The 72,089-nt window shown below is 33.3% G+C and overlaps 1 long non-coding RNA gene across 1 annotated transcript; it reads right to left on the reverse strand.

Annotated features, from left to right (window-relative positions):
• Positions 1-18,574: 18,574 nt before the first annotated feature.
• On the reverse strand, positions 18,575-27,607 carry LOC128211095 (uncharacterized). Its single transcript, XR_008257206.1, has 5 exons — positions 27,512-27,607; positions 22,013-22,123; positions 20,916-20,992; positions 19,812-19,914; positions 18,575-18,919 (listed from the first exon to the last, which is right to left on the reverse strand). It is a non-coding gene; the product is annotated as an uncharacterized LOC128211095 (long non-coding RNA).
• Between the last annotated feature and the right edge of the window lie 44,482 nt (positions 27,608-72,089).

Raw genomic sequence — 72,089 nt, forward strand, 5'->3', positions numbered from 1 at the left:
TTGTGGGTTCACAGGTTTTAAGTCTGACCAGTACTTATTTATCATCATGCAATAGCTAATACAAGGGCCATCACATGACACAAAGGCAAATGTCACAGAAATCGCGAAGGTATCATATAAAGTTCTGACTACCATCTCTATTTGGTTTGTAAGTGTGTACATGTAATTCATGTTTAAGCAGTATGTGACACTGTATTGTTCAGATCAAATTAAAGGCGATAAACATTAAGACAAATTGAAATGTTTCACAAATTGCTGATGCACATTTATTATACTGAAAAGCATTTCCTATGAAGTTTCATAAATGTAGGAAAAATTTCATTTGGATCTTCTTTCGTTACAGTATTATTCAGTTCTGACTATTTTTCTAACTTTAACAACTATTTCAAGGGCCATGAATATAAGAATGGATATGACAGATTCGTTTCCTGTCGTGCCTATAGCGTCTGCTTGTCTACCGTTTTTGAGCACCGTGTTGGATTTCCATTAATAAATTACAGTTAAAATTACGAATAATCGTTGCTTTCATTTTCATATATGCCAGCCACATAACAACACAATCAGACGTCGGTAAAATCACAAAGGACGTTCCAGCTTCTCCATAAAATATTTGCGAATTAATCGATAAAGACACTTATATAGTTTTTGATAATGACGTATTACCTAATACTGTTATTTATCGTTATGAATGTGACCACAGTTAACGGTCAAAACATTTTGTAAGGATCTATCGATTAGTTATATGACTGAGAAATACTGCATTAATACCTCTTTTCTACTAGAAAATCCCTCCCGTAACTTAAATCTCTTTTTATTGCCGCATAGCAGCATACGATTAACATATTTTGGTCGTAAATAAAACTGTTTAACCATCATAGCGACAAAATCATATAAATGGGAACACCGTCTAAGCCTTTCTAAATTAGTTTCTTCTTTTCTAATATATGCAATTGGAATCGAGTTTGATTGTTTATCACCGCTTAAACATCACACTTGTATTGTCAGATTTATAACTCCGAGGTACCTCCACATGACAACTTCTTGAGCTATCGGCAAACAAATGTTCTACCGATTTATATATTGTGTTATTAAATGTATGTTCAATGATAATAAGGTATCCCGTGTTTTTCTTTATTTCAGAAATTCCAATCCCAGCTTGTTTTTCTTTTTAAATTAGTGTTTCAATTCAATTAAATAAAGACATCACGTGTTTTTTTATGTGAAGAAGAAGCCATATTTTGATAAATATATTAAGAAAGTAATGGAAGTATTGAAAGGATAGGGCATGAGGAAGTGTAAAAACAAAGTGGTATTATAGTTTTTTGAAATATTTAGTCATTGATAAGTTAAGATACGTACTGTTACTTTGTTTTCCGATAGTGTCTTTAAACAAAAATCGATTCTTTCGAGTCTATACTTAGATGTTCTTTGTAGAATTCATTTTAAGTCGTACACAATAGAATCCGTAGAAAAAAAAACTTTTACAGAATTACAGAAAAGTGTCGACTAGAGAACGTTCGACACTAGTCTGCAAGTCACTAGTGTACGCGACTAAAATATAGCAGGGTAAAGCTGTAGCGTCCAGTCTAGTTCGGTTTTGTCACTGTTGGTTTACTTTATAAAATATTATCAAAACAATTATCGAAAGAAGGCACTGCACATATAAACGCAGGGGAAATCAATGGGTGATCGATGGCAGTTATTTTTTTTCATATAAATCCAGCTGAGATGCGCATGAACCTTTTTAAATTAGAAGCGATATGCAAATTGATCACCGGGAACAAACACATTTAAAGATTAGTAAATGAATCGTATCTGTCTACCAGGTTTTTCTTCTGCGTTTTGTTGAATCCTTTCAGAGGAATCCTACTTGGAAATTCAGGGCAATCTCGTTTCTAAGTAAAACCTAATTGCAGATCATAAAAATGGCAGGCCCTATCAAATTATTCATCTTAAAACAGCATCCGGATTAAGTTTGCAAATCCGGAATTTTTGCAAACTTATTTTTTTTATTTTTCACCCAATGTTTTTTATTTTTGTATTTTTAAAATGTGTTAGGTAATACTAATAAGAGATATTTTTTGTTTCCTGAAATTTAATTTAGAAATATGTTTTTTTTTGCATTTAAAGTCAACTTTTCCAATGGGAGTCCCATTGGAAAATGGCCTTCCCATTGGAAAAATGGTTTTTCCAATTGGAAAATCAGCCCAACATTTTTTGTTGGAAAATTCTCCCACATTTTCAAAAAAGGAATTAGTGATTAATAACAATCATTATCATTAATGGTTATAATGTTATCTAGAAAAAGTGCGTTTATAGTACTTTTTATCATTTTTTGTAAAAAAAAATCCCGTCGACCATTTTTTCCAATTGGATATTTCCCACAATTCAATATGGGAAAAGTCAGGAAATTGGAAAACTCCAATTGGAACATTGTCCCATTGGAATCTTCCAATTGGTAACATTGGCAATGGGCTTAATCCAATTGGAGGTTCTGGCAATAAATTTTAATGGGAAAATATTTCAACTTTCCTAAATCTCTTAAAAGAACACCTATTTATTTATTTAGGAATATATTTGAAGTTTTGTTTTATTGTTTACCTGTGTCCTGACATTGTATCCATCCAATTCCAAGCTAATACTTCTGTGCTGATATCTTAGCGATAAGATTTAAGCATCTTTTAATGAATTTGAATGCAATAAATCATATCAAAAATTACCTGAAGTATTCTTACTCAACCAGTGACACAAATTCCATTTTTTAAATATCTTTACACTAGTTTCATCTCCTCAGACGCCATTTTTAATCGATTAAGTTGTGGTTACAAACGACTAAGAACTTATTCATTTTTTCAAAGCTATACTCACTTTTACGCTTGAAAATGTTATTTCGGTTGTCAGTACCTTTACACAGAAAATGTACCATTTTCTTGATTTTTAATGAAGATGTAATTAATTGATGGAAATCCATATGAAATGTTTTACCTAAGATAATAGTTTATTTCATACACACTGTTCTGCAGGGGAGCAGGACCTTTCAACCCCAAGAGGCTTTTTAACCCTTCTAAAAAAGAACACTTTTCAGTTTTCAACCCTTAGACTTTTAAACCCCTATTTCAAAGACTTTTCAACCCCTACCTGTTTGGACTTTTTAACTCCTATAACAAAGACTTTTCAACCCCTAGTTGAATTATTTTAATAACCATATTAAAGACTTTTTAACTCCTAAACCAAAGACTTTCCAACCCCTATTATTTGGTTTTGAGCTGGTCCAAGCTAAACACCATTAAAAATGCTGCAAGGCATTTTAGAATGTTAACATGCATCATGTGCCAATGCCTTCCTCAAACAGTAATACTAGTATATGTTTTAGAAAAAATATCGAACTGTACAAACATGTAAGGCTGGTGAATTTTGCATTACAAAATAAATGCTATTGGTAATTAATGCCATGTTGTCACTTTACTACATACCCGGTAGTAGTATATAAGCCAGTCATCCTACAAGATAGCAGTGAAGCAAAAATACACCTATGATGATTACTTGTAAATCATCTTGTATATGTGGAAAAAATGAACTTGTTATCTAGCTGATTGTAAAAACACTTTGTCATTCTTAAAGGGACTCGTACCTCATTGGCACCAAATAATCATTTTCCAGGTAATGTGTCTGAAATAATTAGTTAACTCTTTGATACTGAAATTGCAGAACAAAATACAATGAAAGTATGAAAATAAAGTCTTGTTTTAATCAGGGGTGAACCTACGCTTTTTACGTCATGGACAAATAAATAGCATAACCACTCAGCAAAAGGGACTCATACATAATTTATGGATATTTTGATCATGCATACCTTGGAAGCAACACCTTTTATTTCGTATTTAAAACAAATTTGCTAAAGAACCACATTTTACAAACTACGAGCTATAACTTTTACAATAAACTCATACCTGGTTGAGCATTTTTGATATAGAAATGAGGCACCCAAAATGCCAACAAGTACATATGCATGCATAAATATTGAAGCAATGGTTAACATCGTCGCTTAAGTATATCCCTCACGCATCAAAATTAATTTTGCAATTGCACTAGTGGCCAGAAGAAGGGGGGGGGGGGGTGACCACCCCCCCCAACCACAACGTACCGATGTCGTCCAAGTTAACTTTTCGTTTCGAGGCAGGAGATACAGGGTAATCCAGAAGAAAAAAGGTTGTGAAATTGCGTAAATTTGTTTATTTTTTGTATAGTGACACTGTTATTCAAAATCAATACATACACATATATAACAAACATCAATTGTGACTGATAAACCTTTAACTACATACTAAATAATGCATTTATTGAAAATATTTATTACTGATAACAAGATTGTAACCGTGTTTTTAATAGCAGAAAGCGCAAAAAATATTAAATGATTGGTAAATGCTAAAAGATTTATTGTGGTCTACTATAGTCTCATAAGGTAGAAATACCGTGTGTAATGCTCATTTCTTTCAAATTTAACTCGATATCCTTCATAAGAACCATTGTTTTTGACATTTATTCATTCTTTTAGGAATATTGAAACAACATTATTAATTGTGGTAAACCTTATCTGGCAGTACTTAAGAGTGCATCTTTGACTTTATTACTCGAGTGAATGCACCTTCAAACCGGTTTAACACCAACATGTCACAGTAATCAATAACATCTGTGTTAAGATGTCGGGAATGTGTTAGACGAATGATTTTGTTTTATGGAGCTTTGAAGAGCGATGAATGGCACTAAAGTGGTGCCAAATGGATATCTCAAACACCCATTGGTAAGTCATTTATTTTTTCCATTTAATTTTTTGTCTTGATTTTTGAATATATAAACAGTCAATAAGTAGGACATCTCGTAAAGAACGTTCACTTGAAACAGTCCTCTTCTTATCCACACTTCGACAGGGAGTGGGGCTACTCTGCCTAAATAGCCGTCAACGAGTATTAAGAAATATCAAAATAATAAAAAATGGTGTCCCAATGGTTGCACCAGTCAATTGTAACCATGCCCCCCCCCCATAGTCCACCTAAATGACCATCAATGGGTCTTTTGACGATTTTAAGACTATGGCAGTTACAGGGATACACATGAAATGTCAAAATAATAAAAAAAAGTATCCCTAATCGCTCATTATTGTAGCTACCCCCCCCCCCGCCCCCCAGTCTAAAATTATAGACGTGTAATACATTCTTCCAATCCTTACTGGTTGACGGTACATTGCCTAACAGGGCACAAATCCTGAACACCGGCTAAAACACGCGTTTGATTACCGTGATCGATTATTCGATGATCTAGATCAATACAGAGGCTTGCCTTGGTCACACTTGCGAAGTTTCATCTTGTTTTGTTAAGCATTTTTCTAAAAAATGCCATTTATTTAATATAGCATACTTTTTAATTATAATTGTAAATATAAGATGTATTTTCGCTTTTCAAGTGTTCGGTATTTGTGCCCTCCATAGCGTATTTTGAAGGGTGATTTACTATCCATAAAATTGAACGATTTTCAACATAATATTGATGAGATCGTGAATCTGTACTTTGACAGCTGTTTTCACATGAACCAAAGATGTTTCATACGAAAGTTTAACTTACTACAACATAAACTCTCAAAGATAATTGTAAAAAACATCAGAAAGTGTTCGGATTTGTGACCTTAGCCAGTAACGTCTAAACGGGTTTGTGCAAAAACCGGGGGTGTTTTGAAAAATATTGAAATTGTATTAAGTGAAGTATTTTATGGTTTAAATTGATCATAAAGGTTTATATTCATACTTTACCATGTAAGTGAAAAGTTATTTTGCATTAAAACACATTATTTACCTTTCCAATAAAACAAAAGTTGACTGACACAGACAACAATTATGCCAAGCGGAACAACTCGACCCAATCGTAATAACTCGGCCACCACTGACAAGCTTCTAGATAGACCTCGTAAATACAATCGTAACAACTCAGCCATGGCCGAAATGTTCCAATTGTTTGAAAATTGTGCCCTGAAGCCTTGCAGGTGCCCTTCATGTATATATCGCTATGTTTTGACAGCAAGAAATGAAAAATAAACGTCAAACTCATAATTATTCATAGGATATGACATTTTTATGTATGGAACTGATATAAAATTACATAATCTGGTAATATTTCTTGTTTTATAATATTTTTGAGATGTTAAATGCTTTAACCCAGAATCCCAATCGGAATAACTACCCACTTTTGATACTAAACAATTTGTATGTGAAGGATTTGCCATATCAAAAAAGATACAAAAATCTGTAAACGTACAATTCTTTGGTCTACTAAGATTTAGCTTGTGGATGTCATTTTACAGCGAAATCAACAAGTTAAAAAAATACTCATGACCTGTTCCTTATCAATATGAAATATCTTTAAACTTTTAGGAACATTATGCAAAAAAAAAAACAGTATGTTTACCTTCGGTATAAGAAAATATTAACTATTTTCTAATAAAACTACTGTTGAAAAATGTAAGCTAATGAAATGGAAAATAAAAAGATGCTTCCAAACATGCCATATTTTCTTGAGACCATTCAGGGGGATTTATGTTCAAAAGTCTGAAAATTCAGGGGGATTTTGGTAGTATTAAGGGTTTTTTTTAGCAGGTCTAATTCAACAAAATTTCAAAGTATTTTAAGACGCAAGTACAAAAAAAACAAATTGCCATAATTTTGAAAGACTCCCGAGGGGATTATTTCCAGAATATAAGGGGATTTGGGTCACATACCAGAGAATTTTCATCATCGCCATGTAGCATTACGGGCATGACACAATTTACCTTGTCTACCCCTTTTTTCAGCACTTCATCTATATTTTAATGAGACACAGCCATATTGCATAATAAAAGCACTCACTTGCAAAATAGAATACTTCACAGAAAAATATGTTTCAGAGACAATTTAATGGGCTTACCTTCCTCTAAAATTGGATACAAAATCTGCTCATTATGATCATAAATGATGACTTTCAGACTAATAGAGAGAATGGAATGATTTATCAATATTTTTCATTTCAATTCCCAAATAGTCAGATTTGTTTGCTTCTGATAAAAAGCAAATGCATAATTTATTGTTTAAGTTCATAAACATATCATCTTTTGGCATTCATCAAAAAATAAAAAACATCACCACCATAATATTAAAATAAATAAAAGTCATTTCATCCGAATTGTCTACTTTCAGTTTCTCTTCTGGAAGTTCTGTTATTTTCCGATATTTGAGATGAAGGTCATGTCATGTATGTAAACATATTAGTGGGTCATAACAAAGAACAGCATTGTCTATTAGTTATTTTAATCCTTTTCTTTACCAAATAATGTACTGTCACCTTTAAATCATAAATCATTTTGATGACAATGACACATGTTTAAACACTTTAATTTGTTACATCATCTCTGATTGGATAAAACCTATAGTTTTAACCAATGAAAATCGTCCTTATATCTGACCAGTCTAATTGACATTTCTTATGCAAATTCTGACAGTTTCAATCAAAACAATGCATGAAATGTGCCCTGCTGACTTATTAAGTGTCACCCAATTGGTGTTGTTAAAACACACCATCAGTTGATAATCCAATTAAGACAAGAAGGGCATTATAACTGTAAACAGGCATATATAATTAAACCCTGTGATAATTTTGCGTAATTTTAAACACACTTTTTTTAATTCCGGGGGATTTTCATCCCCCTCCGGGAGACCGGGGGATGGGTCGAAATTCCGGGGGATTTTTCCCCCTCCGGGGTGTATGTCAGTATTATGAAGCAATTTTGTGTCAAATTGTCTTCCTAATATTTGATATCTTTTATTTAATAGTTCTTAATGTTTTTGTCCCGTAAGTCTGATGTACATATTGTCTCTTTTGCTGTTCAGATGTAAATCTTTTATTCATATGAAATATATGATATTTGGTATGAAAATTAATGTTATCTTATGAGGAATTCATTTATATTCTTTATAACATAGAACCTTTAAATTATATGCAATATTTCATACATTTTCTTTATTTCCTTTTACATCTGAAGGGTTTCATAATGGTTTTTAATTCTTCAACAAACTGTTATTTCTTGTGTCTACATGTTTCCTTTAATTTTAGCACCTTCATTATTTTATGTTCTAACTAATCTTTATGCAACAGGCTTAGCTAGACAAGTTTTGATAGCTAAGCCTGAGTGAGACATTTCAGACATTCTTGTTACTTCTTAACCTTTTAAAACAACAATATTTTTCATATAAAAGCCTAAGGATCACTTTTATTAAGGACTTCGAATTGTATGGTGTTCCATTACATTATTTTATACTTTGTGTGTTACCAAAGTCAGGACATTGTGTTACAAATATTATTTTCTACTTTGTGTGTGTTACCAAAGTTATAATAAAGGACATTGTGTTACAAAAATACATTTCTAGGTACAGTTTAATAAGTGTGTTTAATAATTTGTGTTACAAATTTAAAATACTTAAACACTTGTGCTACCAGAATTATTGATGACACTGTATAAATTTCTTCTACTGGTATTCCATAGAACTGTATGCATGTGATTATATTCTGGACGTTATTAAAACTTTAAAACATTCATTGTGAGTTGCGTCAGGATTTGAACCCACACATTCACGTCATTATAGTTTGGTGGATGAATCTGGGGTACAGCACTGTTTAGCTGCTGTGACTTTCCTGGTACCTCTGAGTGTGCGGACCAATCAACAGCCAAGCGAGAAATTTCCATTATAAAAGAAACTGACGGACTCCACAATGAATTTCAGCCATTTCCAAAAGGGTAACCATCATCTTTTTTACCCTGTTATCATGATGTGCCAGCCATGCCGCAGTCATTCTTACCACCACTGCAATCGGACCAATTCCCCTGGTACTCCACACCAAGCCAGGTCAACATCTTTTCGCAAAAGTCAGATGCAGCTGCGGGACCGTATAAGAATGACTGCCTTCATGAACAGAAAAGACTCCCAAAACATGCCATTTCACCACCTGGACGATGCTGACCTGCAGAAGTTGCGCTTCAACTCTTTGACTAGAATAACATCAAACTGTAAGGCAAATTCTAAAAACCCTCAAGAAAAATTTCAGGCAACTATTGAAGGTCATTGTGCAGCAATTTCCTTCCTCAAACTCCAAAACAATGACCTCAAAGTTAGTGACCAAGTGCATTTCAACAAAAACATGGAATTATCAAAGCAGCTGGACCGTCAATCTGAAATACACGCAAAGGCTATGTCAAAACAAATAAAGATAAATCAGGACCTCACGAAGAAACTTGACCACATGGTATCAGAATCAAAAAAGGCTACAAATACAGAAGAGATTGCTCCACTAAAACTGCTCAACTCAAAGCTTGTTGAGAGACTCAACAAGGCACAAAAACAACTACAAGATCTAAATCTATGTTACAACCAGACCTCACAGACACGACAAAAAATAATTGAAAAGGCCAGACAGGAACTGAAAGATATGGCAAGCGAAATCGTTGTGCACCGTTATGATGACTACTGGGACCATGAGGAAGGAAAACACAATTGCCGGCAATGTGGCAGTCAGGAATACCATTCAAAAGATGAGTGTCTTGCTGTGGATGAGAAGTGTGGGTGCTGTAACAGAGTCGGACATTTCACTCTTTTGTGTAAACATCTATATAAACAACTGTAACAGGCAAAAATTTGAATTATTCAATCTCTAAATAATGTTTTAACGTTTGGAGTCCAAACTTAAATGTATTTGGGGGGAACTATTATGAAGCAATTTTGTGTCAAATTGTCTTCCTAATATTTGATATCTTTTATTTAATAGTTCTTAATGTTTTTGTCCCGTAAGTCTGATGTACATATTGTCTCTTTTGCTGTTCAGATGTAAATCTTTTATTCATATGAAATATATGATATTTGGTATGAAAATTAATGTTATCTTATGAGGAATTCATTTATATTCTTTATAACATAGAACCTTTAAATTATATGCAATATTTCATACATTTTCTTTATTTCCTTTTACATCTGAAGGGTTTCATAATGGTTTTTAATTCTTCAACAAACTGTTATTTCTTGTGTCTACATGTTTCCTTTAATTTTAGCACCTTCATTATTTTATGTTCTAACTAATCTTTATGCAACAGGCTTAGCTAGACAAGTTTTGATAGCTAAGCCTGAGTGAGACATTTCAGACATTCTTGTTACTTCTTAACCTTTTAAAACAACAATATTTTTCATATAAAAGCCTAAGGATCACTTTTATTAAGGACTTCGAATTGTATGGTGTTCCATTACATTATTTTATACTTTGTGTGTTACCAAAGTCAGGACATTGTGTTACAAATATTATTTTCTACTTTGTGTGTGTTACCAAAGTTATAATAAAGGACATTGTGTTACAAAAATACATTTCTAGGTACAGTTTAATAAGTGTGTTTAATAATTTGTGTTACAAATTTAAAATACTTAAACACTTGTGCTACCAGAATTATTGATGACACTGTATAAATTTCTTCTACTGGTGTTCCATAGAACTGTATGCATGTGATTATATTCTGGACGTTATTAAAACTTTAAAACATTCATTGTGAGTTGCGTCAGGATTTGAACCCACACATTCACGTCATTATATCAGCTTCTGGGTTGCTTTGAAGTTGAACTGCTCACATGAACCCACAAAAGATGTGTAGGTATGTGCTTAACAATAAAGGATAAAACATTAAAATGAAGCATTTCAAGTGGAGGTTTTCATTAGGGTAGTGCTACCTTAAACACACACTTTACAATTATTTTTTTCTCTTTTTTAATCTATTTTCTTTAACCAATGGACTTTACAAACAGTGTGGTCAGTCCCAGTATACAGGACAATTATTCAATAAAATGTTAATATCCTTTTGATATCATAATTGGTAAAAAAATATCAAAATGTAAAGAAAAAATAACAGAGACCGGGTTCAAACTGTGGTCGCCAAAATTGCAGTCCAGTGTTGTATCCACTGCTATGAAAGTTTACATTTGTTTATTTGATTTGATATATACCTAGCTTGGTAACATTAAGTGATAACATCGACTAGCCAATCACACATAAAAATTAATTATACTAGGTATACCCACCTAGTAATCTTTTTTAATGGAAAAAAAATGTGAAAAATCAATTAATTGTAAACTATGTGGTACTTCAGTTAGTTAGTTTCCAAGCATTGTACACATTGATACCAAATTCATGTCAGTTTTCGACAATTTTCTCTTCTTTCGCTATTTCATCAAACGGTGTATAGCCCCTGAATAAAGTTTCACTCTGTTTCATTGAGTATATTTCTTAAAAATCCTTTCTTTGTTCTATAATCTGCTAAATGGTCAAAATGTCACAGTCATGTGAGCATCTTTGAGGCCTCTCAGTTATTATAACCAATGCACCAGTCAATTGTAACGGTTACTAACCACGCTCCCCCCCCCCCCGGTCCGGGGCTATACTGGAAATAGTCGGGAAATGGGCCGTGTTTTTACTTTCTATGTGGCCACGCAGGGCCGGGTGACCGCAGTGGTTTTGTCTTTGAGCCAAATTTAGCCGAGATTGGGCCTTATATAGAGTCTCTGGTGTGCAGGGGCATTTGGCCGGGGTTTTACCATCAGTTCGTTCCCGCAGGGGAGGGGATTAGACCCAGGGTTGGCTGGACCGAAAGTCAAAGTCCCCGCTATTCCCTGGACCTGGGGGCGCCAGGGTTACAATTGACTGGTGCACAACATATAAGATATTTATAAAATAAATAAAAGTACAGTTAATCAATATATTTTAATTTTAATGTGGTAAATTAACAAAGAATTAGATAGATGCTTTATGCAAAATCTCACAAAGATGTAAAAAAATACTAAAGAGTTCAGGTTTGCTAGTTTGTAAAAATATTTCATGGAATCATGGTAAATTGTTATATTATATGTCCAATGACAGCCCATATATTTTTTAACTACTTGAACCTTTCTTGTTATAATTCTTATTATTATTTTTTTTTAGTTGATGTGTGATGCTGATAATACAGAGACAGCTAGAGTGACAGAGTTTGATGAATAAACTTAAATTAAAAAACAGTGAGTACAATAATCTATTTTAACATGTCTTGTGTGTAAAGTGTGATTCCGAAGCAGTAAATATATATATATATGTATCTTTAAGTTTTGAATCACAAATTTAGATCAAAGATCTATTATCACGCAAAACTTAAAGGATATATATGAAAAGTCATGTGAATTGTGCAAGTCATATAATATAAAATTTATATTGATCAAGTCAAGCCATGCCTTGTAAAAAAAACTATCAAAGATTGTATGAATCATTCTCAGAGCTATTGAAAATATTTAATTGGTTGTAAGCGGACCATGCACGGTAATTTTGAGTAACCCCACCAGCCAATACAATATGGCTAAAAAGGCTTTGATAATATTTTTTATCTATAAATGTTTATCTTTCCTAAAATATTTATATTTATAAATCTATTTACCAGTATAAATCTGTATTTATTTATTTATTAATGCATTTATTTGCTCACTAATATATACAATACACTTATCGTTGTATATTGTCTAGCTAATACATGTATACAAATATGCATAATATGCATAATTATGGGGGGGGGGTCATAATTACCTATGGTGTACTGTCTTGTTCTTACGAAGATATGATTTTGACTAAAATCCTTACTGAAAAGGCAGTGCAGACTGGCCTGTTTAAATAATTAATTAAATCTTAATGGGTTTAAATGTATTTTATTTTATTTTTAAAGATATTTTAGAGTTTAAAAGGAAGAAAGTCTGTTTTAAAGACTAAATAATTATATAGTCAGGATAAAAAATAATTATTTTTCAAAATCAAGTTCAAATAATTTTCCATTATTTGGCAAATGGAAAAAAGCTTTATATATTAAGAATGTTTTACTCGATAGAAAGTAGGCCCAGTATCTTTTGCATTGCAACACTAAGAAAGTAAATATTTATTTTTTGTCTTTTACCAATTCCATCAAAGTCTGTGAGTGGCTCATGATGCTTAGGCCTGCCAATTTAATGGTTTTCGAAATCATAAATTGAGACAACTTATAACTTTTGTATAAAATCTTCAAAGCTTTCAATAACTTAACATGTCATCCACCTTATTGTCTCAATTTAAAAATAGTTTTCACTCAACAACTTACTTATTAATCAGGATAATAATTTGATAATGACTATCACTATCATTCTGTAAGATAATGTACTGGTACATAAATTTAATCCCCAATATATCAGATGAGTGTGATAGTATATGCTCTTAATAGTTGTAGCCCGGAATTATACGTAGGAAACAATAGAGTCATTGGACTGTTACACGAATTTCAATAGCTCGAAATTCGCCTTTTATTTGTACCAGCATGGGAAAACCCTGTTATGTTAATACATATAGCCCGGAAGTAACAAATAAAAGGTGAATTTCGAGCTATTGAAATTCATGTAACCGTCCAATGACTCTATTGTTTCCGAAGTAATGTGTGTATATTACAACGGTTTAATTTTGTTTGTACCGGAGGATTAGGTCGGAAAAACCAGAATAGCTATAATTCCGGGCTACAACTATTCCGGGCTATATGTATTAATATATATTTATATATATATATATATATATATATATATATATATATATATATCTACTTAGGGCATTAAGGAGACCGTATGTATTTTACGGCATTAAGGAGACAATTTGTATATTTTTTGTTTTATACTTTATTTTGCTTTTTTGTTGATAATTTAGTATTGAAATGATCATTTATTATGTGTACAAGATTTAGGCTTCTTAAATTAATTAACAAAAAATATACGTAATTTGCGGTCTCCTTAATAATTTGTAAGTATGTTGCAGGTTTTAAGGGGACCGGTATATATGTCGAAGGGTTTATGGAGACCAGTGTATATATAATATTATTTTTGAGGCATTAAGGGGACCATCCATATTTTATGGCATTAGGGGGACAAATTATATATATCTTACTTTTGACAGTGAAGGCTCCCGTAACCTTAAGAGACAACTTTGTAATAGTATTTTTTATATAATTGTGTGTAATAAATCCACAAACATTGACCGGTCGAAACGGGAGGACTGCAAATTTCATAGGATATTCATCAGAAATCTTTTACAGACCATCTCATTCATTAAATGAAATTCAGCTTCAGTCACTTGGTATGTGTACCGTTTGATCAACAAAAAATATAATGGCCAGGGGCGGATCCAGGAATTGTCGTTAGAAGGGGGCGTTACTAAGGGGCGTTTGCAGGAGGATTGAGGGTTACTCAATCAAGAAATTTTTAACAATTTGTAGTCGGAAATGATGCATTATGTGCGTATTTATTTTCTTCTCATATATTGACACAAAAAGTAAACTTGGACGATTTTAAAGGCAGCGCACGCCGATTGCGCCCCATTCTCAATCCGCTAGTGAATGGTGACTTAATATTTGATATATTATGGTTAAATAGAACTTTCAGTTGAATTATATAGAAACTGTAAATTCTAAATACAAGTTCTGTGCTTGTAAAAACAATAAAAGTTTTGTCTGCACAGGAATGTGTCTGTTAACGCTTGAACAGTTAGCTCATGATCAAAGAACATTGTTCATTGGGTTCATTGTGACCCATGGAAGTTTTTTTTATTAAATTCCAACTTCCCCTTAAATTTTACTTGCCTAAAACTTTAACCTAAGTCAATCAGGGGCCATAACTTGTATTATGGAGTTATGTAACCTCATTGGCTGATGGTCCTGAACAATTGTGTGAAGTATTAAGTCAATTGAATGAAGGGTATAGAACGCCTTAACCAATAGGCTACGGAGACGGTTTTAATGCATGTACTCAATTGCAGATTCAGGGGGGGGGGGGGTCGGTCCCAGCGCGCGCGCCGTCCCCCACCCCTTTGAATCGTCCGTTTATAATACGTTCTATTCCTCGTATAGTCAATATCGGGAAAAAATACAATATTAAGATAAAAATGCACTATTTCGGACTATAAATTAGGGGAGTCTAACCCCCACCCCGGTCCAACATTTTAAGCCATTCAATTTCTGTTCTGAGGGAGGGGAGGATGTGGAAAGATTAAGCCCATGAGTTTCACGTACCCCTTCTTAAGTCAATTCCTGGATCTGCCACTGATATCTGTAATCAGATTTGTTGTTTCATAATGTTATAGTTCCTTTAAACAGTTTAAACCTTTTATGGCATCAAAATAAACAGACGCATGTTCAGTAAAAACATACTCTGTATACAACGTTCTCGTACTCCAGAGCGATGATGCTATGCATTATATTTATCATCATCTGACTGACTGAGTAACTGCCAAAACTTTTCCGTTTAAAGAGACTCTCTCATGTTTTGGCACCAAACATATTTTTCCTCGTAATGCATCTAAAAACACTTACATGTATATTTATTTTACTCCTTGGTACTGAAATTGCAGAAATAATAGTAACCAGGTTGATTTTCTTTTATACTTCAATTGCATTTTTAAAAAACAGATTAAAGTATTAAAAATTAATCTTGTTCAAGTTGGGAGCAAGCACATGGGGGTGCAGATAACACATAGAATAAAAAACGGATCGCTTATCCACTCGCCCACAGGGACTCATACTAAGGTGTTGAATATTTTAACCTTAATGGAAGTTATTGGTTTATCACGTGATTATGTCAATCAACTGATTGTGCAACAGCCTTTTGTTGAATCGGGTTAGTAACGCATGTCAAAATTTTGGACTTCAAAGACTATATTTTAGCACATATCAACATTTATTGAAGGGTTTCAGCCATCAATAGCTTGGCTTTAACACTTCGTTTGATTCGCCATACTTTATTTCGTAATAACAATCTATAAAATCCAAGTAAAAGATGCATTTTCAAAACACTTAACGCTTCGCTTATATTCACTCAAAAACTCATGTTCGAAAGATTTAAAAAAAGTATGTCATAATCATATGCTCTTTAGCGGCTGAGTTTCTTAATATTTAAATCTCTTATAAATTTGCCAAATAAAATTCAACATGGGTAAACAATTATAACAAATAACGTATTTTATGTATTGCAACATATTTATAAAAAGATAAAGTCAATTGAATCAAATGACCATTTTCAATGTACTTTCTTTCTCGTGGAAAGTGGACATTTCATCTTACTCCAACAAGTGTGGGGTATGGTTGATTCTCTTCGTGACTGAAATCAACTTTTTTAAACACTTGGTGCATTTCAAATCTAGTCCATATAAACAGCCCCTTCAGATTCTTTGACGATTGCATTTCCATGGGAGATCACTGCGTATGATAAACATACAAGTGTTGTTTAGCCACACTGTGGTTTCAATTATGTCAGGGGCGTAGCTACCCCTCTATTCATGTGAATTCATGTGCTGGGGGGTTCAGGGGCGTGCCCCCTCAGAAAATTTTGAAAACCATGGTGCAATCTAGTGCATTATTTAGTACTGGAAAATAACCAGTTTTAGATTCATGTAGTCAAGTTCGCATACTGCAACTTTGGTTGATTTTTTTTGTCAGAATCATGTGGATTCAGCCGCGTATTCACGTATAGGCGGCTACACGCCTGTATGATGTGCATATGAATGTATAATTTGGTTTAAATGATGCATCCTTAATATAACACCTCCTTGCTGCTACACCAATAGAAACTTCATGGGATGTTATTAGTAAAAGAACTAGCACTGACGTTCCCATTTTTGTCTGAGTCATTTAAATAACAGATAATAAATTACAAGGTAAACAAATTTGTTTTGACTTCTTTAATGAATTATATAAACACATTGTACAAAGATATCATGACATATTTTAAACAATAAGTATGGTTGTCAATTAAACAGTATGCTAGCTTTAAAGATTTAGGCAAACCATTGGAATTTTACGGCGTTCTTAAAAGGTGTATTTAAAGCTGCAATCTCACCGATTGATCGTTTTGACTACCGGTACTCTTTTATTGTTTGTCAATAAATGGAGTATTTTTTGCAGAAATGTCTAGACCCAATTTTAAGTGATATAAGACTGCTGAAAAAAGATCAGATTGCAGTTCATCATATTTATGTTAAAAAATGATGTTTTATGACTAAAAGTATTACGAACAATGACTAAAAGCATTACAAACAATTTAATGTAAATTAATTTTTCGGCAGTTTTACCAAACATTTTTGATTGGTTCTATTGTGAATTATCTAATATGACTGAATTAAAGGAATGATAACTAAATCAGCCGATTTTGAGACAATTTTGTGTCTAAACTGACAATCTGTAAGAGTGCAGCTTTAAGTTTTGATCTAAAGCTTCATATACACATTGTTATATTGTCAATAACTGTTTAAAAGGTCTCATGTACTAAATAAGATAATAATTTTCATAATATCTAAAATTGATTAAAATAAATAAAGTACCATTATACCTATTTCTTAATAGTGCCGTTTCTCATCTGACAATATCATTCAAAGCCATCATTTCAACTATGAATTTATTTTTAACTTTCAACTTTTCTATAGCATATGCAACAAAATATACCAAAAATACAAGCCATGAACAATATGATTGTTCAACTTGCATTATCTTTGACCTTTTGATATGACCATTTTCCAGTTTTGTTTATTTGTAAGTTGTGCCCTGAAGAATAAAGTATGACTGTATGAATCAAAAACAAGCAATAAAAACACTAAAAATATACCCCAATCCCTGTAATTTCTAATACAGTAGTAAAATCAAGAAATTAAACATTTAGAGCTGCACTCTCACAGATATACCGTTTCCACAACTTTTTTTGTCTTCGAATGAGCAAGTTTTTGCGTAATTATCTGCAAACCAATGATAAAAGATTGCTGACAAAAGATCAGATCGCAGATTTCATATTTCCGTTCGAAAATTAATGTTACGGTTTAAGAAAAGTGCATAAAAAATATCAATGTTTTAACTTAAATAGAAAAATCTGGGATTTAATTTTTCGCAAAAATTGGATGGTTCCAATCCAAGACATAAAATGAAAAAAGTTGTCAAAACATCCAAAGTGTGAGAAAGCAGCTTTAACGTTTGAAAGTAACTCTGTTTGCCTCGTGCCCCTAAACAGGGTTTAATTATATTATATGCCCAGTGGGCTTGTCCCTGTATATTTGATTGTATGATTGCAGTAATGGATACTGGTCTAATTATCTTCTGACAATTTTTCACCAATTTTAAAGAATGAGAAAACATATTAAGCTCATATAACGCTGTACAATTTAATCTCATTCATAAGGTTGAGAAAAATTCCCTAAAAATATTAATTGTGGAGACATATCTTATTTAAATACATACAGGAAATGGCGACATCATTTACCCTTTAGTATGAAAAAGGCAGTTTCCTGATATTTGAATAGCAGTTTTTTATTTAAGCATCTCAATTCATAGTATGTATGAAGTTTCAAAGGAAACCAAATCATTGTAACGATTGTTTTCAAAATAGATTCACACTCTTGATAAACTTCTTTTCCTAGTTTCAACTTTTGAGACTTTTTGATGAGCCTGCACCTTTCCCCCTCTTATGCAGTGGCTTCAAGCAATAAAGCTACCAGCTCAAGTTGCACAGCTGGTGAACAAGACTGCTGATAGTCGGCAAACTGCACACTTGATGCCATAATAAATCATGTCCATCGACTTCCAGAATGAAGAAATGACAGCAGCACAGAATTGATTTCAATTGGACCTCTGTACTTTCATCACCTTGTTGTAGTCAAAGACTATGTCTTAGTGTGCAGTGCGGGATCTTGAGAAGCTTTCTGCTCGTCTGATGAAGTAAGTTTGGCAGAGTGTGACACTCCTATCTACTCATATGGCTAGACACCTGTGATCTATGTCTTCTTGTGTGTGCCCAACCATCACCTGAAGAGAATTTAGAGGAAGTTAGTGCTTGATAACAAGTCAATGTGACAAAACAAGGTCTTTCATTTATGCCACCAAGAACTAGTATTCCAAGTTTCATAACTCGTATGTTAACTCAAAGCAATTGAGCAGAAACTGTTTGGTAATTAATTTTAAGTCACTGCTTCCACTTATACTGCAAGTAATATTGAACGTGAACCGACTGACCCAAATGCAATTCTAAATAATTTTTATGTGCAGAAACCTTAATCCTATTGACACAAAAGTAATCCAATTGTATGTCTTCACAAAACATTCTACAACAATATTTGTCAATTTAACTCAAAGATTGATTATTGTTTTTTAGTCAGACAAACACAGAGATGGCCCTATATCGCTCACTTGATTTGAGAAAGGATTCTAACTTAGTTATTGTTTGGACACTTACTGAACACTTTTGGTCTGACTTTATAATGCAGCTGGTGAAAATATTAAAAGTCCCTTAATAATGGGCTTACAAAAACATAAAAAAATGTATTTGTTTAAAAAATTACAAAGGGCCATAACTCTTACAATATTTAAGTTTGTATTGAGCAGAATAAAAGGCTTTGCCTAAAATACAACCTTAAAACTATATTTACAAGTAAAACAAAAAAATCTACAAATATGTTTTTAGTATCTGGTTTTTGAGAGTGAATGATCAGAAGAAAACATCACACATTCACAATCATATTAAATAATAATTTAGTTTTTTTTAAAATTATATTATATTTCAAAAACACTGCAAAAGACAAGACACTTACGTTTCAATTTCTTGATTTAATACAGTGATGATTATCATTACTTATGAAGGGAGATGGGTCTTACACTCTAACCAGTGCAACTTGCATGTTCTTAGTCGCTCAGTTATTACCTTTCTTAAAATTCTCCTCTTGATCTGAGCCACGCCAAAATGATGGGAGATGCTTTTGTTTTTCCATCAGAATGTATAGCACCTCTGTGTTTCTGTTTGTCTCCTGAAATAGTAAAAGTTTATTAATAATAATAACAATAATAATAATCAGTGACTTTTATTGAAATTATTTTCACCGATTGTGCCTTGCACATTGGGGAACAAAGTTGACTTCTGAGGAGAAGATTTTTCCATATAGACATATAGCAAAAAATAGCTCCGCACCCTGGAGCAATGTTTTTTATAAATCAATATCCAGTGAAGAAAATTCATACAGGGTATTGAAACATATTTTGCTTCAAATGAAGACTTTTAACAAAGATAACTTAACTAGCTCTTCATCATATTAAATAAAAATTAACACAGTCTATGCCGCACACGGAGCCCCGCATTTGATCTTTTACCAAAGTTTGATTGAGAGTTTAGTTTCACATCGACAAGTCTTTACAGGTCTATTAAAGCTGCACTCTCACAGATTAAACATTTTGAAAAAGGTTATATTTTTTATCTTAGAATGAACCAATGTATGCGAAAATGATGACAAAAAAATGTCTTTGAATTCCCGTCAAACATGTCCGAACCAAATTCAAACTATGGATAATCACTGTCATTCACGATGAAATTCAGCACTTCTTGCCCAGTATATATACCCTTACTTTAAGCAGAAGGCAAATTAAAACAAACACATTTGTACGAAATTTAATCAAACTTTAAATGGTAGTAGGATTGTCATTTGTTCACGTAATTTTCAAGAATCAGGAAGTGGGGAACATTATAAAGCCATTTAACAATACAAACAAGACGATTTTCTATTGAATGTACAATAGTAGTACCGGGGTATTATGCAAATAGTAATTATCTCAAGAAAAGGACATCAAGACCAGTTCATTTACCAGTAGCATCTGACAGTCAATAATGGTTCTGAGTTTAAAGAGCATAATTTTCATTTTATTGTTTGTTTAATCATTAGTATATTTAACACCAGTTGTGAAGAAGGAGTTATCATTATATAAGATTATATTATCTGGCAGTGGTTGAAAATGTAAAGTGAGACCAGTTTTTTACCTGTTATTGAACAAACTGTTATGTTGGCAGGACTGTCCTCCTCAGCAATGCAAGAACAGCAATGACTGGCTGGCACTCTGTAAAATGGCGATTAAAACATTTTGTCCAATTAAAACTGTCCCTTTCTAAACAATCCATCAGCAATATATATAAATGAGCTGCGCCATGTGGAAATGTATCTTGGGAAGTTTCCATTCCATGTAATGATGTCATAAAGATGAGCAGAAGACATTACTTACTATGCAGTAAAAGTTCTTACTTTAACAGTAAAGATATCTTTTTTTGAGAAAATTTATCAAAGTGAGCTCTTTTATGTCATGTTTCTAAGTCTTGTACACATCTATGTTACATATATAAATAATAAACAGGAATAAAATGAGGAGTTGTGTACACACTTATTCCTCCTTATGTACTGTGTAACTCATGAAAAACAATCCATAATTCTAGTAAATCTCTAGAATTCCCTTACTTTTCTCGCTGTACAAAAATGAATGAGGAGTTGCAAACAAGCAGGGCCATAAAACTTTTGCTATTTAAACTGTACTGCAACAGCAATTTAAAGACAGTGATACTCATTGATGGAAAAGGCACTTAGACAGCTACATTTTCTGAGAAATGGAGATCAGACTAAATTCTCCAGAGATAATTTATAGATTTATTTGAATATAAAGAACATGTTACAGTGTTTGTGTTAAACTTGTTACTTATCCCTGATTTAACACAATCATTACCTTCAAAATGGTGATAAAATAAAAACAAATATACCTTATTAAACACTGTTTACTGTTTCACATCTGTACCCCCTCCCCTTCTTACATACTTAAGCGGCTGTTACCAAAGTAAAGAATGAAAGGTCCACAAGGCCAATTATAAACCATGAACCATGAGAATCCTGTTTACTAATTTGATTTTAAATCACCCAAAAGGCTTTCTACACATAATGGTTCCTTAATTTAAATCTAGTCTCCAAAGGTGTCACAGTTGTGATTTCATTGAAAAACTTGAGATACGTTATTCAAAAAAATGACGAAAGGAAAGCTTAAACGCAGAAGTCTGGCTGGGTATAAGAGCCTGGAAATAAATACGCAAAAGCTCACCATGCTGCTAAGGAGTCTTATATAATTCCCGGCCCCAGTTCAGCTGGAGATGTTGATTCCACACGGCTGGAAAACCGGCCCGGTGCACCCAAGCTTCACCATCGGCAGTATCTGCAAGAGGAGGGTGTAAATCTGGGAAAACGCATTTATAATCAATTTGCGAAAGTTCTTATCCGTCATAAGTAGTGAACATGTATGTGGCTTATAGAAAATCTGAAATTAAGTTTAATGAAGGAGACAAAGTTCGGTCTGGGATCTAAACCTGGATTTTGATGCTGAAATTGTAAGGGCCGAATTCAGAACATCCACTCTCACTCACACTCCAACCACATTCCCGTAAGGGACACTCAAATGATCACTTGAGTGGAATATGGGGAGTGACACTCAAGTGATCTGTTCGTATTCACACGCCTCGCTAACACTCCACTTCATCAAGTGAGCAATACAGTATATAATTATACACGTATGTTTACATGATCATATCGGATTATCTGTTTGACTATGGTGATGTTTACATTATACATTGTAAACATATGTTTATTTGAGATTCGAGTACCTTATTGTTAGTTATGGCAACAAACAAATGATAAAAAGTGTTATTCTGAAACTGAAATTTACATATTAAAACAATTGGTTAATAAAAATAAACGTTCTGGGTTGTAAATAACTGTTGCAAAATACGTTTAAATGCATGTTTTCTGTTGTCGTTGTTGTTGCTGTTTTAAATAAGTAGCCGTTTTCCATTGTATCACATAATTTAAATATGTATTCATATATAATCTTGCTTTTGTATTCTACATAAAGCGGTCTTGGGCGTTTGAAAATAATATATGGAAGTTGAAAAAATGGAAGTTGAAAAAATAGCAGATGGATAGAATTAGCGAATGAATCTACTTCTTATGGGGAAATAACACCTCGGAGTGAAAAACAACTCAAGAAATGTAGGGGAAAATGGATGAAGATGACGATAATAATAATAATAATAATAATAATAATAATGATGATGTTGATGATGATATGGTGGTGTTGGTGGTGCTGCTGGTGGTGGTGGTGCTGCTGCTGCTGCTGCTGATGATGATGATGAAAATAATAATTATAATAATAATAATATTAATAATAATAGTAATAATAATCAAGCTGAATGTAGGCTGGAAAATACATATCAATTCCCTTACCACGCTATGAAATGGTCTAGCGGCGTCAAGTTAGCGGCCTGGCGGCCTAGCCGCCTCATGTGACTAGCGGCCTAAAATTGTTTCCTATTCCAAAGCATTTTATATGAGTTCTTTTCTAAAACAATGATAAATTAAATGTCCTTTTCATAAATCAACATCCTTTAGCGAATATCAGCATTTTCCCCTGGGCTGCTGGATTGAGTTTTGGGGATTTTTAGGCCGCTAGGCCACCAGGCCCCCAAGTTCACGCCGCAAGACCGCTCAAGCGTGATGTATTTTGCATAGGAATACAATTATTTTAGCATTGTTTTAGAAGAAAACTCATATAAAAATGCTCTGAAGTAGAAAACAATTTAAGGCCGCTAATGTACGACTAAAAACATTGATTTATCATATTTCCCATTTAAACCATTGAACCTTGAAATAGATAACAAATTTAGGCCGCTAGTCCGCCAACCTCACGCTGCTAGGCCGCTAACTTCATGCCGCTAGGATGCTAACTTCACGTACCTTTAGCTGCCTGTCTTTGCAGCCATTGATGAATTGCAAACATCAACATTGCTGGGGGTTCAAGATCATTGCGAAACAAAACAAATATATAATTTCAAGCAAAAATGAGCAAGAAAATAGAAACCAACTGAATTGTATTTTCAAATGTTCCATCCGTGTTTGTTTGTTATCTTTTTATGATTCAAATGGTAAAAAATGGTGCAAATGTGAGAAGTTCTGAAGAAGAAAACTGATATTTTAATAGAAATAGTGATGAAATCACTGACATTATGTTTACTTAGCATCTAAAGCAACAGACCAACCAGACCTACCAGTATGCTAATCTATATTTAACTGCTAAATTTTAAAAACCCTAAACATACAGATAAGATCTGTGGCGCAGTTGTTTACGTTGTGTGATTAAAATGCATATATTTTTGTTGGTGATTAGTTTAAATCCAAGATTTGTTTTCAGAAGATCAGCAATAATGTTTTTTCTTTGTCTCAATGAAAAATGTAATGTTCAAGTTCATAAGCGCTGTTTTATCTGAGAATTTCCCTTGGTGTGAACTGCTTACTGTGTCCAAGTTATCCAAGCTGGATCTAAGACATTACTACAACTGTTGTGAGTTCAATTTACCAAAAGAATACCTTTGGAATACACAATTATCTATAAAAATGGCAGAGCAAATTGCCCATGTTCAACACACAACAATATTTGAACTCCTGACGTCCAGCACCGCTGTCAGATTATCTAATCCAACCACTATGCCATTGCATGCTCTTTACTGAACGAAAGATAAATGAATACTCACAATTTTGAACAGTATTTTTTTGGTCACAGATAGCAACCTTTTAACCCCACTTAAACCTGTCTTCCCTATTTGGCAAACAGAGAATTTTTAGAAAATTTGTTATCTGATGATCCTGTAAATTTTGTGTGGATAGACTAAATACTGTTCGAATTTAGCAAATCAAAACTAACATTTTGGGTTTATTCAGTGTAGACCCTAAAATATCAATTTTGATTTATAAGTATGTAGGTTTGTTCAAAAGCTCAGTACAGTTTACTTTACATGTTAAGTTATCCAATTTCTGTAAATAAATGTTACTAAACTTGACTTTAAAATACTGTAGGGGGGCGTGTCGTAAAGTTAAGAAAAAATCCAAATAATGCAACAGTCAATTGCAGCATGGGCCCCCAAGGTCCTGCTAATAGCAGGGACTTTGACTTTCGGTCCAGCCAATCCCAGGTAAAATTCCCGCTCTGCACAGACAAACAGCTGGTAAAAGCCTTGTCAAATGAATTATGGTCATTTCGTAACCGCTCATTGTTGGTCATTTCGTAACCATTGTGTTAGTCAATTCGTAACCGTTAAGAAATCGAATGGTCATATCTTAACCGTTGACTCCTATAATTATGAGGAAATAATTTAATACCATTTGAATTAACAAAATTAAAGTTTACTGTAAGTATAAAACATAAAAATAACAACATAAACAAAGTTAAATCTAGTAGTTGTATTCCTTCTTTATTCCTAATAGTGTAGTGCGATTTGCCAATAAACTCTGAAACTATGACAAATAGAAACATTCACACTAGCTATTTTTTTATGTTGCGAAGGAAATATTATAAGTAGGCTGAATATTAAATGTAATAATTTTTTAATTCATAGATGTTCTACCATTGAGAGGAATTGTGACCTTAAGCCAATATTTTTTAAATATAAAGACCATATAACTTTAGAATTTCATTTTTTTTAAATTGCATAGAAGTATTGTAAAATGTAGTGAGTTTGCTGAATGAGAGTATGCGCTTTTTATATGCTTATTGTATTAAAAATGTGCCGATATGTTTAATTTTGTATCTTGTTATTGGAAATTAATACATTGGAAACTCACTAAACCGGACAAGGTCCGGACTGGGCAAAATTTTTGGTTTAGTGAGGATTCCGGTTTAGTGGGGATTCGATGTACGGAGTAAGTTTACTCAATATATTAACTGAGTTAACCTTTAAAGGCTTTTGTCCTCTAGGGACAGTTCAATTCTCCGACGTTTAGACGGAGGTTGAGACATAATTAAAGCACTTGCAAAAGTGATAAGCATAATTAAACATTTCTGCATTTTTATAACCATCTTTTTTCCAAGTCTTGAAATAAAACAACTCTCGTAATTTAATGCTTGTTTAGTATGTTTGATAGTTTAATTAAAGCACCGCTCTAATTTGATTCAATCATAGAAGTCTTTAGATAAAACAACCATTCAAAATGATCACTAAAAAACCGTTTCTAGATCTTTATTTTCTGCAACAAACATATAAATGTTTTAATCAATTTTCTTTTCACAAATTTGATTATCGTTTGATTATCGCGCGACAGTCAATCCACAGCGCAATCATCATTATCGATTATCGTGTTAACACAACATCACAGGTGTAATATTTAACGACGTACCGGCTGTCAAAACAAAGTGACACGTGATTCGCGAATTCCTAATACACAGAATTATTTTGACATGTTTGAACAAAACGTCCGGTTTTGTGAGGTAAAATTACGTTGACAACTAACAAATTCTCTCGATTTTCTCGGAATTCCGGGGTTCCAGTTTTGTAGGGATTTTTTTACATTGAAAATAGAAGGGGAAAACCGGGACTCTGATAAAATTCCAGTATCCCGAGGATTCCGGTTTTGTGGAGATCCGGTTTAGTGAGTTTCCACTGTACCATAACTAATAATTTTAGGCTGTTTTTTGTCGGTTTCGGATATAAAGTATGCAGAATATGGATTAATTGAGAAAAGAACAGAACAAAATTTTGTTCGTTTTAAACAAATATAGTCAATGAAATAGGTCAAGAATGATCATTTATGTAAACGTCATTTTACTCAAAAATACATCGCGATCAGTCTTAAATTATTGTTTATAAGTACGGTAAGCAAAATGTAAGAAAATAATTAACATATTTTGGTAGTATAACAAATCATTTCTAATTAAGCATGATATATATATCTAATAACTATTGAGTAACATAAATTATTGGCTTGTTACTAGTGAGAATTTGAGTAATGTCTCCCAATTGGTGTCTTGGTTGCTGTGCCATATACATCCAGGTTCGAACAATGCACTTAACGAGGTGCTAAGAGTACTATTTATCAATTTGTTAAATGGTGGTTACCATATGAGCAATTGATTTCTTGACGGTTACGAATTGACTAACAAAATGGTTACGAAATAACCAAGATTCAGCAGTTACGAAATGGTAAGGTTACGAAATGACCAGATCCCCGTCAAATGCCCCTGGGGACATCCTAGGTTAGGCCCATTCCCTGTTTTCAGCGCAAAAACAATAACACCGCATTCACTCAGCACTGCCGGTCCACCTGGAACGTAAAAACATGGCCCATTTCCCCTGCTATCCCTGGTATAAACAAGACCTGCCTGGGGGTCATGGTTACAATTGACTGGTGCATAATTGTGGCAGAATAAGGGAAATATTGTATTGTTGCATTTATTATCAAATATGAGAACTTAAGACACATGCAAAAAGCCACAATACGAATTGGTGATAGTGTTCGTTCTGTTCTGCTATTCAAAGTAGTCATTCTAAAATGCCGTCCAGGCTTTTTTTTTAAATGATGGTTAGCCTGGAGTCCAGGCTAACCATCATTAAAAAAAAGCCTGGACGGCATTTTAGAATGACTACTATTCAAAGGTGATGAGAATGACTAATGACATGACATTGACAAACAAAATGTAAGGCATTTGTATCATTTCGTCTTTTATTTATTAAAATCTGAGATGTTAAGGGAACAAATCCCTTTTTAGATTGGAACATACCAAATAATAATAAGCGACGATGTAGTGGTAAACCAAGTTTGCTAGAAATCAATCGAGTTTCTCCGAAATACAAGCAAAAATTACACCGGATGTTGATACTAGTGATTTCGTTTCGGATGAACAAAATCCGGATAAATCATTTGCTTTTCATCCAAAGGGTGGACGATTTATACTACTGTACAAAAGTCATAAAAATAAACGAAAAAAAAACGTTGAATATGTATTTTAAACACTTACCAAGTTACCATTCTCTTTCCGTAAGAGATGAACGCCATACTGCATAATTGCACGGAGATGGTACCACGGAGATACCCGAAAATTTCCGTTATATTCCGGAAAGTTAAATTTCTGTATACTTGAAAATTTGGATGCTGATGGTACACGAAATATCGAATTTCCTTATTTCTGTTTTTTATGGAATGAAACTTCGGGATAATATACAATAGGCTTTAAATAAAGTAAAACAAATAAAAAATGCTTAGTATATAGCTATTTTTCACCAAAATTATGATTTTTTCCCTGGTCGCCTTAATAGCTATTTTTATGGATACACAAATATACACACACAAAAGTTTAAGAATATTTTTTTTAATATTAAAAGATAATAGGATTTAAAACAATGAAATTATCTCGTAAATAAACATTCAAGCTTATCAACTTACTGTCAATGGACATTTTTATTGACATTTGATACATCAAATCTGGACTGAAAATATTAAGGAGACCAATTTTTGTCGCCTTAATCCAGCGGTCCCCATAATGCCTAGATTAATATATATATGGTCACCTTAATATCTGTAGTAGATATATATATATATATATATATATATATATATATATATATATATATATATATAAATGCACGAAATCAATGTGGGATTTTCATTAAGTTTTGGTTAAACCATCTTTGTAACAAATTACAGTTACTTCCAAATTACATCTTATTCTACATAATACAAACTGGAGGACAGTTCTTTTTATTTGGTAATGTTAAGAGACTTGAAGACAAAAAAAAATGTTTAAATTCAGAAAACCTTACACAAAGTAGAAACCTTCTATTAATGTCATTATCTTGAAAAAATGATCATGCCTTTTAGCAATTGTATCAATCTGTGAAAATCTACATTTTGCCTTCGACATGTTATACAATTTAAGGATATTTACATGGAAATTAAGTTCAATTCTAAATTGACAGTCATGTATTTCTTCCAAAATTTTTATAGTATAAGGAACATGAATTTTTTATGAATTTAAGTGCATAACTGCAGATAATGATCATTATCTTAAATCAATTACAAGCCAATTCATAGTCATGCATATAGCCCCCTTTTCAAAATATGATAGTGATTGTCTCAAATGACCAGTCTTTCTCTGTGGGGGTGGGGGCTGTCAGTCATAAGGAAACCTTTAAAAGGCATATTCATTCAGCCAATCAGATGTCAGGTTCAGTGAAAGGGGCGATGCCAGGTCAAGTAAAAGGGGTGGAGCTAAAATAAATACTGACATTCAATGAAGATAGATCCCCCTTTGGCCTCACAAATATGTTTCAGTCACACTAGGGTGTGTGACAGGGTCAAGCCATAATGGAGCCATAGGCAAGCAGACTTTTATTAACCCAACAACAACAACAGGTGTAATTCTTACCAACTGAGGAAAAAACTTTAGAGGTTTTATTATTGCTCATTTTTTATACAAATTAAATATCTAACAATGACAAATATAAAATATGATAATTCAAGCATAATATTGACACCAAACATGACACATCTTGCAAATGGTCTTGAATAAAATTCCTACACTTTTTATAATGATAATACATGGGACCAATATCAAAACCATTATCCTGTTAAATAGGACAATGGATTTGATATTGGTAATTCGCAGACAATACAATGTAATTAAGTAAAAAAATACACAGTATGCACATCTGGCTTCAAACAAAAATTGTTGCTTAGGCCAAAAAAAAGTATTCATAGTTTCCATTTAAATATCAAAAAAGGTAGGCATACGGTAATTGTTGTTTTTTTTAGGACCATGTTTCTTTGGCAAACTGACCTATATCAGGGAATTATTAAGGTCTTTACTAAAAAAGCACATATTGATCAAAACACCAAAAACAAAAAAGGATCAGAAGGATAAAAATAGGGTCAGTTGGGCGGAAACAAAGATTTTTGAATCCTTATTTTGTCAATGATGTCATTTCAGTGATCAAAATGATAACACAATTTAAGCCCTGCATTCTGGAATGTGGGGCTAAATTCTTGATTGTGTTATAGTAGGGCCAAAAATAAAATGATTTGGTTAGGGTTACATACTTTTTAAAAACAGAAAGAGTAAAAAGTATAAAGGATTACATTTTTAAAATACATAATATATATGCGTTTTCACTTTAAAATACATGCATTGTTACAGTCTTGTTTTCAGTAAGTAACTTTTCCTTAAATGCATTCTTTGGAAAGTAATTTAAGGTTTATTATTCAAAATATATGTTAGTCAACTTGTGTATGTATTGATTTCCAACTTTTTTTATTTTTTGTTTAAACTTTATGTATTAGAATTTCTTTGCGTAAATACCTGCTTATGTGATATTGAAAGACTGCTGACTAAAGATGAGATTTCAGATTTTGATATTTCCATTCCAAATTTAATGTTTTACAGCTTAAACTGCTACTAACAGTTTAAGAAAAATGCATAAAACATCAATTTTGGATGGAAGTATGAAAAGCTGCAATCTGATATTTTGTCAGCAGTCTTTTATCGCTGGTTTGCAGATATTTACGCAAAAATTCGCTTGTTCGAAGACAAAATTTTTAAAAAAAGTTGTCAAAACGTTCAATCTGTGAGGTTGCAGCTTTAATATAAGACTAACGTAAATATTAAAAACACATGAGGCCCCTTTAATATTAACATGTCAATATCAAAAAGAAGATGAAAACTGAAAACTATGAGAAAGTGTTTTTATAATTAAAAATTAATTGCTTAAAGCAAATATCTGAAATTAATAATTGCCATGCAAAGCAGCCTGTAATGAATATGAATATTAGATTTTGGCCTTGAACACCTTTTTAAGAAGAGTGTTTTGAAGTAAGGATTATCATAATGCTGAACTTAATATTGTACTGCAGCTTTGTAGCAAATCCTTATGATTAAAGTCACTGTGTCTTCCTTATGCTGTGATAAAGATCTCCTTAGTAACATTTCTAAACCTAATAAATTAAGTGAAAAAGGGTGTTTATTGGGGGTAATAAAACACATCTTGATAATGGCCAATTAGTTTTAATCTTTCAAGTGTTGGTAGGATGGGAGGGGGGTCTTAACTATTTGAACTGCTAATATTTTCCTGGTTATTTTGTCCACCATGTCAAAATGATCTGGGTTGTTTTGTCAACCCTGTCTAAATGGGTTGGACGTGTTTTGTCCCCTTAGTCAAAAATGACATGGGATGTTTTGTCCTACATTTTTATAAAGGAGTTCAGAATAAATAACACATTAGTTTTCGTGCTTATATAAAATAAATGCAAATGACTTTCATTATAAGTTTAAAAAATACTCTTAACCCTGCATTCTCACAGATTTACCATTTTTACAACTTTTTTATTTTTGTCTTGGAAAGAGCAAATTTTTGCGTAAATATCTGCAACCCATTGATGTAAGATTGTTGATAAAAAAACAGATCTTAGATTTTCATATTTTCGAAAATGTTTTAGAGCTTAAACCCTTACTAACGGTTTAAGAAAAATGCATAAAACATCAATTTATGAACTTAAATATAAAAATTATCCGCGATCTAATTTTTTGTCAGCAGTCTTATTAACTGGTTTCCATGGATTCTAGCAAAAATTGGCTTGTTCCAAGACAAAAATTAAAAAGTTGTCGAAATGTTTAATCTGTGATAGTGCAGCTTTAATTATGGTAGCTTTTCAGTCATTTGCCTATATATGTCTATTTGATTCAGTAAATACTTCATATAAAGCTAGGCTTATTAGGATATGCTTATTTTTCATTGGGTTCTATTTTTAGCACATAACAGCTTCATTACAAGAATATATTAATTATTATTAAAGCTGCATGCACTCTCACAAATTTACCGTTTTTACAACTTTTTTTTATTTTTTTTGTCTTGGAAAGAGCAAATTTTTGGGTTTAATAGTATCTGCAAACCAATGATAAAAGACTGCTGACATAGATCATATCGCAGATTTGCATATTTTCGTTTGAAAGCCAATGTTTTGTGGGTTAAACTATTACTAACAGTTAAAGAAAAATGCATGATCTAATTTTTTGTCAGCAGTTTTATATCACTGGTTTTCATGGATTCTTGAAAAATAAAATACTTCCTCTGTTGGCCAATTGAGAACAAAATCAAGAGGTTTTGGGTTTTGCTGTTTATACGTTCTGGAATTTTTCAAAAGCATTTATTTATAGGACTTATGAATTTTATGTACAGCATTCTGTATATTGTCAAGTGTCCTTTTTATGCCCCCTTTTGAAAAAAGTGGGGTATATTGTTTTGCACATGTCGGTCGGTCGGTCGGTCTGTCTGTCGGTCGGTCGGAATACCAAATGGTTTCCGATCAATAACTTGAGAACGCTTTGACCGAGGGACCTCATACTTGGTAGGTGTATTGGTCATCACCAGCAGATGAACCCTATTGATTTTGAGGTCAGTGGGTCAAAGGTCAAGGTCAGTGTGACCTTTACATGAAAAACGGTTTCCGATCAATAACTTGAGAACGCTTTGACCCAGGAACCTCATACTTGGTAGGTGTATTGGTCATGACCAGCAGATGAACCCTATTGATTTTGAGGTCAGTGGGTCAAAGGTCAAGGTCAGTGTGACCTTAACATGAAAAACGGTTTCCGATCAATAACTTGAGAACGCTTTGACCCAGGGACCTCATACTAGGTAGGCTTATTGGTCATGACCAGCAGATGAACCCTATTGATTTTGCCCTTTGTGAACCAATATATTTTATTATGCCCCCTTTTTATTATGCCCCCTTTTGAAAAAAGTGGGGTATATTGTTTTGCACATGTCGGTCGGTCGGTCGGTCTGTCTGTCGGTCGGTCGGAATACCAAATGGTTTCCGATCAATAACTTGAGAACGCTTTGACCGAGGGACCTCATACTTGGTAGGTGTATTGGTCATCACCAGCAGATGAACCCTATTGATTTTGAGGTCAGTGGGTCAAAGGTCAAGGTCAGTGTGACCTTTACATGAAAAACGGTTTCCGATCAATAACTTGAGAACGCTTTGACCCAGGAACCTCATACTTGGTAGGTGTATTGGTCATGACCAGCAGATGAACCCTATTGATTTTGAGGTCAGTGGGTCAAAGGTCAAGGTCAGTGTGACCTTAACATGAAAAACGGTTTCCGATCAATAACTTGAGAACGCTTTGACCCAGGGACCTCATACTAGGTAGGCTTATTGGTCATGACCAGCAGATGAACCCTATTGATTTTGAGGTCAGTGGGTCAAAGGTCAAGGTCAGTGTGACTGTAAGCTGAAAAAAGGTTTTCTGATTGTCCATATTTTATTTAAGTGTCCAAATCCTACTAACAATTTGGCTCCCAAGGGGGCATAAATGTTTCACTAACATCTCTTGTTTTAAATTATATACAACATGTATAAATTTAATGTTTCAGGAAATAACCTCCATCTCTCTCAGAGGTCATCTTTCTCATTATTGTGGGGAAACCTCAAAGGGCATCAGGAAAACCTTCATCAACCTCTTTGTGCCCAGTGGCTTGTGCAACAGTGTTTCAGAAGTATAAATACCTTTTTAATTTGTGTATATCAATTGTATAATGACTTGTTTTTATATATTAAATATATATATATGATTTATTATATATATATAGATGGTTAATCTTATGACTTCCTGATAGTATTTAAGTTGTGAAATATTAAATAATCTAATCATAAAAAATGCTTGGAAATGACAATAAAAAAAAGATATTTGTCGAATAGGAAGTTTCACCTGTCCTGTTTATATTACAAATCATTTTAAATCAGACAGAAAATTCAATATACTTGTTGTATCTCACTGTTTATTTGTCTTCACATTTTGTATTGTCACATCAAGCCTGTTTGAACATCCTAGAGAAGATAAGTGTATAGAAGCAGATATGATATAATAAATATGCATATAAATGTGCTTGGGATTATTTTCAGATTATCATTAAAATGGGGATAATGGATGACTGGCCACACATATGGGGCTGTGGACAAGCTTCAGAGCAGGCTGCCAGGTGGTGGTGTTAGTAGTTTATACTCCGGGTCCCGGCGTGAGCACATTGAAGGGTCCCAGAGTGACAGTTCAACCACCGCACACCTATCCTGGGCAGAACCAGTACTAGGTGCCTTCACCTCTGCAAGGAACTGACAGCTTCTGTACATGCCAGGTGCAGTGGTACAGTGCGAATGGTCGTAGAAAGGATTTCATAACCAATCACAACAGAGGTGACCTGGTCCGCCTGGGAATCAAACCCGGGTTGTCCAATTCAGAGTCCAACGCTCTACCGATTGAGCTGACCGGGCGGACATATTAGCTACATTAGATGACAAGCCATCTATGCTGGACATTCTTCACAATAAAATGTGATGTCACAGGAGCTGTCTATCTCAACAGCTCACACTGTCCGTATTTGACTAAAGGAATGAATGAAGTCACTGCAGAAGTTAGATTGAGGAATGTCCATGTCACTACCCATCATTTGGAAGGAGTTGGATAAAAAAAGTGTGGCCTATGTATTGAAACAGGTCCGATTTCCAGTTACGGACAGTCTTGATTTGTCTGATTACATTTTTGACCAACATGATGGTCTAAAAGAACACTTACTGGTAACTGGTAAAATCATGGCCCAGTTGTTCCAAGAGGCAGGCGAGTGGGAAGTTACTAGACTCCATTTCTTTATGGGTTGATCTGAGGTTCCGGTTCAGTTAAAGTACTGATGGAACACCAAGTGTTTGCCATAATACAGCAACATTTGATTTGTAACTATGTATTTGTTTGAATTGTTGAAACAGTACTAAATAATGTGTATGTATATGAAGAATAATATTATAAATAATTTGTAAGAACCTTTTGATATTAAGTAAAATGTCGATAAGTCTAAATATGTATCTGCGAATCATTTTTGTATATCTGTAAAGATTACATTGCCTATATTCCTCAATATATATTTTTCTTTTAGCCAGTCAATAACTTTTCTTAAGTTCTATCTTCAAAATTGTCGGGACAGGGATTATAGCCCTTAATTAACCCAAATATGTAACATTCAATGCAAAATTTCTAATTGGCTGCATTTAGGCAGTTCAGATGCAGGAGGGGAGGGGGGGGGGGGGGAGGGGGAGGGAATGAAAAAATGAAAAGTATATTACTATGCGCAGTGCTATAATAATTAATAAGTAAATGTTTTAAGCTCACCTGTCACATAGTGACAAGGTGAGCTTTTGTGATCACAATTTGATGGCGTCCGTCCGTCCGTAAACTTTTACTTTAAACGACATCTCCTCATAAACCGCTTAGCCAATTTCTTCCAAACTTTACAGGAATGTTCCTTGGGTGGTCCCCTTTGAAAATTGTTCAAAGAATTGAATTCCATGCAGAACTCTGGTTGCCATGGCAACGAAAAGGAAAAACTTTAAAAATCTTATTTTTCAAAACCACAAGGCCTAGAGCCTTAATATTTGGTATATAGCATCATCTAGTGGTCCTCTACCAAAATTGTTAAAACTATCTCCCTGGGGTCAAAAATGGCCCTGCCCCGGGGGTCACTTGTTTTACATAGACTTATATAGGGAAAACTTTAAAAATCTTCTTCTCAAAAACCACAAGGCCTAGAACCTTGAAAATTGGTATGTGTCATCATGTAGTGGTCTTCTACAAAATTTGTTCAAATTATTCTCCTGGGGTCAAAAATGGGCCCGCCCCAGGGGTCACTAGTTTCATTACATAGTGTTATATAGTAAATCTTTAAAAATCTTCTCCGAAACTGTAAGGCCCAGGGCTTAGATATTTGGTATACAGCATCATCTAGCGGACCTCTACCAGATTTGTTCAAATTATTGCCACAGGGTCAAAATTGACCCCGCCTAGGGGGTCCTTGTTTTTACGTAAACTTGTTATATAGTAAATCTTTAAAAATATTCTTCTCTAGAACCGTAAGGCCAGGAGATTAGATATTTGGTATACAACATCATCTTGTGGACCTCTATCAAAGTTGTTCAAATTATTGCCACAGGGTCAAAATTGGCCCCGCCCTGAAAGTTATTTGTTTTTATATAGTCTTATATAATAAAACTTGAAAAATCCTCTTCTCCAAAATATAAGACCTAGAGCTTTCATATTTGGTATATAGTGTTACCTAGTGGACCTACACCAAAGGTATTCAAATTATTGTCCCGGGGTCAAATTGGCCTTGCTCAGGGGTCATTTGTTTTTACAGTGTCTTGTCACTGAACATCTTTTCCTCTGAAAGTAAAGGTCAGAATGACTCCATACTTGATATGTAGTATCCTTATATGGTCCTTTCTCAACTTTGTTCAAATGGATTTGTTTGGCCCCTTTTAGGGGTCACCAGAGCAAAAAATAGAAAAACCTGATCTTATTAACTGCTTGATGGATCTTCAAGTCTGAAGCATCCTAGCATGGGCCTCTGTCAGGTCTTTTCAAATATTTTGTTTGGCCCCTTTTAAGGGCCACCAGAGCTAAAATTAGTAAAAAAACTTAACATTTTCTTCGCATGAACCCCTTGATAGATCTTCAGCAAATTTGGTTTGAAGTGTCCTTGCATGGACCTCTCTTAAATTTGTTCACATAATTTTGTTTGGCCCGGTTGCCATGGCAACCTAAAGGAAAATGTCAACAATTGGTTATAATCATCTTCTTCTCCTAAACCGCTTTGACAATTTTGATGAAACTTCATAGGAATGATCCTTGGTTGGTGCTTTTTCAAAATTGTTCAAAGAAATTAATTCCATTTAGAACTCTGGTTGACATGGCAACCTAAAGGAAAAGTGTCAACAATTGGTTACAATCATCTTCTCCTAAACCGCTTGGACAATTTTGATGAAACTTCATAGGAATGATCCTTGGTTGGTGCTTCTTCAAAATTGTTAAAAAAAATTAATTCCTTGCAGAACTCTGGTTGCCATGGCAACCTGAAGGAAATTATAGGCTGTCGTGTCCGCGCTATGACTTTCTCTTATATGGACAGATTTTAAAATGAAAATGCCATATGTTTTCAACAGACCAAGACAATGTGTCGTGTGCAAGACCCATGTCCCTACCTCTAAGGTGAAAGATACACTAAGTGTTTATTCACAATGGAATGCTGAATATGAGGACATAAAGAGTGTTGGCTGTCATTTAGTATGATTGTGTTTTTTTTGCTCAGAGGCAATTTAATATAACTTGCAATATGTATTTGACACATAAAGGCAAGATAAACTTTTTATACGCCCGAAGGGTCGTATTATATTATGGCCTCCATCGTCTGTCCGTCTGTCTGTCCGTCTGTCCGTCCGTTAGCAATTCCGTGTCCGGGCCATAACTTGGTAACTAATAAAGCGATTTTCAAATAACTATACAAATCATCACTACATTAAAAGAATGTGTCGCGCGCAATTTCCAGGTCCATACCTTAAAGACTAGAATCACCATGGGGGTGCGTTAGCAATTCCGTGTCCGGGCCACAACTTTGTCACTAATAAAGTCATTTTCAAATAACTTTATACAAAGCATCATTACATTAAAAGGATGTGTCGCGCGCAATTTCCAGGTCCATACCTCAAAGACTAGAATCACCATGGGGGGGGGGGCGTTACAACTTTGTCACTAATAAAGTCATTTTCAAATAACTTTATACAAAGCATCATTACATTAAAAGGATGTGTCGCGCGCAATTTCCAGGTCCATACCTCAAAGACTAGAATCACCATGGGGGGGGGGGGCGTTACAACTTTGTCACTAATAAAGTCATTTTCAAATAACTTTATACAAAGCATCATTACATTAAAATGATGTGTCGCGCGCAATTTCCAGGTCCATACCTCAAAGACTAGAATCACCATGGGGGGCATTAGCAATACTGTTTCCGGGCCATAACTTGGTAACTAATAAAGCGATTTTCAAATAACTTTATACAAATCATCACTACATTAAAAGGATGTGTTGCGCGCAATTTCCAGGTCCATACCTCAAAGACTAGAATCACCATGGGGGGCATTAGCAATTCTGTGTCCGGGCCACATCTTTGTTACTCGTCCGTTAGCAATTCCGTGTCCGGGCCATAACTTGGTAACTAATAAAGCGATTTTCAAATAACTTTATACAAATCATCACTACATTAAAAGGACCTCAAGCCGAATCTTCTTCGGGCGTATAATGCCCCGTTTCGCGGTGCTCTTGTTATGTTCTTGTTCATAGATCAATGTCACATTGGGGGGGCATTTGTCACATACTTTGACAGCTCTTGTTCAATATTCTTTGAGAAACAAGCTATATTAATAACAAAGGTTAAACTCTTTTACTCAGGTGAGCGATTTAGGGCCATCATGGCCCTCTTGTTTTATGTATTATTTATTTATCATATGCATTGACAATTGATTATAATTTCATAATATATTATTTACCGTAATTCACCTAAGAGTTCGGACACCTTAAATTAATTATTTTTTTCTCTGTCCGAATACATAGAAAATTAGCATTTTTACATTTTATTCACATGTTTGTTTAACCTGCCTTTTTTCTTCATGTTTGCATTTTACCACTTATTAATTTATCCGTAGTAATCAATGGTCATAAACTTATTTATTACGCCTATAAGTGTAAATCCTTCATCAAGTTAATTAAAACACCATTTTATACATGAACTGAATAAACACATTCTATCGGCTTCAGATCAAAGAGTCACACTGTGTGACGTCACACAACTTACAGTTATACCCACGAGGATCTCGTGGAGAGCATGGACATTGCTATGCAGGATTAATGTATAACTGTACAATTATTGCTTCATACAGTCTTTAAGTGTGGTACTAGTTTGAAAGTTTATTGGCAGATCGTTTTACAAACATGTCTTGTCTATGTTTTCTTAATCCCTTGATTGCCCTTGTTGTTTCTTTAATCCTCCAATACATATATCACACTTCCTTAACTTGTCACAGTGGTATATACGGTTAGGTAATCTAGCCAGGCATTGTAAAGATAAAAATCAATAATCTTCGTCTGTGAAACTTGGTAACTGTAAAAGTTATGATTGATGTCCTTTGGGTGTCCGAAAATTAGGTACGCAAAATAAATTATTTTGGAAAATAATTATGGGTGTCCGAATATTTAGAGTGTCCGAACTCTTAGGTGAATTACGGTATTCTTTTATTGTATGTATTCTAGATCATTAAATAAATATAAGTAAATATGCATTCAAATTTCTGTATTTAGTCTTAAATAATAAATGTTGATATTGTTAAGACCAAAATCCGCTGGACTTTAGACCAATATTCCCTGGAATTCAGACTAAAATCCACTGCAAAGCCTCTCAAAAGTATGGCATGCATGTATTTGTGTCTGTCTTTTACCTTAAAGGTTGTACCCACCAGGAATACTTTTTGTATCCTCTCAAAATTCAGACTAGGAAACTGACTTGAGGTTGAATATATAAGATTATGTTTTTCATCATCTTCAGACAAATAGAAAATAGCTATCAGCTAAAATCTTATTCAACAATAAATGTTTGAGAATGCTAAATATTAGCAGTACACAGGGTATAAATCTTGTGAAACACAGCAATAACGTGCTAAATAATGCACGTGAATCTAGGTAACTTGTAGTAGTAGAAGTCAAGTTTCATCTTGGTTTATTACAGCAGAAGCAGTGATTACGAACTTCGTAATCACAGCCCCAGAAACAGAAGCGTTTTTATTAAATCTCCCAGGTTGCGGAAACATGGCACATCGCAGGTGCGGATCCAGGAATTGATGTTAGAGGGGTAGTAACTTAGGGGCGCAACTTTTGACATGTGCTCCTCCCTCAGAACCGAAAGTATAATACATAAACTGTTTTACGGGAATTTGGGGTTACTCCCTCATGTATGTAGTCGGAAATTGTGCATTATGAGCTTATTTTATTACCTTTGTTTCTCCGATATTGATGAAAACAGTAAACTTCGATTATTTTAGAGGTGGCGCACGCCGGGCGCTTAAACCGCTAGCGCTTCGACCAAATTCCTTGAGCTACACAGTCGGTCCAAGGCCAATTCCCCGCTATTTTGGCGCGAACACAAAACCACCGACTGTCCCCCCGGACCTGGGGTGGGGGGATGCTTACCATTGACTGGTGCATTACTTTAGCGACAGCGATAGGTTTTCATATTACTTTTTCCCTGTTTGAATGAAATATCTTAATTGTCTGTTAATATGTTCACTGATAAAACTTTTGCGGCCTGGCACATTGCATCTCATTAGTCATGGCAGTATTCTTCAAGTTCAGGCTTCTTTTTTCAAAATTCAAAATGTTTATTTTCTAAACCATTCATTGATTTATCAACACCATATTCACACATTCTCATTTACAAGAGGTTTGATAGTGATAAATCAAATGTGTAACGCATGGCACCATCACTCTGGTGAACGAGAATAATTTCATATAGCACAATGTACATGAAATAATGACAGTATGGCGAGTCGTTCCTTCACTATTTTTACCCATAAATACCATAAATTAAGCCTTTTCATACAATAGATCTCCATCACCTCTCCGACTCCTTTATAATTTGTGTAAATATATGAACATAATCATGTGGTCTTTAACAAAGATAGAAGTGTAAAAAAGTTTATATCTTCGACTTCAAAGAACTTCATTAATGCTAATTCTTGACCAAATTTTAGTTGCCTTTAACCTTAAAAATAATCGGTTAAATGGCAAGATGTTTGTAATCAAGCTTAACGACAGCGTTTTTGTGACATTGATGAAAGATGGATTTTTTTTGTTTGTCTTTATTTTCAATCGGATAAAAAATTGTACTAGTATCTGATACAGGGTTAATGAAGCAATACGATGGTTAGACGTCATGCTAACCATTGTATAGTATAACAGCGATGAGGAATATGGATAAGTCGACAGTTGACAGGTAAGGACATTGTAAGAATTGTCATTTTGCTAATTTTTGCTTTAAATATGGCAATATTTTTCTTTATTCCCATTTCCTACATGTTCCCATTACAAAATCTTACCTGTCCTTCCAATTGGAAATTGCCCATTTTAAAACTGAACTTTATTCTCCAATTGGAATTTTCCCATTAACCAAATATTCCAATTGGAATTTTCCAATGTTCATACTTTCCCACTTTGAATGTGGGAATCCTCCAATTGGAAAGATTCACTCATGGGAAGGATTCGCAAACAAATGCCTTAAATGAATCTATCGGTTCTTCATTTTTAATGAATATATTATTTTTCATGTAGTGAGTGTAAAATATTCTTAATTAAACAGTCAATTTCAATTTTAAAAATTATGTTCCAAATTCCCCCACAATTTTAATAGAGCCAGTTTTCCAATTGGAAAAGCTTGAAAAAGCCATTTTCCAATGGGAAGGCCATTTTCCAATGGGACTCCCATTGGAAAAGTTGACTTTAAATGCCAAAAAAACATATTTCTAAATTAAATTTCAGGAAACAAAAAATAGCTCTTATTAGTATTACCTAACACATTTTAAAAATACAAAAATAAAAAACATTGGGTGAAAAATAAAAAAATAAGTTTGCAAAAATTCCGGATTTGCAAACTTAATCCGGATGCTGTTTTAAGTTGAATTTACCTCGTTTGTATAAGGAAACAGTAATTAATATGGAATGCCAAAACGCAACTGTAATGTGTTTAATATGAAGACACAAAATACAATATGAAAACTTAACCTGCTTTCATGATTGTATTATAGCGCTGCAAAATTTTCCATGTTTTCAGTAGGAAGAGATCGTGAAAGGCATTTTTATGATGTGATGTGTTCATGTTAAAATTAACATATATTTGACAGATAACATGTTTAAACATCGCCTTTGAATAGATGGGTGACATTAAGTTTGTTGTTTGTGTCGCAAGCGGGAAACAATATGCCACATTAAACAAAATGGTATGCTATACGACTTCTGCAGTAAGCTTTTCTTCTGCGTTTTGTTGAATCCTTTCAGTGAAAATCGATGGTAAACTTAAGTATTGTTGATGCCGTAAAACGAGCGCATTTACGATTTGTCCCAGAATAATAAGTAGCTTAAAGAGTATTTAGGATTTAGACATACCGTTTTAAATATGAAATCAAGGTGATTTCGGCCAAACGTTCCTTAATTTGTATCAAACTTTCTATGACATTGGTCCTGTACCAAAAAACAGTCGGAAAACAAAGGCTGCCATTCTTGAAATTAATTAAGAAAAAAAGTCAGTTCTTAAGTGGCAAATAACTAATTTTTCAGAAACTGCTCATTCATGCGACAGTGTTAGCCAAATTACCAACGCACCTTTGGCAAATCCTTACTAGACCATACTTTTATAAATATTTCGCATACTTTGCTGTCTTTCAAGTCGATCATCTGTAGACATTTATTGCAGTAATTGGTAAGGCAATTGACCTTACATACACGGCGAATACAACGGAAAACATAAATTCAATGGTCCCTGACGTTGACGTAACTTCAGCCAAAGGAATAATGAACCAACAGCCGTCGGGACTAATGGAATTTTCTTCAGGTTATGATATGAAAAATCAGTGCTTGAGTATCTATGTTTCATTTTTGAGCAAATGTAGCAACTGGTTTGGTTTTGACCAGTCCAAATATAATAACTTCTCAATAATTTCGTGACTTGCTGTAGTTGATCTGTTTACTATGCTGGACAATTTCCCATTTGCAATACATTTCAAATTTAAAATACACCGATTTTGGCTTTTTTAAAACAAGGGACTAGGGATGGATGGATATATTTATATTTAACTATGGCGCTTTAATAGTATCATATTAACATTGAGAAGACTGTTACATTCTTTATGAAGTCTGGTACGGACTAATAATTAATCATTTATTTTTATGTTACTATGAGAGGTAAGGTTAAGTTGGAGTTGTTGTCACATTCAGAGCAAAACACAAACAAGTTTTAATTAAGTGTGGTCTAAAACTAAAACCAAATGACTTAAAACTAAGACCATATGGCATTTTGGTAAAGATACTTCAACATTGTAAACAATATTTCTGAACGTGAGAAAAACATGTAGGTCAAATGTTTCGCCTAACGTTTATAATTGTGTGTGGAACTTATTCAGTCAGAATACAGTTTGTCTGATTTATTTAATTACCAGTGAAATATGAAAAGCCATGCCTGAGTAATTAAATTTCCTTCCTCACGCCATTTCGAAAGAAATGACATGGAAATGAGGCGAACTCTTACCTCTAAATCATTTGCAATTCGACCAATAAACTGTATTTCTAAAGAAACCTCCGGTAATTGAATGTTTAAATGCCATTTTCATTTCTGAAAATTGAATTCCAGCGAGTGAGGTTTTAACTTCATGTTTGGCTTACATCTTTAATCAAACTTAGAGACAATCTGAAATTGTTGCTCACAGAGACCAGTAGAGACTTCTTGATATTGTGAAACTTACGTACCCATGCAAAGCTCCTCGTTGTAGATTATAAAGTTTCGGAACAATTAAACAAAATGTGCGTAAGTCAGAAGAGTCAAACTTCTCCCATTTGAATTTCGCATGCTTATCATTCCTTGGCTTAACTATTTTTTCATTATCGTAAAAAAATATTTGGAGCACATACATTGTGATTTTACTCTCTCTGAGTGTAAAGCATAACAATGTAATTGCCGGCTAAATAATTCTTCATTTTTTCAGAAAAAAGAGATTAGTTAGTTCGTATGTTTTGCAATGTTTTATTTTGTTACGAAATCGAATGTGGAATATGGTGCACCGTTTTATGGAAGTAATTCTAAAAAAAAATCGATTTTGTATTGTTAAGTAATTATGTTCATTTCCCTCGAACACTAACCATATTTGTTGGTTAAGAAATAGTAAAGTTATCTATGATTGAAGTCTTCATTCAAAGCAAGATATTGCCTTCTGACGTAGCATATATGACGCAATTTATCACGTGGTATACACACACTGTAAATCAATACCAGGTGAACCTGATGACAAAGGCAAAACGAACAAATGTCAAACAATACAGCGTATTTATTTGAACCATAAGAGCAATAACTATTGATATTAAAACTATTGCAAACCTTTTTCACTGAAAGAGTTACGTATGAAACGGCACCAGAGAAATCTAGAGAAAGACTAAGTCTTATTTGTTTCATTACAATGTTTAATGCATCGGTATTTAACACGTCATTTTATCGTCTAAGGATATTCTGGAATAATGCCATTCATATTTTCAGATATTTATTTGGCAAAGTTCATGCTTGTTTTGACACAAACAAGATACCGTAATTCACAAATCTATTCCAAGGTGACGGTAAACCTGCGGGCTGTCAATTATCTTTTAGTTTTACCCTGAATATGCCATACAAATCCCAGAAGGAACGTTCAATCAGATAATATGGGAACTGAAAATGCAAGGCTGTAAAGCCTCTTAAATCTGCACTCTTACAGATTGAACGTTTAGACAACTTTTTTCTATTTTGTGTATTTAGCGCAAATGCATGGAAAACATTTATATATAGTTGCTGTCACAAATCAGATCGCAGATTTTCCTAGCTATAAAGAAATATGATTTATGCATTTTTTCTTCAGACGTTTGAAACGCTTCTAGCCACAAATCATTAATTTTTGAACGCAAATATGAAACAAACTGCGATATGATCTATTGACAGCAGTCTTATATCACTGATTTTCAGATTTTCCCGCAACAATTGGTTCATTCCCAGACAAAAGATAAACAAAGTTGTCAAAACGGTCAATTTATTAAAGTGCAGCTTTTAAAGCGTATCGAGCTCTTGCAACATTTTCTGACTGCTGTTGAGATGTTATTCAACCTTATAGCGCAAACAGACTTTTTGTTTTAATTTCACATTGTTTTGAAGTGGTATCTTTATATTAATTCAAATAATTATTGGAAAGAGCTCTATAACTAGTATATTTAATACGTTGTTTTGGTGGTTGCAAAAACTGGAAAACGTCCCTGGATCCATTATTATACAACTCTGTTATATTGATACCGATGCAAATTGGCTACTTATAATCATTTACGATACAGCCGAATAGTACTTGTATTGAATTGAATTAATCCCTGATATATTCACATGTACAAAAACAATAATGTTCACTTTTTTACCAAAAAATATGACCAGTATTAATAAATCTGAAATAGGTTTTTATGAACTGGTGTTAGCCTATGGGTTTATGGTGGGGGACATACATTCTTCGTAGTAAATATTATCATATGAATGCCCAGTTAATAGCAGAAAGAATGATTTTTTCTTAGATTAAAATCTCATATGTGCCTTTTGGTAATTAAAATTAACACTGATTGCTGATATTTACGACGAAAATAAAACTTGGAATGAATAATTTGACAGGACCCGCCATTTTTATTGCCCACTATTAAATTTTATTCCGAAACAGGGTTGCATTGAATATCGAAGTTGGATTAATCTATACCGCAATCTTGTAAGTAGATCTTATTCAACTAATTTATCTTGGAAGCCGCTATTCCCGAGCATCAATTTGCATAAAGCCTCAATTATTAAAAAAGGGTCCAAGTGCTTCTATGCTGCATTTATATATGGTCCACAAATCGTTCAGTGAGGTAATATGTAAAGATGAAGAGAAGAATTTTACAAATATTCCAAGTAAGAATATAAATATATACTTATATCAATATTAAAGTGTTGCATTATATTAAATGGACACGATCAAGCTTTAAGACCGACCTTTTCTTATCACGGTGCATCTGATAATAGTGTTATTATGATTATTTAATTATTTGAGACCGAAATTGCAGACGAAAACGAAATAATTGAAGTATAAACCTGGTTGGGAGCGAGCTAACGCCTGTACAGCCAAGAGAAAAGTGGGAAACAGACACAAATGATCCACAAATCGCCCACAATGATTCATAAATAAGCCGAGGGATATTTTAACCTTTATGCCTTTTGTTGAATCGCGTTACTCACTGTTTTCAAAGTTGTGGATTTCAAACACAACGTCTGAGCATATCAGCATTTGTTGAAGGATTCCAAACGTCAGTTTGTGAGTTTTAATACTCCTGATTTGCCGCACTTTATTTTGTCATGAAAAATGCATTTTACAAAACATGCGGGATTACCTCTAAAAGTTGTGTCCTTAAAGCTTAGACAAGAAAGATTGTATTCTAATGTCTAAATAAAAAAAATAAAAGTGGCCCGCATAAATTATACAAAATCACGTGAGCAAATTTCACGTGAGCAATTCAATATTTATTTAAATGTGTTATCTTCATCATTGATTTATTGCAAAAAATATTTCTAAAGCTTGGAAAAGGAAAAAGTTTTAACATTTCACATAATATACATGTCATATCTAAAACATTCATCTTTCGTTAAATTGATTGATACAATCAATTTGGCCATGTGTTTCCAAAATTTGATACATAAAAGGGAAATGTAAGAAACCAGATCCCATCAATTAACACGAGATAATATTGTACTCAGCAAATCAATTTACTGCCTAGCACCCAGCGAGTTTCTACGTGTTCATATTTGCGGTGCCTTCTTTCGAATTAGAAGAGCGTTTTGTTTCTTGCGAAACTTCATGGACAATAGGGTATTGAAGAAAAGGCTATACTGTTACCGTGCCATAGAGGTCTGGTATTTGGTACAGAATAACATTGCTAAAGAAATTTGGGGCGATATTTATGCAACTTTTTAAGTCATTTCTTAACCTAAAATCAATTTCCTTTATTTCAATTGTAAAATAAAAAAGACGTTCCACAAAGACGTTTTAACATAAAAATATGCCATTTTTATGAAAAATAAAACTAATGTATTTCAGATATACCGGCTCTGATTTCGGAGGAAGATCCCTTGGAAGCACACAGAATATCCAACGAATATGAACAGTATCGATTTGACGAACACTGTCCATTGACGGCAATATCAACTTTCAACACTCTAAGGGTGGGTGTTAGCGGTCATCCTTCATTCATGTCACTACTGATGCAATGAAAACTGCACGGACTAGCCAAGTAGCCATGGAATAAAAAAGACCCTGTTAAAGAGGCATGTGTAAGCGGTAATCAATTGTTCATGTCACTACTGATGCAGTGGAAACTTCACGGACTAGCCAAGAAGCAATTGAACCCTTGTTAAAAGCCACAAGATCAATATTTCCATACAGATCACCATCATTGCGCTCCTGTTTTTTACCAACCATAATTAAACAAGGTTTAAGTGGTTTCATAGAAATACGAATATCGTGTTAAACTTGTTCAGTTAAACAAAGGCTTGGAGAACTTATCTAATTTGTCTTGGATGTTCAAAAGCCATGACCGATTATTTTAATTTTCCTTTTAATATGCTGTCAAACTTGAGCCATATTGAGCAGAATTATATGAAAATGAGGCGAATTATAACACTGAGTATTTGCGAATCTGCCAATTAAATAAAATACTGATTAAGCTGCCTTTACATATCTTAATGACATTTCCAGCGCGTTACCCTTTACTTGCTGTTTGGCCTAAAACAAAAATCAAACGTTGATTGAAAACGAGAATCTATGAAAAATTTGTCTGAAGAAGAATGGGAGAAATGTAATGGCTGCTTTGAATCTCTGAAAGTTGAGTTCCAATAATCAGGTCCTCGACGGAGCTTTTAGATATAACATTAAAACTATTTAAACTGATTTAAGTCAGGCCAATCTACTGCAATTTCACTTTCGTTACCGTTATACTAAAGTTATTAGTTTGGTCAAAAAGCAATTAAAACGAATCTTATCTGGCATTATTAAATATGCATATTTTATACAAAACGATTGATCGCTTACTATATTTTGCAGCATAAATCTTTTAGAAATGATTTTAAAAAGCGAGCTCGAAGATAACAATGATAATCTGTTCTGTTCATAATATAATTGGGAGTGCAGTATTTAATAGGCGGGTTTGGTCCCAGAACATTAGAGAACACTATAGCGCCTCCGTACATTCTAAAGAGTTGTTTGAATAATTCATTCGATATTCATATGTTTCCAATTAAGTGAACAATTATATAATTCAAGTCAATACGTCCTTGCTTTAAAACAGGTTTAACTTCCCATCCTGTCTGTAAAATTATCGTGAATACAATGAATTATTGAATGTAATATTTACGTAATCAATGTCTCTTTTGATCTATATGAAACCTTTACAAGTCAAAGGGACAAGTGTTTACTTTGTAACTTTTAAAATAACGCACTATAAATTCTCGCTTAACCGCACTTAAATTCCATGATTAACATATTGACACAGGATATGATTTTAGACATCCGTACTTCAAACGTTGAATAGGTTCTATGGAACAAGTATATATTTCACAACGATGCAATTAGACACGGAATTCGATCCCACGTTCGATGTTTAGACATATTTTAAAGGTTTTTATTACGACTCTTATACTATTATACTGCCTATTCATTTTAATAATTCTGGGCGATAGTGACAACAAATCAGACAAAAATAATGTTTACAGTTTTAATTTTGCACTCTTGAAATCAATTTTTCTCAAACTGGTACAGGATATGGTTTGAGACAGTTGTAATTTTGTCATTACACCATGATCAATAGAACAAGTTTATTTTTCACATCCATGCAATTTGACACTGGATTCAATCTAAATTAATATAGATGTTACAGATGTGAAGAAAATGTCTGACTACCTGTCTATTATACTATCACTTGCAGCATACCAATATGAGAAAAGTCGAATACATAACCGTTTTCTTAGAGATTGTATCCCTTGTCATTGCACAAGAACATCTTATTATTGAACATTTTATGATATTAACAACATTTTGTTACGTTCACAAAATAAACATGCATCTAGTTAAAAGGATTTAAAATATTGAGCTATAGTCTATCAGGTGATTACTTGTTTGTTTTTGTCTTGAAACAAAAATGAAGTGAAATTACAATTTGCTATGTTTACCTGTTTTGAAATTTAAGCCCATTCTCACTTCCACATTAAAGGTCAGCGAACAAAAGGCTGGGATAAAATTTAATTTCGTCATTTCGAAAATGTTGTTACGATCGCATACATTTCGTTACACTATAAAAACAATACAACAACAATTAATTGTCATTCAAGAAACTAAAAGGCACATGATAAGCAAGTGTAAGTTTCAGTTTAAAATCGTCACGATCTAATATAAATCACCCCGTGAACTTGAAAGTAAATACTTCACTCGTGGATAGGACTGAGGTAAAACACATAAGAATGTCGAGGGCGTATTCTTAGTTCAATAATGATCATCTCAGGTTTCCATTTCTTCTTCTCAGCATAGGCGGATTAATTTTCATAGTAATTTGAAAGTACGAATTGACAATCGAGTTGCCTCATTTAGACTTGGTTAACAATTTTATATGGAAATTATGACATTCTTGTGTTTATCGTATCAGATGACAAATGGCATACCCTGCTGTCACTTCCGGCGACACAACTCGTTCAGCTAGTACAAATTAGATTCATTGGCACAATTTCTCTGTTGGTCGTCTCAATTGTATAATAATAATAGATTTATGACGCCAACAAGAGTCTTATTGGAAGGTCAATAACTTCCTCGCAATAAGTTGATTGATGGAAAATATCAAATTAATACATTTTTAATCTCTTTACATTGAATATAGTAGAGCAAATAAAAACATATGTCTGCTTATAAAGAAGTTTCTCCGATGCTCAGTTTCCATTGCATCTGTTTTAAATACACCAGAAATAAACAACAATGATGGTGACTTTTGTTGAAAAAAATTATTGTGACTAAACATATGTAAGCAAGGAACCTGTTCATTTTAATGCACTTCTTATATAAATTCCATGTTTTGATTATATAAATATATTTTCATAATTACAAGCTGAGCAGCTTCTTAGAGAAAGTCTACATTAAGATAAAAAAAAGTTTACCAAAACGATAACTGAGAGCTTTCGCAGAAGTGATGAATCACCAAAACATATGTACATAAAACGGTAAATTGACGTGTATATGGACAATCATCAGAAGCATGTGCATGATAAGACTCACTTTCATTCTGCAACTGTCATTTTGCCCTAAATAATTTTCCGACCAATAACAAACTAATAAAAGGCTAAAAACTTATGTGAAAATTAGTAAGTTTGTAAACTTATAATTGGTTCACAGGCTTCACGTCTGACCGGTACTTTTTCAGTATCATGTCATAGCTAATACAAGGGCCATAACATAAGACAAAGGGAAATGTCGCAGAAATCGCGAATGTATCATTCAAAGTGTTGACTACCTTCTCTATGGGGTTTCCAAGTGTGTACATACAATTCATGTTTAAGCAGTATTTGACACAATATTGTTCAGATCAAATTAAAGGCGATAGCATTAAGACAAATTGAAATGTTTAACAAATTGCAGATCCACATTTACTATACTGAAAAGTATTTCCTATGAAGTTTTATAAATGTAAGAAAAATTTCATTTCGATCTTCTTGCGTTACAATATTATTCTGTTCTGACAATTTTCTTACTTTGACAACTAGTTTAAGGGCCATAAATATAAGCACGAATATGACAGATTTGTTTCCTGTCGTGCCTATAGCGTCTGCTTGTCTACCTTTTTGATCACCCTGTTGCATTTCCATCAATACAATATATATATGTATATATATAATTACAGTTAAAATTACGAATAATCGTTGCTTTCATTTTCACATATGCCAGCTACATAACAACACAATCATAGTTCGGTATAATCACAAAGGACGTTCCAGCTTCTCCATAAAATATGCGCGAATTAATCGATAAAGATACTTATGTAGTTTTTGATAATGACGTATTACCTAATACTGTTATTTATCGTTATGAAATTGACCATAGCTAACGGCCTTAACGTTTGTAAGGATCTATCAATTACTTACATGACATGAGCAATGTAGCGTTAATACCTCTTTTCTTCTGCAAAATCGCTCCCATAACTTGAATCTCTTCTTATTGCCACATAGCAGCATACGATTTACATCTTTTGGTCGTACATAAAACTGTTTAACCATCATAGAGAAAACATCATATGAATGGGAACCCCGTCTAAGCCTTTCTAAATTAGTTTCTTCTTTTTTGATATATGCAATTGGAATCGAGTTTGATTGTTTTTCACCGCTTTTACATCAAACTTGCATTGTCAGATTTATAACTCCGATGTACTTTCACATGACAATTTCTTGAGCTATCGGCAAACAAATGTTCTACCGATTTATATATTGTGTTATTCAATGTTTGTTCAATAATAATAAGGTATCCCGTGTTTTTCTTTATTTCCGAAATTCCAATCCCAGCTTGTTTTTCTTTAAGTGTTTCAATTTCAATGAATAAAGACACCACATGTTATTTTAATGTGCACAAGAAGCCATATTTGATTAATATGTTAATAAGGTAATGGAAGTATAGAAAGGATAGGGCATGAGTGAGTGTAAAAACAAAGTGGTATTATAGTTATTGAAATATTTAGTCATTGATAAGTTAAGATACGTACTGTAACTTTGTTTTCCGACAGTGTCTTTTAAAAAAATCCATTCTTTCGAGTCTATACTTGGATGTTCTTTTTACAATTCATTTTAAGTTGTACACAAAAGAATTCGTAGAAAAAAACCCATAACTGTGCTGGCTGATCAGGTGAAGAAATACAGAAAAGTGTCGACTAGAGAACGTTCGACACTAGTCTGCAGGTCACTAGTGTACGCGACTAACGTATAGCAGGGTAAAGGTGTAGCTTCCAGTCTAGTTCGGTTTTGTCACTGTTGTTTAACTTTATAAAATATTTCAAAATAACTTATTCAAAAGAAGACACTGCACATATAAACACAGGTGAAATCAATGGGTGATCGATGGCAGTTATTTTTCATATAAATCCAGCTGAGATGCGCATGAACCTTTTTAAATTAAAAGCGTTATGCAAATTGATCACCGGGAACAAACACATTTAAAGATTAGGTATACGAATCGTATCTGTCTACCAGGACTTCCTTTCAGAGGAATCCTACTTCGAAATTCAAGGCAATCTCGTTTCTGAGTAAAACCTAATTGCAGGTCATAAAAATGGCAGGCCTTATCAAATTATTCATCTTAAATTAAATTTACCTCGTTTGTATAAGGAAACAGTAATTAATATGGAATGCCAAAACGCAACTGTAGTGTTTTTAATATGAAGACACAAAACACAATATGAAAACTTAACCTGCTTTCATGATTGTCTTATAGCACTGCAAAATTTTCCATGTTTTCAGTAGGAAGAGATAGTGAAAGACATTTTTATGATGTGATGTGTTCATGCTAAAATTAACATAATATTTAACTGTAACTATGGAAACAAACCTCTTAGGGGTTTAACCAGGTTTAAGAAAGAAAGGGAGCCACAGAAAAGAGACCGATTTCCATGTGTCAAGAGGGCACCCTTCATTTAGCTGTGTAGATTTTTAACATTTTGAATGTGACAGAAAATGTTAGGTTATGTGTTGAATTGAAGTACTATTAGGTTTCAATTATGTAAAGCACTGTGTGTATTTATAATCATGTTAATATAAAGTTATTATCAAAACTAAATCGATATTTGACAGTCTTAAGCTTTTTATTCTATGAAGGCAGGAGGTTGCCAATCTTGCTCTTCATGATGGGTGCTTCCAAAAAAGAACAGGGTGCAGCAAGCTTCCATAACTCTTTAGCTAATACCCTTATTTTTTTCATCAAGTTACAGTAACATTTACTATTAACAAATGATGAAGTGATAATTTTCTTATGCTTATATTATCAATTTTTATTGTCATTAGGTTATCTTGTAGAATTGATTTTACATGTAATGTATTGAAAATAGGTACTTATGGTTGCCATGGTTACAACTGTTTCTTAATGGTATTATATTTATTATATATATAGATATAATATTGCATTAAGTTAACTAATATTGTTATAAGAAATATAATTCCACAACATGTACAGAGACAATAAATAAATTAGTTTGTATTTTTGTCGCCATGGCAACATTTCTGTATATATTTGTTACATTTAAAAAAAATAAACAAGATTTGTCCATTAGTGAAATTATATTGTGTATAATGAGCATAGCTACGAAATGCATAGATACATGACAATACCTATTTATTGATGTACATTTTCGGAATATTTCGATAATAGGAGAGGTTTTGGACACTTATTCCTCTTGGTCTTAAATCACCATAGCAATGAAAGTTTTTATCATTGTGACTTTTTTTTTGATATATTGTAAAGTGACTGCCCATACTTAGGCAATTTAAGTACTTTTTAAGAGATGCATGTGTGATCCCTTTATGTTATATATTAAATTGCATTTTATTGTGGTTGTCATGGTAACATTTTGATTGCCATTCAAAACTTTTATCATGATTTTACAAGAATTTTGTCACCAGTTCAATAATATGTTATTTTATGTATAAGATATAACTACAAATTATATGAAGACATGGAAAAACAGGTTTTGTTTTATTTCTATATCTAAAAAAATATGACACTTTTTGACACTTTCATGGAACAATTTATCGACCCCTGTGCTTCTTTAAATTGTCATAACAACAAAAGTATGTAATATTTTGACCTCAAATTTTCGCCAAAATGTTTCTTATGATGTACTCTATCAATAAGTAATAAAAAATGCAAATGTCATTTTTGCACCTTTGTACTCCTTTTTACAGGCATTGACACATATATTTGACAGATAACATGTTTAAACATCGCCTTTGAATAGATGTATGACATTAGGTTTGCTGTTTGTGTCGCAAGCGGGAAACAATATGCCACATTAAACAAAATGGTATGCTATACGACTTCTGCAATAAGCTTTTCTTCTGCGTTTTGTTGAATCCTTTCGGTGAATATCGATGGTAAACTTAAGTATTGTTGATGCCGTAAAACGAGCGTATTTAGGATTTAGTCATACCGTTTTAAATATGAAATCAAGGTGATTTCGGCCAAACGTTCCTTAATTTGTATCAAACTTTCTATGGCATTGGTCCTGTACCAAAAAAACAGTCGGAAAACAAAGGCTGCCATTCTTGAAATTAATTAAGAAAAAAAGTCAGTTCTTAAGTGGCAAATAACTAATTTTTCAGAAACTGCTCATTCATGCGACAGTGTTAGCCAAATTACCAACACACCTTTGGCAAATCCTTATTGGACCATACTTTTATAAATATTTCGCATACTTTGCTGTCTTTCAAGTCGATCATCTGTAGACATTTATTGCAGTAATTGGTAAGGCAATTGACCTTACATACACGGCGAATACAACGGAAAACATAAATTCAATGGTTCCTGACGTTGACGTAACTTCAGCCAAAGGAATAATGAACCAACAGCCGCCGGGACTAATGGAATTTTCTTCAGGTTATGATATGAAAAATCAGTGCTTGAGTATCTATGTTTCATTTTTCAGCAAATGTAGCAACTGGTTTGGTTTTGACCAGTCCAAATATAATAACTTCTACATAATTTTGTGACTTGCTGTAGTTGATCTGTTTACTATGCTGGACAATTTCACATTTGCGCTACATTTCAAATTTTAAATACACCGATTTTGGCTTTTTTAAAACAAGGGACTAGGGATGGATGGATATATTTATATATCAATATATTTTCACGCCAGTCTCAGCCTTGTCTGCCATTCAGCGGCAATACGGTTGATGATGGCATTTGCAACATTTAGATTGATTTTCACCTGTTTCCAGCGTTTAGCAGACATTGCTTGGTGGATTGAGCAAAAATGTGCGTCTCTGTAAATAAATGCGTTGTAATTGCATCAAAATAAATAGCTGCGCACCATATAATAAACATGCGAATACTAATAAAACACTTCTTCTTCCAAGTATATTTGCCTTTGGGAGATATCCTAGACATACTGACTTTTTGAAACAGTGATATTAACTTTTTCTGCACTGCACAATGTTACGGCAGTTTAGAGAAACATTCGTCGTAACATTATGTTGGTTCTTTCCAAATACGCGACTCCGCTGAATGCAACCATGCCGTAATATACGGTTTATTTAATTTGAATTTTATGATCATATAAAAATATTCATTCCGAGCGAAACGAAAACAAATTATCTAAATTATTTTGCATTATCAGACTGTAATCATAAATGAACTGACATATGGTTGTGTATCACTCATTTATTGAAGTCCTATAGCGAATCAAATGTAAGTAACTTTGTCATACTTGTCCTAAATGATATTCATACGTAGTAACTGATTTTTTTCAATGCCTAAATACTAATTCAAATATCATGGTTTTGTAATACGCACTGCATAATAAGTGTTGCAATATTGGTATATATATATACTGTTTCCTACAGTAATGTCCAGCTGTTGCAATGGAATGATAAATTGTCAAACTATTTCAGTATAATAATTATGAGATAAATTGTCTACATCATATTTATGGTTAAGCAGAAAAAATACTTGTTTTGTCCTATTGTTCTCGGAACGTGCTTTTCTGATACTACTACACCAATACTTCATTATTTCATTTAAGAATGGTTAAAAATTACTTCATTTCATTGATTAGAAGAAAACCTTACATAAATCCTTACCCGACTGTAACCGGAAACATTTTATCAAATGACATTACAATAACTCGAGAAATGATCAACCCCTTGAAATCACCTTTAAACGTAAAATTGAAACACAAATGGCAACAATACATTGAACATATCAAACATTAACAACTTCTTAAATGTTGAATTATTATTAAGAGAACTGCTGATATAATACAAACATTTTTCATATATATTCGTGATCCAAACATATCCGAAGATGATGCATGGATCGGATGATAACCGCAATTGCCGGAAGGCAGTTCATTTAAGGAATGGAACTTGTAAAGTGTAAATATATATTATATAAACTCTGTATGAGAACAAAACCACTAAGGCAATACTGTGTATTTGTGTTTTCTTTTGCTTGGCGTAATCCTCACTTCGCGAAACCTAATTCCGTATAAGTACAGAAGGTATTTGCAAAACACGATTACAAAACTTATTCAGATATTAAAGGATACATCTTAAAACGAAACAATTTTGATTCTAAGTTGTGCATCAGCATTTGGAAATACACAGTTTCCACACAATGTTTCTTTCAGAAATCAATTATAGTATTTTACAATACTACTAATACTGTCGAAAAAGTATTTGTTTTATTCCTGGACATTTCATTTATTCAAACAGTAAGAACAAATTATATACAGATCAAGCACAATTACATTTATACGTAAAATCTTGCTAAATATTGTTGATATACATTCCAAGTAATAAAAAATAATTAGGTATATTTTATAGTCATTAAAGAAATACATGTACACTTTACATTTCAACGAATAGGCAAAACAACTATATGTTTTAAACATTTTAATTAAGTTGATGATCTGACGTTGAGTAGTATATGATTTTAGTGAATATCACTCAATAATAAAGCGTTTTTATATTTTAGCGCTTTAAACGCCGAAGACGTATCCATGATTACAATGAAGAGGAAAAAGGAATGAAAATAATAATTAAAACACACACACACACACTAAATAAACACAAGAAAATGCAAGTATATCACAAATCGTCAATGTAAGTTATATATTGAGTTATTATCCTAGTAAAACATAATTATTAGAAATGTAGTTACATTAAAAAACGTTCTACAACTGTTCAATTTAACTTTCCTTTATCTGATAATGTTGTGTTGTTATAAATGTTCAGTGCAGTCTAAGGCTATAATAAAACCCTGATACTGTTAGAGTTCTGTTTTTCGTTTACAGAGAAAAGTGAATCTTTTGAATTCAAGGAACTAAAATTATAATTTCCAGACCCCAACAGAATAAACATATGCTCTATGGCAATATTCGGATTAATAAAATTATTTCTTTTTGTAAAATATGCTGTAGCACAGGCTGTTTTTTATAACAATTCAAGAAAAGATGATACAAATAACACACAGTAAATCGTGTATATATAGAAATCATTATATTGTTAAAAAGAGAAGAATTTTCCCTTTGCTTTTCATTCAATTGATTGGTATCAATCTTGTCTGATTGATTATTATTGAGTAAATTATTCGAATACTGACATTGTATTTGGATCAACTAAACATGTCGTTGTCAAATCATCGGACTCTAGACAAAATGTCAATATGGCATTGCCTTATAGGGTTTAAAAGCAGCTTCGATGGCATTTAATTTGTCGTTTGTGATAAATGACTAGAACTGGACGTTGGTTCGACACTTGACATTTACGGATCTAAATGATTGTTTGTTCAAATTTTCCAATTGTATTAAGCAATGACACTCAAATTATTGTTTAAACAATGAATAAGGATGCATTTTCGTAAATGAACAAAGGCATTCAAACGACCGAAAACTCAAATATTGACTGCTTTCAATGCTCTTTAACGTCTGGAAATAGAGATTTGTTCAAGAATAAAATGCACGCTTTTAGGCTTCCACAATTATTGTTCAAATCTCCTTTGTTATATTGTCATCTGGTCATAGTGCCATGAGACCAAACTGTCTAATAGCAGTTTTTGCTACTGGGCTCGGCCTTGCAGATGAATTTGAATTAGATTGTTTAGTAAACAGCGGCAGGACCTTTAGCAATAGACTTAATGGCACTAGAGTTAGCCTTTTGTTTAAACAGGTTATATCTTAATGCAGGTTCGTTGGTGTGTTATCGTCATGTCACGTGTCTAAATGACCTTCAGCAGAACATATGGCAACCTATAAATGCCAAAATGGGCAAGTACACAATTAGCCAAAATGCTTGCAGTTAAAATAGCTGGTTAAATTTGATAAGCTGTACAATGTCAGAAGTAAATGTGGTATTTTTAATAATGCACTTTATACGTTTCGGTTGACATAAACCTTTTTATGACTGAAAAAAGCACAGAAGGTCTTATTCACATAAAATCAGCAACCCCTTAGATTTCTGCTTTATGAACTATAAGGACAAAAAGCTAACTGTTAAAACATACATTTAGAAGTATGAAGCCATACTAGCTGTTGAGGGTGGACGCAAATCTAAGACACATTCTGAGTATTGAATAGTTTGCCGGCGTCGTCCCCAGTGTTAGGAGACAACATCAGGGTAAATAGTAGGTAGTCTGCCAGTGTTTTCCAGTAGTATTCAGATTCATAATCAGAGGAGTAAGTTGTCTACCAGTTCTTCCCCTGAGTATTAAGCGACAAAATCGTAGTAGTCCCTCACATTCTAATTAAAAAGTAGTGTTCTAGTGTGTTCCCATAGTATGGAGTGACATTATCAGAAGCGTACGTATTATGCTTGTATGAACCCAAAGTGTTGGGATGCAGAAGGAAAGTAAATCACAACTTGCAAGTGTGTTCACGCAGTGTCAATGTACATACTTTGAATGGTCAATACTCAGTCATGTCCAGATACATAATCAAAGTAGTAACTGCCGTGTTGAAAGTCATTATCAGATTAGTGAGAAGTCTGCCAGTGTTTTTAAGCCACCGATGTTCCCCTGTGTTGAGAGACATGATCAGAAAAGAAAATAGTCTGCCAGTGTGCTCTATAGACTAATAGTTTCATGGCTTAAGATACATTATAAGATTAGTGAGTAGTCTGCCAATGTGTTCAAGTGGCCAATATGTAACCGTGTCGAGAGACATGATCCGACTAGAGAGTTGTCTACCAGGATGCTCAAGTGACCAATGTTTCTCCAATGTCGACAGATGATCCGGTTATTGAGTATACTGAAGTGGGTTGAAGTGACCAATGTTCCTCCGTGTTGAGTGACATACTTCCAACGAGTAGTCTGCAAGGTGCTCAAGTAACCGATATTCCACTGTGTCAAGAGACAAATATTGCATAAGTAATTAGTCTAACTGTTTGTTCATGCTACCAATGTCCCCCGTTTTTAGAAACTTGATCATATAAGCCAAATTTTCTGCAAGTGTGTTCACGTGACCAATGTTCCTCCGTGTTGAGAGACAAAATATAAGTGAATATTCTGCAAGATGCTCAAGTAACCGATATTCCACCGTGTCAAGAGACAAATATTACATAAGTGATTAGTCTAACAACGTGACAAATGTCCGCCGTTTTTAGAGAGTTGACCATATAATCCAAGTAGTCTGCAAGTGTGTTCAAGCTACCAATGTGCCTAAAGCGTTGAAAGTCGTAGTCAGAAAAGCGTTTATCAGTGGCCAAAAACAATATATTTGTTAAGGAAGATAACTTCTTAGTGATCTGGTTTTCTATTGACACAAGCTAAATAAGGTATATTCCTCAACCATTTTTAAAATTTCTTCCTTTCTGTTTTCTTTTATGTAAATGTACATACTTTTCGGACAATCAAGTTTTCTTCTTTTGTTTTGATATTAAGCCTATCCTTGTTATCCTGGGTTTAAACTTAAATAAATATCAACTTTAACTTGATGAAAATGTACCAAACGTTTGTTTCATAAATATGCTTCAGACCATACCATGTTTGTAGAATTCGACTCTCCAAAATGTGTTTTCCAAATGGAATACGGACGAAGAGGTTTATTGCTTCCAAATATGGCTAGATCGACACAACTATTTGGCATAACCATATTACTATTTATAGTTCAGAACTTCGACGCAGCGTTATGTTCATTTTATTACAAAATACATGCTTTCTTTTATAACAGTCGTTTGTCATAAAATGTCTCCCCGATACAAAATCAAAAAGCTTACTTATGGGAAGCCAAGTATAATCCAATATTAATTAGTTTTCTCGGATCAGTGTCTATAATATAAGACATCATAACAACTCAATTGTTAATAATTTTACATCTAAGTTCCATTGACGGAATAGCGTTTCTAGCGTTCTGAAAAGAATTAAGCTCTTAGTAGGCCAGTGAACAATCTGCTTATAGCTGAATGACAATGGGCTTATCAGCAAACAGTTATGTCTATTACTGTAGTATCTGTTTTTTATCACTTTTTTTCTATATAGCTTTCGTAAGCTTTATTATTAAAATAATCCTCTCCGTGAGTTTGCTCCTTAAAATCTTAGACGAATATTTATTAATAAAATATATGTTTTCCTTGCTTCTAGAACAAAAAAGTAGACAAGTAGATTTCAATTACTATGGCGCTTTAATAGTATCATATTAACATTGAGAAGACTGTTACAATCTTCATGAAGTCTGGTATGGACAAATAATTAATCATTTATTTTTATGTTACTATGAGAGGTAAGGTTAAGTTGGAGTTTTTGTCACATTCAGAGCAAAACACAAACAAGTTTTAATTAAGTGTGGTCTAAAACTAAAACCAAATGACTTAAAACTAAGACCATATGGCATTTTGGTATAGATACTTCAACATGGTAAACAATATTTCTGAACGTGAGAAAAACATGTAGGTCAAATGTTTCGCCTAACGTTTATAATTGTGTGTGGAACTTATTCAGTTAGAATACAGTTTGTCTGATTTATTTAATTACCAGTGAAATATGAAAAGCCATGCCTGAGTAATTAAATTTCCTGTCAACTTCACGCCATTTCGAAAGAAATTATATGGAAATGAGGCGAACTCTTACCTCTAAATCATTTGCAATTCGACCAATAAACTGTATTTCTAAAGAAACCTCCGGTAATTGAATGTTTAAATGCCATTTTCATTTCTGAAAATTGAATTCCAGCGAGTGAGGTTTTAACTTCATGTTTGGCTTACATCTTTAATCAAACTTAGAGACAATCTGAAATTGTTGCTCACAGAGAACAGTAGAGACTTCTTGATATTGTGAAACTTACGTACCCATGCAAAGCTTTTCGTTGTAGCTTATAAAGTTTCGGAACTATTAAACAAAATGTGCGTAAGTAAGAAGAGTCAAACTTCTCCCATTTGAATTTCGCATGCTTATCATTCCTTGGCTTAACTATTTTTTCATTATCGTAAAAAAATATTTGGAGCACATACATTGTGATTTTACTCTCTCTGAGTGTAAAGAACAACAATGTAATTGCCGGCTAAATAATTCTTCATTTTTCAGAAAAAAAGAGATTAGTTAGTTCGTATGTTTTGCAATGTTTTGCAATGTTTTATTTTTTTGCAAAATCGAATGTGGAATATGGTGCACCGTTTTATGGAAGTAATTCTAAAAAAAATCGATTTTGTATTGTTAAGTAATTATGTTCATTTCCCTCGAACACTAACCATATTTGTTTGTTAATAAATAGTAAAGTTATCTTTGTTTGAAGTCTTCATTCAAAGCAGGATATTACCTTCTGACGTAGCATATATGACGCAATTTATCACGTGGTATACACACACTGTAAATCAAAACCAGGTGAACCTGATGACAAAGGCAAAACGAACAAATGTCAAACAATACAGCGTATTTATATGAACCAAAAGAGCAATAACTATTGATATTAAAACTATTGCAAACCTTTTTCACTGAAAGAGTTACGTATGAAACGGCACCAGAGAAATCTAGAGAAAGACGAAGTCTTATTTGTTTCATTACAATGTTTAATGCTTCGGTATTTAACACGTCGTCATTTTGTCGTCTAAGGATATTCTGGAATAATGCCATTCATATTTTCAGATATTTATTTGGCAAAGTTCATGCTTGTTTTGACACAAACAAGATACCGTAATTCACACATCTATTCCAAGGTGACGGTAAACCTGCGGGCTGTCAATTATCTTTTAGTTTTACCCTGAATATGTCATACAAATCCCCGAAGGAACGTTCCATCAGATAATATGGGAACTGAAAATGCATGGCTGTAAAACCTCTTAAATCTGCACTCTTACAGATTGAACGTTTAGACAACTTTTTTCTATTTTGTGTATTTAGCGCAAATGCATGGAAAACATTTATATATAGTTGCTGTCACAAATCAGATCGCAGATTTTCCTAGCTATAAATAAATATGATTTATGCATTTTTTCTTCAGGCGTTTGAAACGCTTTTAGCTATAAAGCATTAATTTTCGAACGCAAATATGAAACAAACTGCGATATGATCTATTGACAGCAGTCTTATATCACTGATTTTCAGATTTTCCCGCAACAATTGGTTCATTCCCAGACAAAAGATAAACAAAGTTGTCAAAACGGTCAATTTATTAAAGTGCAGCTTTTAAAGTGTATTGAGCTCCTGCAACATTTTCTGACTGCTGTTGAAATGTTATTCAACCTTATAGCGCAAACAGACTTTTTGTTTTAATTTCACATTGTTTTGAAGTGGTATCTTTATATTAATTCAAATAATTATTGGAAAGAGCTCTATAACTAGTATATTTAATACGTTGTTTTGGTGGTTGCAAAAACTGGAAAACGTCCCTGGATCCATAATTATACAACTCTGTTATATTGATACCGATGCAAATTGGCTACTTACAATCATTTACGATACAGCCGAATAGTACTTGTATTGAATTGAATTAATCCCTGAGATATTCATATGTACAGAAACAATAATGTTCACTTTTTTACCAAAAAATATGACCAGTATTAATAAATCTGAAATAGGTTTTTATGAACTGGTGTTAGCCTATGGGTGCCCAGTTTATGGTGGGGGACATACATTCTTCGTAGTAAATATTATCATATGAATGCCCAGTTAATAGCAGAAAGAATGATTTTTTCTTAGATTATATTCTCATATGTGCCTTTTGGTAATTAAAATTAACACTGATTGCTCATATTTACGACGAAAATAAAACTTGGAATGAATAATTTGACAAGACCCGCCATTTTTATTGCCCACTATTAAATTTTATTCCGAAACGGGGTTGCATTGAATATCGAAGTTGGATTAATCTATACCGCAATCTTGTTACTAGTAGATCTTATTCAACTAACTTATCTTGGAAGCCGCTATTCCCGAGCATCAATTTCCATAAAGCCTCACTTATTAAAAAAGGGTCCAAGTGCTTCTATGCTGCATTTATATATGGTCCACAAATCGTTCAGTGAGGTAATATGTAAAGATGAAGAGAAGAATTTTACAAAAATTCCAAGTAAGAATATAAATATATACTTATATCAATATTAAAGTGTTGCATTATATTAAATGGACAGGATCAAGCTTTAAGACCGACCTTTCTTATCACGGTGCATCTGATAATAGTATTATTATGATTATTTAATTATTTGAGACCGAAATTGCAGACGAAAACGAAATAATTGAAGTATAAACCTGGTTGGGAGCGAGCTAACGCCTGTACAGCCAAGAGAAAAGTGGGAAACAGACACAAATGATCCACAAATCGCCCACAATGATTCATAAATAAGCCGAGGGATATTTTAACCTCTATGCCTTTTGTTGAATCGCGTTACTCACTGTTTTCAAAGTTGTGGATTTCAAACACAACGTCTGAGCATATCAGCATTTGTTGAAGGATTCCAAACGTCAGTTTGTGAGTTTTAATACTCCTGATTTGCCGCACTTTATTTTGTCATGAAAAATGCATTTTACAAAACATGCGGGATTACCTCTAAAAGTTGTGTCCTTAAAGCTTAGACAAGAAAGATTGTATTCTAATGTCTAAATAAAAAAAAATGAAAGTGGCCCGCATAAATTATACAAAATCACGTGAGCAAATTTCACGTGAGCAATTCAAGATTTATTTAAATGTGTTATCTTCATCATTGATTTATTGCAAAAAATATTTCTAAAGCTTGGAAAAAGTTAACATTTCACAAAATATATATGTCATATCTAACACATTCATCTTTCGTTAAATTAATTGATACAATCAATTTGGCCATGTGTTTCCAAAATTTGATACATAAAAAGGAAATGTAAGAAACCAGATCCCATCAATTAACACGAGATAATATTGTACTCAGCAAATCAATTTACTGCCTAGCACCCAGCGAGTTTCTACGTGTTCATATTTGCGGTGCCTTCTTTCGAATTAGAATAGCGTTTTGTTTCTTGCGAAACTTCATGGACAATAGGGTATTGAAGAAAAGGCTATACTGTTACCGTGCCATAGAGGTCTGGTATTTGGTACAGAATAACATTGCTAAAGAAATTTGGGGCGATATTGATGCAACTTTTTAAGTCATTTCCTAACCTAAAATCAATTTCATTTATTTCAATTGTAAAATAAAAAAGACGTTCCACAAAGACGTTTTAACATAAAAAATATGCCATTCTTTTGAAAAATAAAACTAATGTATTTCAGATATACCGGCTCTGATTTCGGAGTAAGATCCCTTGGAAGCACACAGAATATCCAACGAATATGAACAGTATCGATTTGACGAACACTGTCCATTGACGGCAATATCAACTTTCAACACTCTAAGAGTGGGTGTTAGCGGTCATCCTTCATTCATGTCACTACTGATGCAATGAAAACTTCACGGACTAGCCAAGTAGCCATGGAATAAAAAAGACCCTGTTAAAGAGGCATGTGTAAGCGGTAATCAATTGTTTATGTCACTACTGATGCAGTGGAAACTACACGGACTAGCCAAGAAGCAATTGAACCCTTGTTAAAAGCCACAAGATCAATATTTCCATACAGATCACCATCATTGCACTCCTGTTTTTTTTACCAACCATAATTAAACAAGGTTTAAGTGGTTTCATAGAAATACGAACATCGTGTTAAACTTGTTCAGTTAAACAAGGGTTTGGAGAACTTATCTAATTTGTCTTGGATGTTCAAAAGCCATGACCGATTATTTTAATTTTCCTTTTAATATTCTGTCAAACTTGAGCCATATTGAGCAGAATTATATGAAAATGAGGCGAACTATAACACTGAGTATTTGCGAATCTGCCAATTAAATAAAATACTGATTAAGCTGCCTTTACATATCTTAATGACATTTCCAGCGCGTTACCCTTTACTTGCTGTTTGGCCTAAAACATAAATCAAACGTTGATTGAAAACGAGAATCTATGAAAAATTTGTCTGAAGAAGAATGGGAGAAATGTAATGGCTGCTTTGAATCTCTGAAAGTTGAGTTCCAATAATCAGGTCCTCGAGGGAGCTTTTAAATATAACTTTAAAACTATTTAAACTGATTTAAGTCAGGCCAATCTACTGCAATTTCACTTTCGTTACCGTTATACTAAAGTTATAAGTTTGGTCAAAAAGCAATTAAAACGAATCTTATCTGGCATTATCAAATATGCATATTTAATACAAAACGATTGATCGCTTACTATATTTTGCAGCATAAATCTTTTAGAAATTATTTTAAATAGCGAGCTCGAAGATAACAATGATAATCTGTTCTGTTCATAATATAATTGGGAGTGCAGTATTTAATAGGCGGGTTTGGTCCCAGAACATTAGAGAACACTATAGCGCCTCCGTACATTCTAAAGAGTTGTTTGAATAATTCATTCGATATTCATATGTTTCCAATTAAGTGAACAATTATAAAATGCAAGTCAATACGTCCTTGCTTTAAAACAGGTTTAACTTCCCATCCTGTCTGTAAAATTATCGTGAATACAATGAATTATTGAATGTAATATTTACGTAATCAATGTCTCTTTTGATCTATATGAAACCTTTACAAGTCAAAGGGACAAGTATTTACTTTGTAACTTTTAAAATAACGCACTATAAATTCTCGCTTAACCGCACTTAAATTCCATGATTAACATATTGACACAGGATATGGTTTTAGACATCCGTACTTCAAACGTTGAATAGGTTCTATGGAACAAGTATATATTTCACAACCATGCAATTAGACACGGAATTCGATCCCACGTTCGATGTTTAGACATATTTTAAAGGTTTTTATTACGACTCTTATACTATTATACTGCCTATTTATTTTAATAATTCTGGGCGATAGTGACAACAAATCAGACAAAATAATGTTTACAGTTTTAAATTTTGCACTCTTGAAATCAATTTTTCTCAAACTGGTGCAGGATATGGTTTGAGACAGTTGTAATTTTGTCATTACACCATGATCAATAGAACAAGTTTATTCTTCACATCCATGCAATTTGACACTGGATTCAATCTAAATTAATATAGATGTTACAGATGTGAAGAAAATGTCTGACTACCTGTCTATTATACTATCACTTACAGCATACCAATATGAGAAAAGTCGAATACATAACCGGTTTCTTAGAGATTGTATCCCTTGCCATTGCACAAGAACATCTTATTATTGAACATTTTATGATATTAACAACAACATTTTGTTACGTTCACAAAATAAACATGCATCTAGTTAAATGGATTTAAAATATTGAGCTATAGTCTATCCGGTGATTACTTGTTTGTTTTTGTCGTAATGAAACAAAAATGAAGTGAAATTACAATTTGCTATGTTTACCTGTTTTGAAATTTAAGCCCATTCTCACTTCCACATTAAAAGTCAGCGAACAAAAGGCTGGGATAAAATTTAATTTCGTCATTTCGAAAATGTTGTTACGTTCGCATACATTTCGTTACACTATAAAAACAACAACAATTAATTGTCATTCAAGAAACTAAAAGGCACATGATAAGCAAGTGTAAGTTTTAGTTTAAAATCGTCACGATCTAATATAAATCACCCCGTGAACGTGAAAGTAAATACTTTAGTCGTGGATAGGACTGAGGTAAAACACATAAGAATGTCGAGGGCGTATTCGTAGTTCAATAATGATCATCTCAGGTTTCCATTTCTTCTTCTCAGCATAGGCGGATGAATTTTCATAGTAATTTGAAAGTACGAATTGACAATCGAGTTGCCTCATTTAGACTAGGTTAACAATTTTATATGGAAAATATGACATTCTTGTGTTTATCGTATCAGATGACAAATGGCATACCCTGCTGTCACTTCCGGCGACACAACTCGTTCAGCTAGTACAAATTAGATTCATTGGCACAATTTCTCTGTTGGTCGTCTCAATTGTATAATAATAATAGATTTATGACGCTAACAAGAGGTCTTATTGGAAGGTCAATAACTTCCTCGCGATAAGTTGATTGATGGAAAATATCAAATTAATACATTTTTAATCTCTTTACATTGAATATAGTAGAGCAAATAAAAACATATGTCTGCTTATAAAGAAAGTTCTCCGATGCTCGGTTTCCATACATCGGTTTTAAAAACACCAGAAATAAACAACAATGATGGTGACTTTTGTTGAAAAAAAAATATATTGTGACTAAACATAAGTAAGCAAGGAACCTATTCATTTTAATGCACTTCTTATATAAATTCCATGTTTTGATTATATAAATATATTTTCATAATTACAAGCTGAGCAGCTTCTTAGAGAAAGTCTACATTAAGATAAAAAAATATTACCAAAACGATAACTGAGAGCTTTCGCAGAAGTGATGAATCACCAAATCATATGAACATAAAACTGTAAATTGACGTGTATATGAACAATCATCAGAAGCATGTGCATGATAAGACTCACTTTCATTCTGCCCTAAATAATTTTCCGACCAATAACAAACTTATAAAAGGTTAAAAACTGTTGTGAAAATTAATAAGTTTGTAAACTTATAATTGGTTCACAGGCTTCATGTCTGACCAGTACTTTTTCAGTATCATGTTATAGCTAATACAAGGGCCATAACATAAGACAAAGGGAAATGTCGTAGAATTCGCGAATTTATCATTCAAAGTGTTGACTACCTTCTCTATGGGGTTTCCAAGTGTGTACATACAATTCATGTTTAAGCAGTATTTGACACAATATTGTTCAGATCAAATTAAAGGCGATAGCATTAAGACAAATTGAAATGTTTAACAAATTGCAGATCCACATTTACTATACTGAAAAGTATTTCCTATGAAGTTTTATAAATGTAAGAAAAATTTCATTTCGATCTTCTTGCGTTACAATATTATTCTGTTCTGACAATTTTCTTACTTTGACAACTAGTTTAAGGGCCATAAATATAAGCACAAATATGACAGATTTGTTTCCTGTCGTGCCTATAGCGTCTGCTTGTCTACCTTTTTGATCACCCTGTTGCATTTCCATCATATATATATATATATATATATATATATATATATATATATATATATATATATATATATATATATATATATATATATATATATATATATATATATAATTACAGTTTAAACTACGAATAATCGTTGCTTTCATTTTCACATATGCCAGCTACATAACAACACAATCATAGTTCGGTATAATCACAAAGGACGTTCCAGCTTCTCCATAAAATATTTGCGAATTAATCGATAAAGATACTTATGTAGTTTTTGATAATGACGTATAACCTAATACTGTTATTTATCGTTATGAAATTGACCTTAGCTAACGGCCTAAACGTTAGTAAGGATCTATCAATTACTTACATGACATGAGCAATGTAGCGTTAATACCTCTTTTCTTCTGGAAAATCTCTCCCATAGCTTGAATCTCTTTTTATTGCCACATAGCAGCATACGATTTACATCTTTTGGTCGTAAATAAAACTGTTTAACCATCATAGAGACAACATCATATGAATGGGAACCCCGTCTAAGCCTTTCCAAATTAGTTTCTTCTTTTCTGATATATGCAATTGGAATCGAGTTTGATTGTTTTTCACCGCTTTTACATCAAACTTGCATTGTCAGATTTATAACTCCGATGTACTTTCACATGACAATTTCTTGAGCTATCGGCAAACAAATGTTCTACCGATTTATATATTGTGTTATTCAATGTTGTTCAATAATAATAAGGTATCCCGTGTTTTTCTTTATTTTTGAAATTCCAATCCCAGCTTGTTTTTCTTTAAGTGTTTCAATTTCATTGAATAAAGACACCACATGTTATTTTAATGTGAAGAAGAAGCCATATTTGATTAATATGTTAATAAGGTAATTGAAGTATTGAAATGATAGGGCATGAGGGAGTGTAAAAACAAAGTGGTATTATAGTTATTGAAATATTTATATATTGATAAGTTAAGATACGTACTGTTACTTTGTTTTCCGACAATGTCTTTTAAAAACAATCCATTCTTTCGAGTCTATACTTGGATGTTGTTTTTAGAATGCATTATAAGTTGTACACAAAAGAACCCATAACTGTGCTGGCTGATCAGGTGAAGAAATACAGAAAAGTGTCGACTAGAGAACGTTCGACACTAGTCTGCAAGTCACTAGTGTACGCGACTAACATATAGCAGGGTAAAGCTGTAGCTTCCAGTCTATTTCGGTTTTGTCACTGTTGTTTAACTTTATAAAATATGTCCAAATAACTTATTCAAAAGAAGACACTGCACATACAAACACAGGGGAAATCAATGGGTGATCGATGGCAGTTATTTTTTTTCATATAAATCCAGCTGAGATGCCCATGAACCTTTTTAAATTAGACGCTTTATGCAAATTGATCACCGGGAACAAACACATTTAAAGATTAGATATATGAATCGTATCTGTCTACCAGGACTTCCATTCAGAGGAATCCTACTTCGAAATTCAAGGCAATCTCGTTTCTGAGTAAAACCTAATTGCAGGTCATAAAAATGGCAGGCCCTATCAAATTATTCATCTAAAGTTCAATTAACCTCGTTTGTATAAGGAAACAGTAATTAATATGTAATGCCAAAACGCAACTGTAATGTGTTTACACCCCTTCTGCAATTAGCCGAGCATTCTTATGCTAATATTTCTTTAAAATATTTACAAAACATTAACTGCCGTAATCAAAGTGTACACTATTTTATATGTGCATATGTATTCATCTAGGCTTCATCTGATCCAAGGAGACCAAACACAATTACATTGAATATAACAAAATTGTAGATATAGAAAGACACTGAGTGTAAACAAACTTATAACAATTTTTTATCAATACTCATTATCAAAGCAGATCAAAGCAGTGTAAATCTTTCAACATTGCTGTCTTTAAAGTCGATCATCTGTAGACATTTATTGCAGTAATTGGTAAGGTAATCGACCTGACGTGCACGGCGAATACATAATGCAAGGGTTTCTGACGTAAACGTAACATCCGACGACGGCATAACGAACAAACAGCCGTTGGGATTAATGGCTTTTTCTACAGGTTGTGATATTTTATATCAGTGCTTGAGTATGCATGTTTCGGTTTTGAGCAAATGTAGCAAATTCTTTGATTCCGACCAGAAAAAATATGATAACTTCTACAGCTATTATTTCGACTTCACTTGTTTTATCTAATCTGTTTACCTTTCTGGACAATTTCCCTTTTGCCATGCATTTCTCCATATTCAAATACATCGATATGGGCTTTAATTTCTAAAACAAGAGACTATGGATGGATAGATGGATGGATATATATATATATATATCTTATTCTATGACATTTTCAGCGTTGGATGGCATTTAGCGGCAATATGGCGATAAAAACATTAAGATTTATTAGCATCTGGTTAAAACAACTTGCAGACATTGCTAGGTGGCTTGAGCAAATATGTGCGTCTCTGTAATTGCATGCGGTGTAATTGCATCAAAATAAATAACTTCGCATCATATAATAAACATTCGAATACAAATAAAACACCTTTCCTACCAAGTGTATATGCCTTTGAGAGATATCTTAAACATAATGAATCTTTGTAAAAATGCTATTATCTGTTTCTGTACTGCACAATGTTTCGGCAGTTTAGAGAAACATTCGTCGTAACATACTGTCGGTTCTTTCCGACGAAGTGACTCCGCTGAATGCAAATATGCCGTCATATGCGCTTAATTTAATTTGAATTTTATGATCATTAAAATTCTTTCCGAGCGATAAAAATAGAATTCTAAATCGTTTTGCATTATTAGATTGTATAATCATAAATGAACTGACAAATGGTTGTGTATCACGCAATCTTTGAAGTCCCATAGCAAATCAAATTAAGGTAACATTCTCATATTTTTCTAATATCGATACTTCCAATATGGTATCCATACGCCGTAACTGATTTTTTTTAATGCCTAAATACTTATTCAATTCACATGGTTTTAATACGCTATGCACAATAAGCGTTGCAATATTGGTAACAACTTGCATGGGGCAGAAGAGATGCCTGTTGCCTGTATGCTCAGACAACCGAATGCCCGAAAAAGATATTCAGATAAATTGAGACATAGTGCCTTATAATTTCATCTAGTTCCGTGTATTGTTTTCAACAGAAATGTAATGTTTATAGTATTTCATTGCATTAACTGAATAAACTTTTGTGAAAAAAGAGGTTTAGATTGGTTGCCAAAATAAGCTTTTAAAAATGGAAAATTTCAAACCACTTAGTTTCTATGTATTTCTAGTCTCTTTGGATATTCCGAATTTGTTAAAACCCCAGGTGTTGTTAATGAATATATAATGTGAATTAATTACATGAATGCAAAACACTTAATATAGTTTGTTTGCAATTGGCCATTAAAACTCCTATTTGATATTATTTTCAGCTTTTGTTTTGGGGTATTTTTTTTTACTTATCAAAACCTTTAATAAACCAATCATATGAAAATAACTCTGCCATTAGGCAGTCAAAGTTCACATTATTGACTATTGGAAATCTAAAACTCCAAAATATTTGCAAAAACACGAACATCCCAGTTCATTAATCTACAGATGACAGTCTGAACTATAAAAATATGCAAATTTTGAAAGCTTCGCTTGATTTAATGAATGTTTTGATGGACTCTTGTTTGTAGTGTATCAGGAAATAATGTTTTTATAAGATAAATGGATGTGATTTTCAAGGGTATTCGAAATATTTCCTGAAATTAATTATTTTCCAATCATCGGCGTAGCTCCAATAGGCACGGAAGGCCCGGGCCTACACTTCGTTTCCAAAATGAAAAATACAAAACGTCCAAATCTGCTATAAAAGCTGAAAGGTAAGGGGGGTGACAGCTGATGCCTACTTTATATTCAAGTTAACTCTCAAGGTTAACTAAGTATATTTTTTCTTAAAGTTAAGTGCCTTTTTTTTGAAGACAGTCGAACCGTTTAATAAATAGATTCGATAATATTTATACAGCAACCGGCAAGCGTATAATTTCAATGAGCGTCTGTTTCACTCGGCTTTACAAGTATAAGCTGCGAAGCGGGAGTATATTTTGAAAGTCATTCAACATGTTTCCCCCTTACCCCGATCCTGGAGATTCCGATGGATCGTGGAATGATGAATTCAAACTCAGACTTTTATCACAGATGTGGAAGTTAGGCAGTGTTTTCAAATTTCCATCGAGGTACGTGTGGGAGACAGAAAGGAAAAAAATCTGTTTGCGTTCGTTTTGTTTCCAAGGTAGAGGAGAGGCATGTCGTTCGTGAACAGTCTTTAGGGTTTGTCACTTGCAAGTCAATAAAGGGAGTATATTTTGCACAAGGCATACTCGAATATCTGCAAGGCACCGGCTTAGATATTTTGAAGATTC

Source organism: Mya arenaria, chromosome 12, assembly GCF_026914265.1.
Source record: "Mya arenaria isolate MELC-2E11 chromosome 12, ASM2691426v1".
NCBI classification, from domain to species: domain Eukaryota; kingdom Metazoa; phylum Mollusca; class Bivalvia; order Myida; family Myidae; genus Mya; species Mya arenaria.